The sequence below is a fragment of the Lepidochelys kempii genome, chromosome 1 (genome assembly GCF_965140265.1).
Source record: "Lepidochelys kempii isolate rLepKem1 chromosome 1, rLepKem1.hap2, whole genome shotgun sequence".
Lineage (NCBI taxonomy): Eukaryota > Metazoa > Chordata > Testudines > Cheloniidae > Lepidochelys > Lepidochelys kempii.
The window spans coordinates 348,349,025-348,419,949 of record NC_133256.1 but is presented as its reverse complement, the minus strand read 5'-3'; the positions used below and the strand labels follow the sequence as shown (position 1 = coordinate 348,419,949).

General features: G+C 50.2%; 1 protein-coding gene across 2 annotated transcripts; it reads left to right on the top strand.

Moving 5' to 3' along the window:
* Positions 1-15,715: 15,715 nt before the first annotated feature.
* CIMAP1B (ciliary microtubule associated protein 1B) lies at positions 15,716-36,327 on the top strand. Of its 2 annotated transcripts, none has more exons than XM_073332182.1 (7): positions 15,716-15,804; positions 20,434-20,568; positions 21,062-21,265; positions 25,718-25,819; positions 28,040-28,161; positions 28,329-28,469; positions 33,104-36,327. In XM_073332182.1, exons 2-7 carry the CDS (start codon positions 20,460-20,462, stop codon positions 33,182-33,184), a joined length of 759 nt encoding a protein of 252 aa, XP_073188283.1. In that variant the 5' UTR covers positions 15,716-15,804; positions 20,434-20,459; the 3' UTR covers positions 33,185-36,327. The 2 variants fall into 2 exon arrangements, with proteins under 2 accessions (XP_073188283.1, XP_073188291.1); XM_073332190.1 differs by having other exon boundaries at positions 15,723-15,792.
* Positions 36,328-70,925: the final 34,598 nt, after the last annotated feature.

Here is a 70,925-nt window from a genome sequence, read left to right as displayed (position 1 = left end):
AATGGCAAGATACAGATTCATGTCTGATCACATAAGCGTGGCTTTGAGAAGTGGTGAGTACACCGAACTCAGTGTGAAATAATGAGAGAGCTGCATTTCATCAGCACCTCTGCAAACATTCCTCATGTTCCCCATGGGTTTCTTCTAATGCCTTCCTGGCTATGGGCTTCCTCTATTAACAGTACAGTGGGCCTGATTCTCAACTACATGATGGGTTTTTACACCACTCTGCAAAGTGCAAATGGAGCCGGGTCTGTAAGGTGTATGTTATCTACATCTACATCGACTTGAATGGCTCTCTCCCATGAAAGAGGAGTGTCAAAAGACTTTAGTGTCAATGAGAATGATGCTAGGTGATCTCCTATCCAGGAATATGGACCCTTTCTTTCTGCCTTTTAACTTTCTAACAGCAGCTGCATAATGGAGAAAATTTTCAACTTTCACTTTTATTGTGTTTTCCTTTAGTTGAGACTGACCAGGGTGAAACAAGTAATTAAAAAATGGGGGCAGACAGACTTGAGTGTCAAACTCTGCAACTGCACTAAATAAGTAAGAGAACTGTATGAGAAACACACCGCTTTGGAGCTGCTGATAGGACATGGCCCTTCATGAAACCATGGAAATCTAGTCTTGCTACTCTTTATTCTTTTTTTTGACAATTTTCGACTCCTCTTTATTTCAAATTCAAATATATACTACCCCATACTATTGGTTTTCTAGTTTAATTGCTCTTCCATTCGTTATCTTTTCATTTCACCAAAGGCATCGACATCGTTTGGCCAAAAATGTCCTCCAGATTTGGATACCTCCAGCGTTGGTGTACAATTCAGGAAACCTTGTAGCCTGCTATAAATAAATGTTGAGCATGAACTGCTCTGGTTTGCTTCAGTGGGAGTTTTGAATCCTCAGCACTTCAGAAAAATGGGCATGGAGTCTCTCCTGTTAGGCATATAAAATCAATGGCTCTTTTGGAAAGAGGTTGGCTTAGCTGCGTCCAGAAGCTTGATCATTGGAATAGTGGCTGATTTAGTCCAGGTCCAGTTCTGTTAGGCCTGCAGGCTTGTGTGAAATGCTCTCACTGGAATTCAAAGGATCAGATTTGCTAGGCCTTCCAATTTAAAGAAAAGAAAAGAAAAGAAAAGAAAAGAAAAGAAAAGAAAAGAAAAGAAAAGAAAAGAAAAGAAAAGAAAACGTGTGTTTGCAACATACTTGTGAAATCAACTTTTGGTCATGTCATTTGAGCAAGGAGTGGAGATTGCTGCTGACCAGTTGATGAACACATCAGGGCAAAGAATGAGAAGAAGATTAATTTCATTGAGTTATATTGGTGCAATGAAATAAAAAAATCTCAATATGAGGCTGAACTATTTCCGCCCCAATACCCGACCACTCCACCATTGCAAAGTAAGTTCAAAGCTCATGTTAAGGAGCTGACTTAGTTGAATTTAAACCTCCCCCTGCACAGTAGGTTGCCATAAAAGATGGCTTTCGAGATGGATGCTACGTGCTACATGTCACTGGACATCCCATCAGAGGAGAAGAGAAGAATGTCCTGGAAAAAGGAGAATTATTCAGAGATGGCTGCTGACTCCATAATTAAGTTTCCACAGAGTCTCTGTTGGAGAATTTATTATTCAAAATGCTCTCGGATGACATGCCAGAGATACATTGGTTTAAACATTCATCCTTAGCACTGGGGAGGGGGGCAGTAGTGCTGGAAATGGGGTTTGGTTTGGTCAGAGGGCTCCAGATAGGGTTGTCAACTGTCCAGTCATACAAACCCAAACAGCATTGCTCCACCCCTGCCCCTTTTCCAAGGCCCCACTCCGCTCATTCCATCCCCCCTCCCCACTCCATCACTTGCTTTCCCCTACTGTCACTCACTTTCACTGGGCTGGGATAGCAGGTTGGAGTGTGGGAGTGGGTGCGGGCTCTGGGCTGGGGCCGAGGGGATTGGAGTGTGGAAGGGGGCTCTGGGCTAAGCCTGGGGCAGGGGGTTGGGGTGCAGGAGGGGGTGTGGGGTGCAGGCTCTGGAAGGGAGTTTGTGTGCAGGAGGGGGCTCTGGGTTGGGTAGGGGCTTTGGGTGCAGGAGGGGGCTCTGGGCTGAGGCAGGGGTGCAGGGGGCATAAGGGGTGCGGGCTTCGACTGGGCTTACCTCAGGCAGCTCCCAGTAGGTGGCGCAGCGGGTTTAAGGCAGGCTCCCTTTAAAGCAGCCAGCATGTCCCTGGACCCTCCTGCAGGACCCTCCTGCAGCCCCTGGGAGGAGGGGGAGGGGACTCTGTATGCTGCCCCCGCCCCCAGCACCAACTCTGCATCTCCCATTGGCAGGGAAATGTGTTAGATCTGAATTATATATTGGCCTGGCTATGTGGCTGATCTCTTAGGATTAGTAGAACCCTCTATACGATGAAATTGGTTTTTAATAACTAGTCATCGTAAAGTGTCGGGGTGGTGAAATAAGAGCTGGAATGACTAAGAAGACTGCATTTTTGACTTCTTGTTAACCACTGTGATAAGACAGTGTGATGGTGCACCCCATAAGACTTTATGGAAATATGCTTATGAATGTATATATGACATAACTGAAATATATTTTATGCTACATATGCCATGTAACATATCTAAGTAAAGGTTATGAACTACTGAAGATATTCATCCTATTTGTATTCATGTGTCATTGTTGTATTCAAAGTTATGAATATTGGCTGTATACTTGTTTAGTTTTAAATAGCCTTAGTAAGGCATTTGGTCAGCTTCTTGAGAAAGAAATGTGCAAGTTAAGTGCCCAATCAAGAAGCACTTAATGGATAATGGATCTTGGAAGGCTTCAATCCACATAAGAAGTCTACCTGAGAACATTCAAGGTAGCATGTGAACCATGGCTGCTACCTGTAAGTTTTGAGTCATGCATGGACATGTGACTTGCCCATGTGACTCCCAAACTCCATCTTGTAGCTGGAATTCTACACAGGGGAGGGAGGAGGTCTCCACCCACAAGAGAAATTCTATTTAAACCCCTTGCAGACCCCTCCATTTTGTCTTCAGTTGGCTCAAGAGATAGCCTCTCCACCCCCAAGGATACCTGAAAGAAACTGGAACAAAGGACCATAACCACAGGGGGTGTGAGCGATTGCTGGACCCAGACTAGAAGGAGACAGGTCTGTAAAAGGAAGCTTACTAGAACTCCTCTGAGTGTGAGGTTTTATCTGTATTCAGTTTTCTTGCTGTATTAGGCATAGACTTGCGGGTTTTATTTTATTGTACTTGGTAATTCACTTTGTTCTATCTGCTATTACTTGGAACCACTTAAATCCTACTTTCTGTATTTAATAAAATCACTTTTTACTTATTAACCCAGAGTATGTATTAATACCTGGGGGAGCAAACAGCTGTGCATATCTCTCTATCAGTGTTATAGAGGGCGTACAATTTATGAGTTTACCCTGTATAAGCTTTATACAGGGTAAAACGGATTTATTTGGGGTTTGGACCCTACTGGGAGTTGGACATCTGAGTGTTAAAGAAAGGAACACTTCTTAAGCTGCTTTCAGTTTAAGCCTACAGCTGTTAGGAGATGTGGTTCAGACCTGGGTCTGGGTTTGCAGCAGGCTAGCGGGTCTGGCTCAAGCCAGGCAAGTCTCTGGAGTCCCAAGCTGCCAGGGCAAGAAAGCAGGGGCAGAAGTAGTCTTGGCACATCAGTTGGCAGCCCCATGGGGGTTTCTGTCATCCAACCCATTACTTTTGTTACTAGCTTGGTATCTATTGTTAGAATAACCACCAACGTGGGGTGAGTCTGCCATATTCCTCAGCAGTTTGTCCTGAATCTGGCATTCTGAGCTGTGACCCACTGAGGTCAGGTGACACTTACAAAAACCTGGGTCCATTCCTTCAATGACTCACCCAGATGCTCACCATGAACCATATGGTTAGTCTTCTTGAAACCAAAGAAAAAACTTACATTCTTGAAGTGAAAATCGGTCTAAGTATTCCCAGGAAAAAACTCTTTGCTAAAACAGGTAATGCAAGGAGGAACTGCACCCTGGTACTCAGGGCCTGCAGAATGCTATCAACCACTCCCAGGGCTGGATTCTCCTGTCACTCCAGGGCTTCGAAAATTGCAACTGGAGAAGTGCCTGGTGCTACTAGCTCCACAGGGAAGAATTTTGTCCCATGCGATTTTTAAGCGAGGAGGGCGGAACAAGGAGAACCAGAGACCGACATTATGCTGCAGCAGAGGTTTTAATGCAAATGCAATTGGCAGTACACAGTTACAGGGAGAAATACTGCAGAGCAGAAAGAATGTATTTCCAGAGTTTCAAGAAGGGCCACGACCCATTGCAGACCTCAGTGGGGTGTATTTCAGACAAGATGTTCTGTTTGCTTCGTTGCAGCTGCAGAGGTTGACAAACAAGTCCCCTTTGCAACCACTGCAAGTTCCTTGTTTTACCCCAGTTGGTGGGAAGTGAGACAAAACAAAATAAAAGCAGAGAATTATACAACTTCTCCCTATACGTCGGCCATAGCAAAGGTCAAAGTGAGGTGCTAAAGGTACCTATTGATGGAAAGGATAGAACATGTTGGGCCTAATTCTCCTTGACAGCAAGGTCTCTTTTTCCCCTTTAAAGGGACTTAAACTAATACTAAATGTAACTGCTATCCATCTTAAGGCCCCTATTTCCTTCACACTGCAGGGTCAGTGTAAACAGCCTGCGTGTAATTCAGAATGAGTCCACATGTAAATAAGAGAATCAGCACATGGCTGGGGAAGCCTTGGCAGAAAGACTCCTAAAGCGTAACGTTAGAAATGCAGCAGGGCTATCAGACCAAGGTGCTGAGCACACACAGCTCCCATTGAGTTCAACTGGAGCCCTGTTTGCACAGCACTTCTGAAAGCCATGCCCAAAAGGTCAGGGGTGAATCTGTATCTTGCTGTTCATTTCCTGGTTCTTCCTTCTTCCACAGATGTTCCTGCTGGGTTTAGCATTGTACAATATCCACCAAGATACCTACGGCCATATCCCCCATATCCCCATAATCCCCTGTAACCATAAAGACCCAGGTAACCACAGTATCCCCCATGGCCCAGTAATCCCCCATATCCGTAATGGCCACCATAACCATATAACCCCCCTAAACCATACAATCCTACATAATGGCCTCCATGGCTGTACAATCCCCCCGAACTGAATGAGCCCCTGAAACCGGCTCCGACCACAGGTGCTCCTACGGCTCCCACTCCACTGTGCTGAGGGGACTTGCTAAGAATTGGTCCTGGAAGGGTCATGACAACTAGTGAGGGTCTGATCACCATTTTGGGGTCAGGGCACTGCCTAATTCATGGCTCATTGCAGCTACCAGTGACTGGACAGGGCCAGGCCACCCCGCATTCTGGATAGCACAGGCTTGAGAAAGTCATCTTTCTGGGAAGGAGGTAAACCTGTAACACACACCAGGGACTAGAGTAAAGAGAAGGTACAAGGGCTGGTGGAAGAAAGGCTTCAAAGCTCAGTTACAATTGTAGTGAGGTCTGCCTGGGGCCCGAGAGAGATGGGGGGAGTAGGCTTAGTCTCTATGTGTGTGGCCATGTATTTGTTCCTATTTTCTCTTTCTACACTTCTTCTCCACTTGCACTAAACTTCCCTCCTAGCTGGCCCCATGAGCTCCTATTAATAACATTTTCTGAAAAACACTGACTGGAATAAGTGTCACTGTTTCCATGATGGACACCTGTGATTCTGGATCCATTTTAGACATTTCTCAAAGAGAACATGGCTGGGATCACAGTAATCACTTCCTTTCATTTGAGGATTTAACCTCTGCATGCAAACAAGTTGAGTCCAGTATCAGAGAGTGGCTCTTTGGTTTTCCAAAACTTGGGAGTCATCAATACTTGCTGATGAATAAACAGAAACTTTACTTTTCTCCATAGAAATCACTAAGGAGAAGCTCCTCAGCTGGGGTAAAATGGGTTCAGGTCCACTGACTTTCATGGAGCGACACTAAATTACACCATCTGAGGAGAAGCACCTTCAATGGGTATTTCTGCTCAGAAGAATGTAGGAATTGCTAGATTGGATCTCACCACTTGTCAGCTTAATCCATTCTCCTGTCTCCAATAGTGAGGCATAACAGCTGCTTCAGAATAAAGTAGAAGACCACTGGACTGGCCCTTTCTGTACTAACCTGGGAAAATGTATTCATAATCCAGATAAGTGAAATATGGTTAAGTGATTTTCTGAAGTTACTGAAAAGATTTAAATGCCCTAATTCTTTTTCCAGTTAATAGGAAATATGTTTCCCAATTGTATATGTTGCAAAGTCCCTCCTTTAGCTTCAGATCATGAATCCACCAGTTCCTGCAACTAAATAACTACACAAGATAATTGTGGAAGAACACTCTGATCCCTCATAAAAAATCACAGTGAGTAAAAGCAAGGTTGAGGCTTCAATGTAAATAGCCCCTACTGTCACATCTCTAGAGTTTGAAAGCGATTGAGTCAAATTGGACCTACCAAGTTCACCATGAAGTCTGGAGAAGTGATTAGAAGAGCCTTGAGTCGTGAGCGCTTTTATACAGTTCCTAGGACTTCCTGGAGAATCTTTCTGAAGGAGGTCCTAATTAGTTACCAAACAAACTTGATTACCTTTCTAAATCCTTTTTGGATGGAGCTATTTTCCTCAGGGTTTGTGATCAGTGGGCTAATCTCAGCCTCAGAGGGCGTGACATGCACGTTGCACTCTTCATCTTTCTTTCATCTTAAAATTCTAAGGGCCAACTGCGTTCCTCGTGTCATTCCACTGCCTTTTTTGTGGCTGCAGTGAGAATGAATGTCAAGGTGATTCTGAGCCACATCAGTAGCACAACAGGCTCTGATTAAAGGAATCCAGTTTGGTCCTTTCAATTCATATTGGTCGTGGCCAGGGGCATTGGGTCGTTCACTGTAAACCTGCTAGGCATGAGGGAGCCATTTTTGTGCATTTTCACCATGTGCATCCCAAGCGGATCAGATCCAATTCCCTTTGAAGTCAGTGGGAGCCATTCCATTTCCTCCAGCAGGTTTCCCGTCAGGACCTTAAATCTGAAATTCACCCGTTGGCAGGGATATAGTAAAATGCCCTATGAACAATTTTAGTCCCACTTTAAACTTTCAAACTGGATCTTATTAGGGACCTAAGTGGAGCATGGGCCTTTGTGATGGCCATCTGCCCAAGGGTGAATCTTACCCTATGGTGAGTAAAAATTTACCTAACATTGGACTTCCACTTGGGTCACTCATGCTGTCATAAAGGGCTGCCTAGGACAGATTTGCTCATGGGTCAAAGTAGGGATGGTGGTGAGTGAAAGGAAGCAGTGCTCTTTTATAGATATGGTTTGAGTTAAGTCTTGGAATCTGTACTCCATCAGAAACCATCTCTCCATCCATGAGCAGGGAAGAAACTGAGGTCTTGTAAGACAATGCAGCTGACTGAGCCCCGCAAGAAGCCAAAGAAAAATGAAAATAACTCATTCTTGGTGAAGGAGGAGATGGCTGTGCGATGAGATTTGACATAACATCTGACCAGCCATAGGGCATGTAGCAGAAAACATTTCCTGCCTGAACCAGAATGTTGTTTAGAATGTAAAAGATATCCCCAAGGGTGGGTTCCATATCCAGGGAAGAGGGCAGAACCTCTTTGATTTTAAGGCCTTGAACCTCTTTGAAGTTGAAGCAACTGTGCTGATTTACACCAAGAGAGCACCTGCATTTTCCAATAAAAATGTTTCACAAAATACCACATGCAAAATTACATTTGAATGAAAATTAAATAGCACCAGATTGTGTGACTTTAGATCATGACCTGATTATGGGAATGACACGAGAGACCTTGGCCTCCATTTTTTTTAAAGTGACTCTGTTATTCAATGCAGAGGTGTCTAATCCAAACAATAATTTATTAATATTCTAAGAATACAACCCTTTGCATGTGTGAAATGTCATAACCATACAGTTAAAGGGTAGCATAAAATCCATCCTTTACCTGTAAGGGGTTCAGAAGCTCAAATAACCTGGTTGGCATCTGACCAAAAGGACCAATAAGAGAAGAATATCCTTTCAAATCTGTGGGGGGAGGTTTATTGTTGTGTGCTTCATTGTTGTTCTCTAGGGACAAAGAGAGGGACCAGGCAGGAAAAAAACGCCTCTCCTAAAACCATACCTGAAATAAGCCTCTAAGATTACAAATTGTAAGTATAGCAAGAGAATGCGTTAGTTTATCTTTTGTTTTAGATTGTGAGTTTTCCCTGTGCTAAGAGGGAGGTTTATACCTGTTTTTTGTAACTTTGAAGTTTGGCCTAGAGGGGAATCCTCTATGTTTTAAATCTTAGTACCCTGTAAAATTATCTTCCATTATGATTTTACAAAGGTGCTTCTTTTACGTTTTTTTTTTCTTTATAATAAAGTTCTGTTTTTTTAAGAATCTGATCGGTTTTTAGTGTCCTAAAAACCCAAGGGTCTGGTCTGTGCTTACCTTGGTTACCTATCTGGTTGGTAGATTATTCTCAAGCCTTTCCTGGAAAGGGGATGAATCATAGAATCATAGAATATCAGGATTGGAAGGGACCTCAGGAGGTCATCGAGTCCAACCCCCTGCTCAAAGCAGGACCAATCCCCAACTAAACCATCCCAGCCACGGCTTTGTCAAGCCTGACCTTAAAAACTTCTAAGGAAGCAGATTCCACCACCTCCCTAGGTAACCCATTCCAGTGTTTCACCACCCTTCTAGTGAAAAAGTTTTTCCTAATATCCAACCTACACCTCCCCCACTGCAACTTGACACCATTACTCCTCGTTCTGTCATCTGCTACCACTGAGAACAGTCTAGAGCCATCCTCTCTGGAACCCCCTTTCAGGTAGTTAAAAGCAGCTACCAAATCCCCCCTCATTCTTCTCTTCCGCAGACTAAACATCCCCAGTTCCCTCAGCCTTTCCTCATAACTCATGTGTTCCAGTCCCCTAATCATTTTTGTTGCCCTCCGCTGGACGCTTTCCAATTTTCCACATCCTTCTTGTAGTGTGGGGCCCAAAACTGGACACAGTACTCCAGATGAGGCCTCACCAATGTCGAATAGAGGGGAACGATCACGTCCCTCGATCTGCTGGCAATGCCCCTACTTATACATCCCCAAATGCCATTGGCCTTCTTGGCAACAAGGGCACACTGTTGACTCATATCCAGCTTCTCGTCCACTGTAACCCCTCGGTCCTTTTCTGCAGAACTGCTGCCGAGCCATTCGGTCCCTAGTCTGTAGCGGTGCATAGGAATCTTCCATCCTAAGTGCAGGATTCTGCACTTGTCATTGTTGAACCTCATCAAATTTCTTTTGGCCCAATCCTCTAATTTGTCAAGGTCCCTCTGTATCCTATCCCTACCCTCCAGCATATCAACCTCTCCTCCTAGTTTAGTGTTCTCTGCAAACTTGCTGAGGGTGCAATCCACACCATCCTCCAGATCATTAATGAAGATATTGAACAAAACCGGCCTGAGAACCGACCCTTGGGGCACTCCACTTGATACCGGCTGCCAACTAGACATGGAGCCATTGATCACTAATCGTTGAGCCCGACAATCTAACCAGCTTTCTATCCACCTTAAAGTCCATTCATCCAGCCCATACTTCTTCAACTTAGTGGCAAAAATACTGTGGGAGACCATGTCAAAAGCTTTGCTAAAGTCAAGGAACAACATGTCCACTGCTTTCCCCTCATCCACAGAGCCAGTTATCTCGTCAAAGAAGGCAATTAGATTAGTCAGGCATGACTTGCCCTTGGTGAATCCATGCTGACTGTTCCTGATCACTTTCCTCTCCTCTAAGTGCTTCAGAATTGATTCCTTGAGGACCTGCTCCAGGATTTTTCCAGGGACTGAGGTGAGGCTGACTGGCCCGTAGTTCCCTGGATCCTCCTTCTTCCCTTTTTCAAAGATGGGCACTATATTAGCCTTTTTCCAGTCGTCTGGGACCTCCCCCGATTGCCAGGAGTTTTCAAAGATAATGGCCAATGGCTCTGCAATCACATCCGCCAACTCCTTTAGCGCTCTCGGACGCAGCGCATCCAGCCCCATGGACTTGTGCTCGTCCAGCTTTTCTAAGTAGTCCCAAACCACTTCTTTCTCCACAGAGGGCTGGTCACCTCCTGCCCATGCTGTGCTGCCAGTTCAGCAGTCTGGGAGCCGACCTCATTCGTGAAGACAGAGGCAAAAAAAGCATTGAGTACATTAGCTTTTTCCACATCCTCTGTCACTAGGTTGCCTCCCTCTTTCAGTAAGGGGCCCACACTTTCCTTGACTTTCTTCTTGTTGCTAACATACCTGAAGAAACCCTTCTTGTTACTCTTAACATCTCTTGCTAGCTGCAACTCCAGGTGTGATTTGGCCCTCCTGATTTCACTCCTGCATGCCCGAGCAATATTTTTATACTCTTCCCTGGTCATTTGTCCAATCTTCCACTTCTTGTAAGCTGCTTTTTTGTGTTTAAGATCAGCAAGGATTTCACTGTTAAGCTAAGCTGGTCACCTGCCATATTTATTATTCTTTCTACACATCAGGATGGTTTGTCCCTGTAACCTCATTAAGGATTCTTTAAAATACAGCCAGCTCTCCTGGACTCCTTTCCCCCTCATGTTATTCTCCCAGGGGATCCTGCCCATCAGTTCCCTGAGGTTGTCAAAGTCTGCTTTTCTGAAATCCAGTGTCTGTATTCTGCTGCTCTCCTTTCTTCCTTGTTTCAGGATCCTGAACTCGACCATCTCATGATCACTGCCTCCCAGGTTCCCATCCACTTTTGCTTCCCCTACTAATTCTTCCCGGTTTGTGAGCAGCAGGTCAAGAAGAGCTCTGCCCCTCGTTGCTGCCTCCACCACTTGCACCAGGAAAGTGTCCCCTACACTTTCCAAAAACATCCTGGATTGTCTGTGCACCACTGTATTGCTCTCCCAGCAGATATCAGGGTGATTGAAGTCTCCCATGAGAACCAGGGCCTGTGATATAGTAACTTCCATCAGTTGCCGGAAGAAAGCCTCGTCCTCCTCATCCCCCTGATCCGGTGGTCTATAGCAGACTCCCACCACGACATCACCCTTGTTGCTCACACTTCTAAACATAATCCAGAGACTCTCAGGTTTTTCTGCAGTTTCATATCAGAGCTCTGAGCAGTCATACTCTTCCCTTACATACAATGCAACTCCCCCACCTTTTCTGCCCTGCCTGTCCTTCCTGAACAGTTTATATCCATCCATGACAGTACTCCAGTCATGTGAGTTATCCCACCAAGTCTCTGTTATTCCAATCACATCCTAATTTCTTGACTGTGCCAGGACTTCCAGTTCTCCCTGCTTGTTTCCCAGGCTTCTTGCATTTGTGTATAGGCACTTGAGATAACTTGCTGTTTGTCCTGCTTTCTTAGAATAAGGCAGGAGCCCTCCCCCTTCGCGCTCTCCTGCTTGTGATTCCCACATCCCCACTGACCTCAGGGCTTTGGTCTCCTTCCCCCGGTGAACCTAGTTTAAAGCCCTCCTCACTAGGTTAGCCAGCCTGCTGGCAAAGATGCTCTTCCCTCTCTTCGTTAGGTGGAGCCCGTCTCTGCCTAGCACGGCTCCTTCTTGGAACACCATCCCATGGTCAAAGAATCCAAAGCCTTCTCTCCGACACCACCTGCATAACCATTCGTTGACTTCCACGATTCGACTGTCCCTACCCAGGCCTTTTCCTTCCACGGGGAGGATGGACGAGAACACCACTTGCGCCTCAAACTCCTTTATCCTTCTTCCCAGAGCCACGTCGTCTGCAGTGATCTGCTCAAGGTCATTCTTGGCAGTATCATGGGGGCCCACGTGGAGAAACAGGAAGGGGTAGCGATTCAAGGGCTTGATGAGTCTCAGTGAAGGGGCTTGGGGGAATATTTTGGGGAAACAGGAACTCCAAGTGATCGTTGTCCTGAATCTTTGTCTAACTCACTTGGTGGTGGCAGCAGTACTCATCCAAGGACAGGGAAGGATTTGTGCCCTGGGAAGTTTTTAACCTAAGCTGATAAAAATAAGCTTAGGGGGTCTTTCATGCAGGTCCCCACATCTGTACCCCAGAGTTCAGAGTGGGGAGGGAACTTTGATAATGAATATTCTAAGAATACAGCCCTTTGCATGTGTGAAACACCAGCAAGTGTTTGTGACGGGCTTTGAAATCTTGAGTTCTGAGCATACTGAAGAACTTCCAGTCTTAACATCCTTACTTCGTTTGATAGCCCTAGAAAAAATGGCACGTTGGGGTGAAGGTCACAGAGGGATCAGTTGCAGAAACAGAAATACAGCCCAATACTTCTGACTCCTCCTACCACAGGCTGAGCTCTAGGTTGATCCCCATTACACTGTGTTACAAGATAAGATTAGGAACATGTCTTGTTGCAAAATATTTGCATCCGTGGATCTAAGCATCAGCAATAAAAACTGACTAACGCTGTGATTCACTTTATTTGTGTCTTCTTTAAATATGAGTGTAGAGGGGTGGCTGCCCCACTCCTATGCTAGATGGGGCTTCAGCAGGCCAGGGAGGCAGTGCAGGTGGGCGGCCAATCACAGGCTGACTAAAAGACAGCCAATCAGGGCCAGTCTCAGCCAGGCTCAGCCACATATAAAGGCGGCCCAGGAAGAGAGCAGTCAGTTTCTCCCTGACTGGTAAGGGAGGAGGACTGGCTTCTGCGTGGAAAGGTAGCACCTTGGACAGAGCAGTGCTGGGAAGGGCAGAAGGAGCTGGGGAGCTCCAGCCAAGGAAAACCCCAGGCTGCAGGCCTTGCTACAAAGGGCTGAGCAGGTGCAAAGGGCTGAAGGGGAAGTAGCCCAGGGACAATAGTTTGACAAGGGGAGAGAAGGAGGACAGAGAGGCTGCCGCTAGAGGGTCCCTGGGTCGGGACCCAGAGTGGCAGATGGGCTTGGGTCCTCCCCTTTCCCCCTTGTACTATACCTGGCTGAGGAGGAGCATAGCCTGATACAGGAAGGGGCTAGACTTTGAGGCTGCAGTCGGCCACTAGAGCTAATGTAGATCGAAGACTGCTGATAACACCAGACCCCTGGAAGGGGGTGAGACTGGAGCAGAGGGCAGTGTCCTGAAGAGGACGCTGCTGAGCGGGGAGCAACGAGGGTCCCCAAAGCAGCAGAGCAGATGAAGGGCAAGGCACCACACACAAAAGGTGCTCCATGACTGGACAGAGCTAATTCCCAGAGCAACCAGTGGGAGGCGCCAGCGGTGGTGAGTCCTAATCCTGTCACAATGAGGATAATACTTCTCCAAAGGAATTACAAGTCTGTCAATTTTCCAAGAGTGCGATAGCCTTGTAAATCTCAATATATAATTCAAGTGTCAAAAACTTCCTTTAAATCATAGCACGCGTTGGGATGAAGTCACCAGGTGGACTGTGTGCGCTACCTTTCCTTCCTTGGAAACACATCTCTCTAACGGGTCAGAGTAACAGAATGAATTCTTTCAGGTTTGTGAAATGAGGTACAGGGTAGCTTTAATATTACCTTCTTTATATACGAGGATAATAATTGTGCAAAGGAATTACAAGAGTGTACATTTCAAGCTTGTTCATCTGCCGTGAAGTAATACAAATCTCAATATAGAATTCAAAACAGGACAATTTTTGTTACAATTTAATTCTGCTCAAGTGTAAATCCCCACTACTGAGAAAGCAACTACAGGTAAAGGGTGTTAAAGTGCGTGACAAGACTCTCAATGGTTGGTCATTGTTCACACTTACATGAGAAGATGTTTCACCCAAAAGTTTCCCCCGAAATCTTCAAAATAAAAAAAGTTTCAGAATGAACCTGTCTAGGAGTTACTCTCAGGTTAGTGACATATCTGGAAGTGTCCAGTAGGGTTCCGGAGATACAGGTTAGTGTTTGGCATGAGTCGTCCCAACTATCGGGGTTTATTTCTGACTCTGACAGTCGCTCCCTGTCTGACCTTCACCAGAATGTGCCTCCCTTTACCTCCGTGGCAAACAGGTATAATTCTAACTTGCAGGGTGGATTGTCTGAAGCTTCCTCTGATCTAAGCACTTCAAAGCACTTCACAAACACTCATGAAATTTTATACGGCCAAAGAGGTGTATTATTATAGTAGTTATAACTTTTTACTGGCTTTAGATGTTCCTATAGTGTAGATCAGATTCATTGTAAAAATGCATGTCAGGCTCTCACATGTCATTGCAGTGCTCAGTTCCTGACGTCTAGTCTCCGAAATTGGGGCTCTTTGATTTTTGTTCAGTGTAGTTTTGCATTTCCCTTTTTTATATATTTTGAAGTTGAAGGGTAGGTGCTGAGCCACTGTAAAAGGAAACAGTTCCATCGACTTCACATTCAAGGAAGGCACTTTACCCAGCCCAGGGTAGACAAAACGGTGTTTGGAGTGCATCTTTCTTTGCAGAGTCTGCATCTCCACCTAGAGCAGCCCATATCTAATATACAGTGAAATCAATGGGAAACATCAGCCATTGCAGCTCCATCCATGAGCCACCAAGAGAACGGGGTCTTGTGAGAGACTTCAGCTAGGAAAGAAAAGGAAGAAGCAGAAAACAGACAGATTTGAAGAGAACTTCAACAGTCCGATTGCTGTGGGATGAGACTGGGGTTAATTACAAGTCTGACCAACCTAGGGCGTTCTGCAAGACCTGTCTCCCACAGAAAGCTTTTCAGCCGTAATTTGAATGATTTCTGAAGTGGAAAAATACACCCCCACCAGGATGTCTTCCTGCCCTCAGTTGGAAGGCACAGAATGTCACTGAATTCTAGGGTGCAGAGTAGCAGCCCTGGTAGTCTGTATTCGCAAAAAGAAAAGGAGGACTTGTTCTAGTCTCTAAGGTGCCTCAAGTCCTGAATTCTAGGGAACTGCCTTGGGGGGACAGTGAGGGGGTGCAAGGGAAAAGCAGCGGCCCCTCCCTGCAGCACCCACCTGTTGCTCCTGAATGGCTGGTACCACTGGCAATGAGCCCCAGGACCCTGGCGTTCGCCCCGGGGCGCTGCCAGCAGGGGTTGGCGCCCCGCAGGGCCCAGCCTTCTCGGGGGCTCTGGGCAGCGCTTCTGGACAGACGCAGGGCCCGGGAGCGTGTGGGGAGCTGGAGGGTGAGTGGAGGCGGCTGTGGCATTTGGGCGCCGGTCGCGGCCCCTGGGCAGCTCCCGCCAGGGCGGTGCAGGGGAGCCTGGCATCCAGGGCAGGGGGTGGGTCTCTGACCCTCCTTCCCGGCGCTGGGGGTCTCCCGGGAGGCTGCAGAGACGCTGGACGGTCGGAGCAAGAACTGGCGGCCGCACTCTGAGACCACCCAGAAATGCCTTGTGCTTAGCCCCCGGAGCCCTTTCCTCGGGGCTCCCACCCCAGCCGGCCCAGGGGCCGGATCCGTGCCGAGCTGGGCACTGGGGCGGGGGGGGGGGACCCCAGGGGGAAGGGACCTGGCTTGGTGGCCGATACCAGGGTGATGGGCGCGCTAAGCGGGGCGGGAAGCAGAGAACGAGAGCCCGAGGGCGTGGGGGCTGCCCGGGGGGCATCCTTGGGGGGGCGGGCGGTGGGGGGGGGTCCTCTGCCCGGCCCCGTTGCCGGGAGGCAGCGGGCGGGGGGCGGTGCGGACCGGGCTGGTTGCCGGGAGACGCTGTAAACAATGGGGGGGGGGGGTAATCCCAGCCCCGCCGCCGCCGCCCGGCTCAGTGCTGCGGCCGCCGCCTCCGCAGGCTTCCCTCGGGTCCGCAGCGCCCCGCCGCAGGCTTCTCTCGGGTCCGCACCCAGGTCAGTGTTCTGTGTCAGCTGACGCGGGTGGGTTCCATCCCCCCCGCGCCCGGGTTCCCGGGGACACTCCTGCCCGCACCCCCCCGATCCGCCTGGGGCCCCATCCCCCTGCCTGCACCCCCCCGATCGCCCTGGGGGCCCCATCCCCCTGCCTGCACCCCCCCGATCCCCCTGTGGCCCCAGCTCCCTGCCTGCACCCCCCCGATCCGCCTGGAGCCCCCAGCTCCCTGCCCGCACCCCCCCGATCCGCCTGGAGCCCCCAGCTCCCTGCCTGCACCCCCCCGATCCGCCTGGAGCCCCCAGCTCCCTGCCCGCACCCCCCCGATCCGCCTGGAGCCCCCAGCTCCCTGCCCGCACCCCCCCCGATCCCCCTGGAGCCCCCAGCTCCCTGCCCGCACCCTCCCCCCGATCCCCCTGGAGCCCCCAGCTCCCTGCCCGCACCCTCCCCCCGATCCCCCTGGGGGCCGCAGCTCCCTGCCCGCACCCCCCCCCCGATCCCCCTGGGGGCCGCAGCTCCCTGCCCGCACCCCCCCCCCCGATCCCCCTGGAGCCCCCAGCTCCCTGCCCGCACCCTCCCCCCAATCCCCCTGGAGCCCCCAGCTCCCTGCCCGCACCCTCCCCCCGATCGCCCTGGGGGCCGCAGCTCCCTGCCCGCACCCCCCCGATCCGCCTGGAGCCCCCAGCTCCCTGCCCGCACCCCCCCTGATCCGCCTGGAGCCCCCAGCTCCCTGCCCGCAACCCCCCGATACCCCTGGGGGCCGCAGCTCCCTGCCCGCACCCCCCCCGATCCCCCTGGGGGCCCCAGCTCCCTGCCCGCACCCCCCCCCCCGATCCGCCTGGAGCCCCCAGTTCCCTGCCCGCACCCCCCCCGATCCCCCTGGAGCCCCCAGCTCCCTGCCCGCACCCTCCCCCCGATCCCCCTGGGGGCCGCAGCTCCCTGCCCGCACCCTCCCCCCGATCCCCCTGGGGGCCGCAGCTCCCTGCCCGCACCTCCCCCGATCCCCCTGGGGGCCGCAGCTCCCTGCCCGCACCCCCCCCAGATCCCCCTGGGGGCCGCAGCTCCCTGCCCGCACCCCCCCCAGATCCCCCTGGGGGCCGCAGCTCCCTGCCCGCACCCCCCCCGATCCGCCTGGAGCCCCCAGCTCCCTGCCCGCACCCTCCCCCCCGATCCCCCTGGGTGCCGCAGCTCCCTGCCCGCACCCTCCCCCCGATCCCCCTGGGGGCCGCAGCTCCCTGCCCGCACCCTCCCCCCGATCCCCCTGGGGGCCCCAGCTCCCTGCCCGCACCCTCCCCCCGATCCCCCTGGGGGCCCCAGCTCCCTGCCCGCACCCTCCCCCCGATCCCCCTGGGGGCCGCAGCTCCCTGCCCGCACCCTCCCCCCGATCCCCCTGGGGGCCGCAGCTCCCTGCCCGCACCCTCCCCCCGATCCCCCTGGGGGCCGCAGCTTCCTGCCCGCACCCCCCCAATCGCCCTGGGGGCCCCAGCTCCCTGCCCGCACCCCCCCAATCGCCCTGGAGCCCCAGCTCCCTGCCCGCACCCCCCGATCCCCCTGGGACCCCAGCTCCCTGCCCGCACCCCCCCAATCGCCCTGGGGGCCCCAGCTCCCTGCCCGCACCCCCCGATCCCCCTGGGGCTCCAGCTCCCTGCCCGCACCCCTCCGATCGCCCTGGAGTCCCCAATTCCCTGCCCGCACCCCCCCGATCGCCCTGGGGGCCCCAGCTCCCTGCCCGCACCCCCCCGATCACTCTGGGGGCCCCAGCTCCCTGCATGCACCTCTGGATTCCCCTGGAGCCCCAAGACCCCTGCCTGTACCCCCCGATCCCCCTGGAGCCCCCAGACTCCTGCCTGCCCCCCCGATCCCCCTGGGGCAACCAGCTCCCTGCCCAACCCCCCTGATCCCCTGGGGCCCCCAGCTCCCTGCCTGCATCCCACATCCCTAGGGGCCTCCATCTTCCTGCCCAGACCTCCACATCCCTGGGGCCCCCAGCTCCATGCCTGCAGCCTCAGATCCCCCAGATTCCTGCCTGCAACCCAGATCCCTCAGGGCCCCCAGCTCCCTGGCCAGGCCCCCCAGATCTCCCAGGACCCCCAGCTCCCCTCACACACACACACATCCCTGACTCCTGGGACTAGCGGGAGCAGCTGCTCTTTCTGAGCTTCCTCTCCATACAGTGTGTACTGAGCAAATCTCTCTGACTGAAGTGCTGATCCTAGCCCCTCTAACTTTCCTGCTGGGGGTCGTCCCTTCATGGTCACTGCCTCTGTATTTCCAGCTTTACCAATTTATCATAGTGATCCTTTGCCCTCTCTAGTATCTCCCAGCCAAAGATCTCAGAGTGCTTTACCGATATAAACACATTATATGGGATCAATATCATGATTTTACCTATTGGGAAACTGAGGCACAGAGACCGGTAGTCAGAGGCACAACCAGAGAGAGAACCTGGGAGTCCTGATGCCCAGGCCTGTTCTTCTGCTCCACGCCCTTTCCTCCCCACCCTCTCCTGAAACTCTGCATCAACAGCAGCAGCTTGCCCAGCACTTGAGATCTGGCAGAGCTGCAGAGGCCATGGTGTGTGGTCAGCAGCAGCTGTTCCTCTGAAAAACGGTGGGTTCTCTGCCTGCTCTGGGGATGGGACTCCCTCGTGCCTCTGTCGGAGTCCGAGCCCTGGAGCTCCCAGACATTGGTCTCTAGTCCCCCTGGAAATGAACTTTCCCCTTTGAGCTGTGGCTGACCCTGCCCCCGTTTCTTCCCTTGGCGAAATTTCAGCTGGCTCCACCCACCGCTTTCGGGCAGCCTCTGTTTGTTGTCCCTGATGCCGTGGTAACTGGATAAAAGAGAAAGCGAGAGCGTGCAGGATCTCCCTGGGGCAAACCTTATGAGGTTCTTTGCCTCAGGAAATCCCGGCCCTCGGGGCAGGAAGAGCTCCTTGGCCTTGCTGGTCTTGTCTCCTTGTTTCAGAGTAACAGCCGTGTTAGTCTGTATTCGCAAAAAGAAAAGGAGTACTTGTGGCACCTTAGAGACTAACCAATTTATTTGAGCATGAGCTTTCGTGAGCTACAGCTCACTTCATCGGATGCATGCCGTGGAAACTGCAGCAGACTTTATATACACACAGAGAATATGAAACAATACCTCCTCCCACCCCACTGTCCTGCTGGTAATAGCTTATCTAAAGTGATCATCAGGTTGGGCCATTTCCAGCACAAATCCAGGTTTTCTCACCCTCCACCCCCCCACACAAATTCACTCTCCTGCTGGTGATAGCCCATCCAAAGTGACAACTCTTTACACAATGTGTTTATTTGAGCATGAGCTTTCGTGTGTAAAGAGTTGTCACTTTGGATGGGCTATCACCAGCAGGAGAGTGAATTTGTGTGGGGGGCTGGAGGGTGAGAAAACCTGGATTTGTGCTGGAAATGGCCCAACCTGATGATCACTTTAGATAAGCTATTACCAGCAGGACAGTGGGGTGGGAGGAGGTATTGTTTCATATTCTCTGTGTATATATAAAGCCTGCTGCAGTTTCCACGGCATGCATCCGATGAAGTGAGCTGTAGCTCACGAAAGCTCATGCTCAAATAAATTGGTTAGTCTCTAAGGTGCCACAAGTCCTCCTGTTCTTTTTGTCTCCTTGTGCAATTCATCCCCGGAGACCTTCCCCCCCGGTAGCCGGTGTGACCTTTGGCTGCGCGCGTCAGGTGCGGAGCGGGTGCAGCAGGGAGCCCAGCGTGGCGTCTCAATGCACCAGCGCCTCTCCCTCTGTGTGCCAGGGCAGGCCTCCCTGGGGGGCGGCCTCTAATGCACCGCTGGGAGCGGCAGGAGCGCTCCAGAGAGCCGCGAAGGGGGGCTAAAAAAGCAGAGGGAAAGTAGGATCCTTCCTTGCCGTGCTGCAGTCCGCCAGGCCATCTCTCCTGCAGCCGCGCGACTGCTTCTGCAGACCCAGCGACGCCGGGGCAGCGGCAACGTCCCCACCGAGTCCTCTCCCGGGCCCGAGACCCAGCAGAGAAAGCTTCATCCCCAGAGGGGAATTCCGGCTAGGGCAGAGCGCGGGTGCGGGGCAAGGATGGCTGTGTCACCTTAGGGAGAGCCCAGGTCCGCCCGCCACCTCTGCCCTCGCCCCTGGGGTCGGGGCCCGGGTCACAGGACTCCTGCGGCGGCGTGCTGGGTTCTCTGGGGGACTGCCTTCCCCCGGCTGACGCGTGACGGGGCCATTCCCAGAGCAGCTCTCTCTGCTGACTGAGGAGAAATAATGATCCTGGCGCACGGAACCCTTCATCCGGGCATCTCGAACAGCCGCCCAAAGACAGGGCTGTCGTGTGGCCATCCCCACTGTATCGAGGCACACGGAGGTAAAGCAATCTGCCCAAGGTCATGCAGAGAGGCTGGAAAAGCTGGGAGGAGATCCCAGGTTGCCTCACTCCCAGTCCCCTGCTCTAACCAGTAGACATGCTGCTGTGGTTTTAGATGTGCTGCTGTCCCCTACTGGAGTGTGACAGGCCAGCCTGTGTGTTGCAGGGGGATGGGCATCAAGTAGGCGTGGGGGCCCCATTCCCACCTGTGGGGGCAAAGGGCTGTTGCTGCTGCCCAGCCCTCTCCCTAACCGGGGCTTTCTGTCTCCTCACCAGCTGTGGGAAAGCACCGGGGATCCAGCATGTCTGCCGACGTCTGGGTGGGAACATGGAGACCCCACCGGCCCAGAGGGCCCATCGCTGCTCTCTACAGCAGTCCCGGGCCCAAGTATGGGCTCCCCACAAACGTAGGTGAGAGAAAGCGTCAGCGAAGAGCCGGCCAGGCCAGCGGGAAGGGGAGCTCCCATCCCCCCCAGGGTCCATGAGGAGGGGTGGCCCGGGGCTCTCCGCCAGCATCATGGAGAGAGGAACACACGGGCCAGCTGGCAGCTCCGTGCACATGTCCAATGCTCTGCTTTGGGGGCGCTCTCCACCCGCAGCCGAATGGGGCTGCTCATCCATCCTGTGTTCACCCCAAGGGCGCCCCTCACCATGCCCCCTTGCACCAAGGGATCTCTTATTTCTCCCCCACTCACTGCTCTTCCTACACAACAAGGCCTGTGCTGAGGGAGCTCTCTCCTCCCCTTGCCCTCTCAGGTCTGGACTGGGGTCCATGCCTGCCCCAGTGGCCTGTGTGGAGAGAGCTCTGCCATGCCCCACGCTCCCTTCAGGGCTTTTCTTGGGGGCTCTCACTATCTGGCCCATGCCCTCTGCGCCCTGGCTCTACCTCTCCTTCCTGTTGCAGGTTACCCCCTTCACGACCCCTCCCGCTACCGAGACCCTGCATACAGCTTCGGCATCCGCCACCCCTATCTGCAGGATGAGTGCTCCCCGGGGCCCAAGTACATGGTGCCAGCCAAGATGACCATGAAGGGCAAAGATGGTAACCCTGCCTACTCCATCTATGGCCGTCCCAGGGATCTGATGCCCTTCCTGACCCCTGGGCCAGGTGAGTCTGTCCCCTTCTCACTCGCTCTGTACAGCCAAGCTATGTGGGTGCGGCTTAATTTGTGTGTAGTGTGTGTGATTTAATGCCTGTGATGGAAAAGGGTTGCTCCTTCCAGTCCATGCTCCAGGGCTCTGGACAATCCAGGTGTGTTTGTCCCGAGTGATAGAGCTCCCTGTAAAGCCGATTTTGTATTTATTTATTTATTTTTTAAAAGGCTCCATGGGCGATGCTGGCAATTACAGGCTGGTAAACCTGACTTCAGGTGCAGCCAGATTGGTTGAAAGGATGATAAAGAACAGAATGATCAGACACACAGATGAACACGATTTGGTGGGGAAGAGTCAACACAGCTTTAGTAAAGGGAAATCATGCCTCTCCCATCTATTAGAGTTCTTTGAGGGGGCCTACAGACGCATGGATAAGAGTAATCCAGTGGCTATAGTGTACTTGGACTTTCAGAAAGCCTTTGAAAAGGTCACACACCAAAGTCTGTTAAGCAAAGTAAGCAGCGACAGATAAAAGGGAAGGTTCTCTCATGGATCTGTAACTGGTTAAAAGACAGGAAACAAAGGGTAGGGATAAATGGTCAGTTTTAATGTTTGAGAGAGGTAAATAGCTGGGTTCCCCAAGAATCTGTACTAGGACCTGTGCTGCTCAGCATATTCAAAGATGATCTGGAAAAGGGGTGAACAGTGAGGTGGCAAAATTTGCAGATGATACAAAATTACTCAAGATAGTTAAGTCCAAAGCTGACAGCACAGAGCTACAAAAAATCTCTCAAAATTGTGCAACACAATGGCAGGTGAAATTTCCATGTTGATAAATGCAAAGTAATGCACATGGGGAAAACATAATCCCAACTATACTTGCAAAATGAGGGGGTCTAAATTAGCTGTTACCATTCAAGAGAGAGGTCTTGGAGTCATTGTGGAGAGTTCTCTGAAAACATCGGTTCAATATGCAGCAGCAGTCAGAAAAGCTAATAATGTAAGGAACGGTTAGGAAAGGGACAGAAAAGACAGAAAATATCATAGTGCCACTATATAAATCCATGGTACGCTCGCGCCTTGAATACTGTGTACAGTTCTGGTCACATCATCTTAAAAAAAAAGATTAGGGCTGTCAAGCCATTAAAAAAAATTAATTGCAGTTAATTGCATGATTAAAAAATTAATCATGATTAATCGTGTGATTAAAAAAAATTAATCGCGATTAATGAGTGATTAATCGCACTGTTAAACAGTAATAGAATACCATTTATTTAAATAGTTTTGGATGTTTTCTACATTTTCAAATACACTGATTTCAATTACAACACAGAATACAAAGTGTACAGTGCTCACTTTAGATTTATTTTTATTACAAATATTTGCACTGTAAAAAACAAAAGAAATAGTATTTTTCAGTTTACCTCATACCACTACTGTCGTGCAATCTCTTTATCATGAAAGTTGATCTTACAAATGTAGAATTATATACAAAAAATAACTGCATTCAAAAATAAAACCATGTAAAACTTTAGAGCCTACAAGTCCAATTAGTCCTACTTCAGCCAATCACTAAGGGTATGTCTACACTACGAAATTAGGTCGAATTTATAGAAGTCGGTTTTTTAGAAATCGTTTTTATATATTCGAGTGTGCGTGTCCCCACAGAAAATGCTCTAAGTTCATTAAATGCATTAACTCGGCGGAGTGCTTCCACAGTACCGAGGCAAGCGTCGACTTCCAGAGTGTTGCACTGTGGGTAGCTATCCCACAGTTCCCGCAGTCCCCGGAAATGAGATTCAAAAGTTCGCGGTTCTTTTCCTGTCTACCTGGCCAGTGCATCTGACTTGAGAGTGCTGTCCAGAGCGGTCACAATGGAGCACTCTGGGATAGCTCCCGGAGGCCAATACCGTCGAATTGTGTCCACAGTACCCCAAATTCGACCCGGCAAGGCCTATTTAAGCGCTAATCCACTTGTCAGGGGTGGAATAAAGAAATCGATTTTAAGAGCCCTTTAAGTTGAAAAAAGGGCTTCATCGTGTGGACGGGTGCAGGTTTACATCGATTTAACGCTGCTAAATTCGACCTAAAGTCCTAGTGTAGACCAGGGCTTAGACAAACAAGTTTGTTTACATTTGCAGGAGATAATGCTGCCTGCTTCTTGTTTACAATGTCACCTGAAAGTGAGAACAGGTGTTCTCATGGCACTGTTGTAGCCGGCGTCGCAAGATATTTACGTGCCAGGTGCACTAAAGATTCATACGTCCCTTCATGCTTCAACCACCTTTCCAGGGGACATGTGTCCATGCTGATGACTTGGGTTCTGCTCGATAACTATCTAAAGCAGAGAGGACCGATGCATGTTCATTTTCATCATCAGAGTAGGATGCCACCAGCAGAAAGTTGATTTTCTTTTTTGGTGGTTCAGGTTCTGTAGTTTCTACATCGAAATGTTGCTCTTTTAAGACTTCTGAAAGAATGCTCCACACCTCGTCCCTCTCCGATTTTGGAAGGCACTTCAGATTCTTAAACCTTAAGTCAAGTGCTGTCACTATTTTTAGAAATCTCATAGTGGTACCTTCTTTGTGTTTTGTCAGATCTGCAGGGACAGTGTTCGTTAATCAAACAGCATGTGCTGGGTCATCATCCGAGATTGCTATAACATGAAATATATGGCAGAATGCGGGTAAAATAGAGCAGAGGACATACAATTCTCCCCCAAAGAGTTCTGTCACAAATTTAATTAATGCATTGTTTTTTTAACCAACATCATCTGCATGGAAGCATATCCTTTGGAATGGTGGCTGACACATGAAGGGGCATATGAATGTTTAGCATATCTGGCATGTAAATACCTTGCAAAAGTGCCATGCGAATGTATGTTCTCACTTTCAGGTGACATTGTAAATAAGAAGCGGACAGCATTATCTCCTGTAAATGTAAACAAACTTGTTTGTCTTAGCGATTGGCTGAACAAGAAGTAGGACTGAGTGGATTTGTAGGCTCTAAAGTTTTACATTGTTTTGTTTTTGAGTGCAGTTATGTAACAAAGAAACAAAATCTAAATTTGTAAGTTACACTTTCACAATATTGTCTTACAGTATTTGTAGGAGGTGAATTGAAAATTACTTTCTTTTGTTGATCATTTTTACAGTGCAGATATTTCTAATAAAAACTAATATAAAGTGAGCATTGTACACTTTGTATTCTGTGTTGTAATAGAAATCAATATATTTGAAAATGTAGAAAAACATCCAAAAATATTTAATAAATTTCATTGGTATTCTAGTGTTTGACAGTGTGATTAATCATGATTAATTTTTTAATTGCAGTTAATTTTTTGAGTTAATTGCGTGAGTTAACTGCGATTAATCGACAGCCCTAAAAAAGATATATTAGAATTGGGGAAAGTACAGAAAAGGGCAATAAAAATGATTAGGGGTCTGGAACAGCTTCCATGAAAGGAGAGATCAAGAAGGCTGGGACTCTTCAGCTTGGAAAAGAGACGACTAAGGGGGGATATGACAGAGGTCTATAAAATCATGAGTGGTGAGGGGAAAGTGAACAAGGAAGTGTTGTGTTATTTACCCCATCACATAACACACAAACCAGGGGTCACCCAATGAAGTTAATAGGCAGCAGGTTTAAAACAAACAAAGGGAAGTATTTCTTCACACAACATACAGTCAACCTGTGGAACTTGTTGCCAGGGGATGTTGTGAAGGCCAAGACTATAACTTGGTTCAAAAAAGAATTAGATAAGTTCCCGGAGGACTGGTCCATCAATGACTTTTAGCCAAGATGGTCAGGGATGTAACTCCACGTTCTGGGTGTCCCTAAGCCTCTGACTGCGAGAAGCTGGGACTAGACAACAGGGGATGGATCACTCGAAAAATTGCCCGGTTCAGTTCATTCCCTCTGAAGAGCCTGGCTCCAGCCACTGTCAGAAGACAGGACACTGGGCTAGATGGACCATTGGATTGATCTGATGACCATTATGTTCTTATGTTACCCTGGAGAGATGATTCCCCAGCCCCATAGATATCGCTGCCAAGGACTGATCCTGAGAGTCAGCCTAAATTCCCTTCTTGTTAATTCTATGCCATTCCTCCTAATTCCCCTCCTCCTTGTGTAGCCTGCTTGCTAATCCCGCTCTGTCGCAGGCTTCACACCCTTCTGATATTTGCAGACTTGTGTGTAGAGTGCAGGGCAGGAGCACTAGATATGGGGGGAGTTCTTAGTTACTCTAGTCCCGCCCTCTCCCAGCAGGGGACATTGTGGGGAGCGGGGCAGGGTGCTGGCTGTGGGGGGAGCTCCCAGCGACTCTAGCCCCAGCTTCTTCCAGCAGGGGGTGCTGTAGGGCGTAGGACAGGAGCGCGGGCTATCTGTGAGCCTGCCAATCAGTGGGGTATGGGGTGAGCCCCTCCCATCTATGATCCGATATTATCCTCCCTCTTTGTTTCAGGTCGATATTCTCCAGAGAAGGCAGGGAAATGGGCCTATCGCTCCGCGCCCATCTACTCGCTTGCTTCGCGCACGAAGGAGTTTGCGAATGACCAGACTCCAGGTAGGAGAGCCCACGGGGCTAAGCTCCGACCCAGCTCCTGCTCCCCCTGCCCCACTGCATGGCTGGCCTCGAGGTTCCAAGGTGCAAATCAGTGCCCGTTGGCTCAGACCTTTGTCTGGATTCTCCCCTTCCCCTTCCCGGAAGCCCTGACTCCAGCACATGCCTGTCTCCATGCCCAGGGACCCTAGAGCCAGTTCACGGCTTTCCCAGCCTCTTATCCAAAGCGGGTGCTACGGGGCAGGGTGGCAAGAGACTGTCAGAGAGGGGATCAACCCACCGGTTCGGGGTGCAAGTGGACCCTGGATTCTTGCAACTGCTGAATGCTGCAGAGAGGCCAGAGCCGCTGGAGGAGACAATTCTGCCAAGCCTGTTGCAGGATTGGTCCCGGATCTGTTTGTGATCATCCCTCGCCCCCCGACTGCTCAGCTTCTCCCCAGCACACTTCTGGGAGAGGGGCCTGGTTCAGAGGGTGTGACCGGCACAAGCTGGGGGATAATGATCATTCCCCACGGCCCTGCACTCCCCCAGTTGCTCACGGGGGAGTGGGGCAGTGCAATCATAAAACAACCAGCTAATTGCAGCTTCCCCAACCTGGAACGTCATGCCTGGGCCCCGTACGCTCGGCTGACTGTGCCAGAATCCAAGCCCTTGGCAATGGAGCGCCAGGCGGGGATTTAGGACCCGAGAGATGGCAGGGGTCAGTTGGGAGTTTCCCCGCTGACGTAACTGGAAAGGGGGGAGTCACCCTGTTCCCAGAGCCATGCACAGGGCCCAGCTCTCCCCTGGGGACACCGTTGCTCTGGGTGCCCGCCCTCGATGCCAGCGCAAAGCTCGGCCGGCTAGGAGAGCAGAGACGGGCTGGCCCAGGAGGCTTGTGAGGGGGCTTTTCAGATGACTAAGGCCCAGGTAGATGGGGCTCTCGGAGCGGGGGGTCATGCCAATTCGTGGGGAGAGACTGTTCCTGCCCCTCCAGGAGCAGCAGGCAGTCTTGCTGGCTCCTTAGACCCACAGGTTTTGGTGCCCGCAGCTGATCGAGTCCAGGGTCCCCATCTCGGGGGGGCCCCGGCAACCGGGGGAAACGAGCCCAATGGTGCGGCCACCCCTTGCACCGAGTCGCAGCCACTGGCTGAGATTTGGCCCGCGCGCCCCTCCGTCATGGCAGGGCAGCCAATGGGAGAGAGCAAGGCTGGCCTCACCCAGGGTGGGAGGGGAGGGATGCCACAGCCTCACAGCTGCCACTGCCCTCCCCTGAGCCCTCCCCAGCCTCACCTCATTCCTGCCCTCCCCACCCCTCCCCATTCCCTTCTGCCCTCGCCCCCCCGAGCCCTGCCCTTCCCCAGCCTCACCTCACTCCTGCCCTCTCCACCCCCCCGTTCCCTTCTGCCCTCGCCCCCCTGAGCCCTGCCCTTCCCCAGCCTCAACTCACTCCTGCCCTCGCCCCCCTGAGCCCTGCCCTTCCCCAGCCTCAACTCACTCCTGCCCTCCCCACCCCTCCCCATTCCCTTCTGCCCTCGCCCCCCCGAGCCCTGCCCTTCCCCAGCCTCACCTCACTCCTGCCCTCTCCACCCCCCCGTTCCCTTCTGCCCTCGCCCCCCTGAGCCCTGCCCTTCCCCAGCCTCAACTCACTCCTGCCCTCGCCCCCCTGAGCCCTGCCCTTCCCCAGCCTCAACTCACTCCTGCCCTCCCCACCCCTCCCCATTCCCTTCTGCCCTCGCCCCCCTGAGCCCTGCCCTTCCCCAGCCTCACCTCACTCCTGCCCTCTCCACCCCTCCCCATTCCCTTCTGCCCTCGCCCCCCTGAGCCCTGCCCTTCCCCAGCCTCAACTCACTCCTGCCCTCGCCCCCCTGAGCCCTGCCCTTCCCCAGCCTCACCTCACTCCTGCCCTCCCCACCCCTCCCCATTCCCTTCTGCCCTCGCCCCCCTGAGCCCTGCCCTTCCCCAGCCTCACCTCACTCCTGCCCTCTCCACCCCTCCCCATTCCCTTCTGCCCTCGCCCCCCTGAGCCCTGCCCTTCCCCAGCCTCGCCTCACTCCTGCCCTCCCCACCCCTCCCCATTCCCTTCTGCCCTCGCCCCCCTGAGCCCTGCCCCTCCCCAGCCTCACCTCACTCCTGCCCCCCGCCCCCTCCCCCAGAGCTGCCCTGTCAGATTTCTGATTTGTCCACAGTGGTGTTTGAATGGCAGATCTGACCCCTGCTGACCCGCTCTTCCCTCCATCCCAGGGCCTGCCGCCTACGGGCTCCCCCCAATGATCGGGCCCAAGGTCGTCAGCAAGAGCTCTGCCCCCAACTATTCCCTCCTGGGGCGCAGCTTGATCGGCACCTTCTGTGAGGACCTGAGCAAGGTGAGAGGCAGCAGCGGCGCTGGGGAGGGGGAGATGGGGGACGCGCCTGGCCGTGGGGAATGGGGGTTCAGGCTGCCGGCTGGGTTGCGGCTCGGCCTGCTTTGGGGGGCTGGGGGCGCCCCTGGGGGGGCCTGTTGGCGACTGAGCTCCCCTCTCCTTGTGTGCAGACGCCAGGGCCCTGTAACTACCGGGTGGTGGAGCCCAGCGTGTACAAGACCCGGGCCCCTCAGTACAGCATTCTCGCCCGCAACATGCTTCCTGGGGACAACACGCAGAAACCAGGGCCCGGGGCACACAGCCCGGAGAAGGTGAGGCGGGGGCTTGGGACACACACACACACACATGGGCTCACAAGAGCTGTTGTGGATGGGACGTGGGGGGGTGCAGTGTGTGTGCAAGTGGGGGGGTGATGCAGTGTGTGTGTGGGTGATGCACTGTGAGAGTGGGGGGTGATGCCGTGGGTGTGCGGGTGGGGGGGTGATGCCGTGTGCGTGCGAGGGGGGGGTGATGCCGTGTGCGTGCGAGGGGGGGTGATGCCGTGGGTGTGCGAGTGGGGGGGTGATGCCGTGTGCGTGCGAGTGGGGGGTGATGCCGTGTGCGTGCGAGGGGGGTGATGCCGTGGGTGTGCAAGTGGGGGGGTGATGCCGTGTGCGTGCGAGTGGGGGGGTGATGCCGTGTGCGTGCGAGGGGGGGTGATGCCGTGGGTGTGCAAGTGGGGGGGTGATGCCGTGTGCGTGCGAGGGGGGTGATGCCGTGGGTGTGCAAGTGGGGGGGTGATGCCGTGTGCGTGCGAGGGGGGGTGATGCCGTGTGCGTGCGAGGGGGGGTGATGCCGTGGGTGTGCAAGTGGGGGGGTGATGCCGTGTGCGTGCGAGGGGGGTGATGCCGTGGGTGTGCGAGGGGGGGTGATGCCGTGGGTGTGCAAGTGGGGGGGTGATGCCGTGTGCGTGCGAGGGGGGGTGATGCCGTGTGCGTGCGAGGGGGGGGTGATGCCGTGTGCGTACGAGGGGGGGTGATGCCGTGGGTGTGCAAGTGGGGGGGTGATGCCGTGTGCGTGCAAGTGGGGGGGTGATGCCGTGTGCGTGCGAGGGGGGGGTGATGCCGTGTGCGTGCGAGGGGGGGGTGATGCCGTGTGCGTGCGAGGGGGGGTGATGCCGTGTGCGTGCGAGGGGGGGGTGATGCCGTGTGCGTACGAGGGGGGGTGATGCCGTGGGTGTGCAAGTGGGGGGTGATGCCGTGTGCGTGCGAGGGGGGGTGATGCCGTGTGCGTGCGAGGGGGGGTGATGCCGTGTGCATGCGAGGGGGGGGTGATGCCGTGGGTGTGCAAGTGGGGGGGTGATGCCGTGTGCGTGCGAGGGGGGGTGATGCCGTGTGCGTGCGAGGGGGGGTGATGCCGTGGGTGTGCAAGTGGGGGGGTGATGCCGTGTGCGTGCGAGGGGGGTGATGCCGTGGGTGTGCGAGGGGGGGTGATGCCGTGGGTGTGCAAGTGGGGGGGTGATGCCGTGTGCGTGCGAGGGGGGGTGATGCCGTGTGCGTGCGAGGGGGGGGTGATGCCGTGTGCGTACGAGGGGGGGTGATGCCGTGGGTGTGCAAGTGGGGGGGTGATGCCGTGTGCGTGCAAGTGGGGGGGTGATGCCGTGTGCGTGCGAGGGGGGGGTGATGCCGTGTGCGTGCGAGGGGGGGTGATGCCGTGTGCGTGCGAGGGGGGGGTGATGCCGTGTGCGTGCGAGGGGGGGTGATGCCGTGTGCGTGCGAGGGGGGGGTGATGCCGTGTGCGTACGAGGGGGGGTGATGCCGTGGGTGTGCAAGTGGGGGGTGATGCCGTGTGCGTGCGAGGGGGGGTGATGCCGTGTGCGTGCGAGGGGGGGTGATGCCGTGTGCGTGCGAGGGGGGGGTGATGCCGTGGGTGTGCAAGTGGGGGGGTGATGCCGTGTGCGTGCGAGGGGGGGGTGATGCCATGTGCGTGCGAGGGGGGGGTGATGCCGTGTGCGTGCAAGTGGGGGGGTGATGCCGTGTGCGTGCGAGGGGGGGTGATGCCGTGTGCGTGCGAGGGGGGGGTGATGCCGTGTGCGTGCGAGGGGGGGTGATGCCGTGTGCGTGCGAGGGGGGGGTGATGCCGTGTGCGTGCGAGGGGGGGGTGATGCCGTGTGCGTGCGAGGGGGGGTGATGCCGTGGGTGTGCGAGTGGGGGGGTGATGCCGTGTGCGTGCGAGGGGGGGTGATGCCGTGTGCGTGCGAGGGGGGGTGATGCCGTGTGCGTGCGAGGGGGGGGTGATGCCGTGTGCGTGCGAGGGGGGGTGATGCCGTGTGCGTGCGAGGGGGGGGTGATGCCGTGTGCGTGCGAGGGGGGGTGATGCCGTGTGCGTGCGAGGGGGGGTGATGCCGTGTGCGTGCGAGGGGGGGTGATGCCGTGTGCGTGCGAGGGGGGGGTGATGCCGTGTGCGTACGAGGGGGGGTGATGCCGTGGGTGTGCAAGTGGGGGGGTGATGCCGTGTGCGTGCGAGGGGGGGTGATGCCGTGTGCGTGCGAGGGGGGTGATGCCGTGGGTGTGCAAGTGGGGGGGTGATGCCGTGTGCGTGCGAGTGGGGGGGTGATGCCGTGTGCGTGCGAGGGGGGGTGATGCCGTGGGTGTGCAAGTGGGGGGGTGATGCCGTGTGCGTGCGAGGGGGGTGATGCCGTGGGTGTGCAAGTGGGGGGGTGATGCCGTGTGCGTGCGAGGGGGGGTGATGCCGTGTGCGTGCGAGGGGGGGTGATGCCGTGGGTGTGCAAGTGGGGGGGTGATGCCGTGTGCGTGCGAGGGGGGTGATGCCGTGGGTGTGCGAGGGGGGGTGATGCCGTGGGTGTGCAAGTGGGGGGGTGATGCCGTGTGCGTGCGAGGGGGGGTGATGCCGTGTGCGTGCGAGGGGGGGGTGATGCCGTGTGCGTACGAGGGGGGGTGATGCCGTGGGTGTGCAAGTGGGGGGGTGATGCCGTGTGCGTGCAAGTGGGGGGGTGATGCCGTGTGCGTGCGAGGGGGGGGTGATGCCGTGTGCGTGCGAGGGGGGGTGATGCCGTGTGCGTGCGAGGGGGGGGTGATGCCGTGTGCGTGCGAGGGGGGGTGATGCCGTGTGCGTGCGAGGGGGGGGTGATGCCGTGTGCGTACGAGGGGGGGTGATGCCGTGGGTGTGCAAGTGGGGGGTGATGCCGTGTGCGTGCGAGGGGGGGTGATGCCGTGTGCGTGCGAGGGGGGGTGATGCCGTGTGCGTGCGAGGGGGGGGTGATGCCGTGGGTGTGCAAGTGGGGGGGTGATGCCGTGTGCGTGCGAGGGGGGGTGATGCCGTGTGCGTGCGAGGGGGGGTGATGCCGTGGGTGTGCAAGTGGGGGGGTGATGCCGTGTGCGTGCGAGGGGGGTGATGCCGTGGGTGTGCGAGGGGGGGTGATGCCGTGGGTGTGCAAGTGGGGGGGTGATGCCGTGTGCGTGCGAGGGGGGGTGATGCCGTGTGCGTGCGAGGGGGGGGTGATGCCGTGTGCGTACGAGGGGGGGTGATGCCGTGGGTGTGCAAGTGGGGGGGTGATGCCGTGTGCGTGCAAGTGGGGGGGTGATGCCGTGTGCGTGCGAGGGGGGGGTGATGCCGTGTGCGTGCGAGGGGGGGTGATGCCGTGTGCGTGCGAGGGGGGGGTGATGCCGTGTGCGTGCGAGGGGGGGTGATGCCGTGTGCGTGCGAGGGGGGGGTGATGCCGTGTGCGTACGAGGGGGGGTGATGCCGTGGGTGTGCAAGTGGGGGGTGATGCCGTGTGCGTGCGAGGGGGGGTGATGCCGTGTGCGTGCGAGGGGGGGTGATGCCGTGTGCGTGCGAGGGGGGGGTGATGCCGTGGGTGTGCAAGTGGGGGGGTGATGCCGTGTGCGTGCGAGGGGGGGGTGATGCCATGTGCGTGCGAGGGGGGGGTGATGCCGTGTGCGTGCAAGTGGGGGGGTGATGCCGTGTGCGTGCGAGGGGGGGTGATGCCGTGTGCGTGCGAGGGGGGGGTGATGCCGTGTGCGTGCGAGGGGGGGTGATGCCGTGTGCGTGCGAGGGGGGGGTGATGCCGTGTGCGTGCGAGGGGGGGGTGATGCCGTGTGCGTGCGAGGGGGGGTGATGCCGTGGGTGTGCGAGTGGGGGGTGATGCCGTGTGCGTGCGAGGGGGGGGTGATGCCGTGTGCGTGCGAGGGGGGGTGATGCCGTGTGCGTGCGAGGGGGGGTGATGCCGTGTGCGTGCGAGGGGGGGGTGATGCCGTGTGCGTGCGAGGGGGGGGTGATGCCGTGTGCGTGCGAGGGGGGGTGATGCCGTGTGCGTGCGAGGGGGGGTGATGCCGTGTGCGTGCGAGGGGGGGTGATGCCGTGTGCGTGCGAGGGGGGGGTGATGCCGTGTGCGTACGAGGGGGGGTGATGCCGTGGGTGTGCAAGTGGGGGGGTGATGCCGTGTGCGTGCGAGGGGGGGTGATGCCGTGTGCGTGCGAGGGGGGGTGATGCCATGTGCGTGCGAGGGGGGGTGATGCCGTGTGCGTGCGAGGGGGGGGTGATGCCGTGTGCGTGCGAGGGGGGGGTGATGCCGTGTGCGTGCGAGGGGGGGTGATGCCGTGTGCGTGCGAGGGGGGGGTGATGCCGTGTGCGTGCGAGGGGGGGTGATGCCGTGTGCGTGCGAGGGGGGGGTGATGCCGTGTGCGTGCGAGGGGGGGTGATGCCGTGTGTGTGGGTGGGTGATGGAGGGGGGGGGTGCGCACGCAGTGGGGGAGCTAAGGTCTCAAGCAGGATTGTAGTCGTGGGCGGGGGGGGGATGCCCTGAGATCTGACGGGGGAGGGGAGGGGGCGTGTGTGTGTTTCTAACGTGGAAGCCAGGCTCTCCGCAGGGTACCAGCGGGTGCTGGGGGGAGGAGCTGAGGTCTCACGCACTGACCCTGCGGTGTTCTGCCCCCTCCCCCTGCAGTACGTCCAGCAGCGTGGCCAGACCTTTGGGATCCGCCACTCCGACTACCTGGCGCCCCTCATCGTGGACGTGGTGGATTAAGCGAGCGCGGCCGGAGGAGCCGAGGGAGCGGCTGATCGCGGGCGTTAGTGAGAGGGACGGGCTGGACAAGAATTATGCATTTGAAAATCTTTACTGACTTAACACTCTGTGCAGCCGTCTTTGGCGAGTCAGCCCCCAGCTCCTCAGGCCCAGGGGGACCCGGGGAGCTTGGGCCTGGCTCCTTCAGTCGGACAGTGGAACTGGAGCAGGCCATCATGTGAGTGCTGAGCTCCAGGGGGCGTGTGGAAAGAGGGTGAGGCGAGGTCAGGCTGGCTGCAGTGCCCCCGCCAGGCCAGGGTCATTTGCACTAGCCCCAGTAGCTCAAGGGCCCCCCCTCATGTTCTGACTTTCACTCCTGGGGGAGATCCATTCACAGTAGCGGACACCGGGGGCAGCCCACGCGCCTGAGCTCTCCTCCCTGCGGTGCCGAGGACAGAGCTAGTCCCAAGTGGGGAGATTAGGGGACCTAGTGCAGCAACTGGCTCCCACGCAACGCAGCTCAGCCCACCAATGCCCCTCTCCCGTGGCGAACAATTGCTGGATCCTTGCCCAGCGCTTTTTGCCCACCGGTGAGGAAGGGGAAGGGTCTCATTTGGACTGCTCCGTGCCCTAATGTTTCCCCATCAGCCCCTGGGATTGACCCTCTCTGAGCACAGGTCACTGCCACCATCAGCTACGAGCTATTGTCCAGGGCTTTGTCCAGCCTACAATGGGCTTCCCACCCATCCCCTGGCTGGCCAGTTCGCTCTCCTCACCCATCTCTCTGCCAGGGCGTCTTCCCAGACCCTCAGGCTACATTCCCTTTGCTCAGTTTGAGCCCACTCCTCCTTATCACACCCCTTTATCATGCTGATTCCTCTCCCTGTTCTCCTGCTGCCTCTTGGCTGTCCCTAAGCCAGCCTCGGCAGGGTTAGTGCTTTCAGCCTCCCCCTCACCCCACGACTCAGTAGTGTAGCTGCTCTTATTTGAGTTCCCTCCATTGTGTTGACATCTTTCTGGCGCCAGATCCCTGGAGCTGAGCACAAGCTGAGCTCTCCCCGGAGCTGTGCAGAGAGGGTCCCGGCCTGCACTGGGATGAGAGGCCCAGAGCTGAGCGTTCCCCGAGCTGCTCCGGCCGAGCCCCGTTCACGAGCCCCTGTCCAATTCTTTCCATTTGCTGACCCTTTTCTGTCTTCCTTGTGTCAGGGGAAGGGTCCCACTGCAATATGCTGCATGGTCTGTGCTCATGCTGCGGGCACTCAGGATAGAAATTGGATCCTCCTGCTCCAGATACACAGGACCCACCCACTTGCGCGACAGGAGAATCACCCCCTAGCTGTCCCTCTGTCCGGGCTCACAATACACCGTTGTGCAGTTCTGATCCACTAGAGGGCAGGGCTCTCCCTATCGTTCTCTGTGTCACACACACTCTAGCCGGTTCCTTGCAGACAGGATATATTTATACCCAGATGTGGTTACAATAACCACATCCCCATCTCTGTAGGGAAACTGAACACAAAAACAAGCTCCAGGCGAGGCACAAACCACCCTAGGGGGTTCTGGGGAGGGAGAACCTGCTTTGGCTCACTGAGCAGGGGGGTTATCTTGGCCTAGATGTTAGAGAGCAGACAGCTCTGTCTGGAGTGTTATTCGGTCTGGGGAAGTTATAAATATTCCGTGACAGCGGACTCCCACTCCTTCCCTGGGAGGCAATTCACCACTCCCATAGATTCATAGACAGTAAGACCAGAAGGGACCATTATGATGACCCAGCCTGATCTCCTATATAACACATGCAATTGTTTCTGCATCGTGCTCAGAACTTCCGATTGAGCTAGTGCATATCCTTTAGAAAGGCATCCAGGTTTGACCCACTGCGTCCCTAGGTCAGATTTCCCAACGGTTAATTACCCTCACTGTGAAAACAGGACATCTTATTTCTAGTCTGAATTTGTCTGCCTACAGGTTCCTCCTTTGCCTGCCAGCTTAAAGAACTGTCAACAGTCAGAAATCTCTTCCCCCAGTGGGTAATTGCAGACCATGGTCAAGTCCCCTCTTAACCTACCCTTGGATAAACTAAAGCGGATGAGTTTTCTTAGTCTCTCACTGTAAGCCAGGTTGTCCAGAGCTCAGATCATTTTCCTGGCTCTTTCCTGAACCTTCTCCAATTTTTCAACATCTTTTTTGAAGTGCGGACACCAAACCTGAGCACAACATACACTAATGTCGGGAAGCCATGACTGTACCTGGCCATGCGTCAGCTCCCTACCTCCTCTGCCGTGGGCAACACAAATCCCACCTTCTCAGCCTAGGCAGGCTCCGCTGTCCCTCTGCATGTTAGCAACAGGCCCACCTCAACCCCCGAGCCCTCCGAGGGGCTCCCTGGAGCATCCAGCCCTGCTCCACTGGACACTCGCATGTTTCACTGCTCCCGAAGGAACAGCCCAGCCCACCTTACCAGCTCCACCTCACATCACGACACCGCTTCACACACAGCCCTTAGGCATGTTTAGAGTGAAAAGAAGCAGAGTTTATTTAACAAAGAGAGTCAAATGGTAGCAAATAGGAATACTGGAAACCAATGGTTACATATCAAATAAAAGCAGAACCCGCATTGTAAAACCTGGACGTATGTAACTAACACACACCCAGAGTCCTTGCAGTGTTTTGCAGCCAGGCCTAGCTGTGCTCCGTTTTCATGAGGGAAGCCATGCTGTCAGCTTGTCTCCTTGGTGAAGGGGATGGGGCGGGGGAGGAACCTCTGCCCCCCCAGGGATGCTCCAACACTCCAAGGTCTTTACTCACAAACAGGGTGCTGTCCTGCTGGTTGTTGTTTTTTCCTGTGTGCCTCTTTGCTGTTGATTTCACATGCTCTTGATCAGCATTCAGCTCCGTCTGTGGACAGGTCTCCTTTGTAAAGCGGACAATACCCAATACACACAGGACCAGCCGGAGAGCAAGAGAGACAGGTCTCTTCCCTCCTGCCTGATAGGAGCAAGTTCATCCCTTTGTGCAACCTGCCTTAACTCCCAGACCTTAAGCACATGATTTCCAGTACAGATACATAATTCCAGAAACATTATCTGTCCGTACGCTTTGCAACGATTATGATGACCAGCTCTAGGCAGAGCCCTCATGTCATAAATGTAAAGGGAAGGATAACCACCTTTCTGTATACAGAACTATAAAATCCCTCCTGGCCAGAGGCAAAACCCTTTCACCTGTAAAGTGTTAAGAAGCTAAGATAACCTCGCTGGCACCTGACCAAAAAGACACAAAAACAGGAATATACATTCCATTCAGCACAGCTTATTTACCAGCCATTTAAACAAAAGGAAATCTAATGCAGTTCTAGCTAGATTACTTACTAACAAGTTCTAAGACTCCATTCCTGTTCTGTTCCTGGCGAAAGCATCACACACACAGACAGACCTTTTGTCCCTTCCCCTGTCCTCCCCACCCCAGCTTTGAAAGTAACTTGTCTCCTCATTGGTCATTTTGGTCAGGTGCCAGCGAGATTATCCTAGCTTCTTAACCCTTTACAGGTGAAAGGGTTTTGCCTCTGGCCAGGAGGGATTTTATAGTTCTGTATACAGAAAGGTGGTTACCCTTCCCTTTATATTTATATACCTCACATGCCACCCTTTGGTAATCTTAACCTGTACACATCTGACCCAGGGTATCCCTGTAAAACGCCAGCAACTCTGTGCCTCCTGAGGGTCCCGGGTCGCACCTCACCCTTTACCCTGACTCTGTGGACTCTTCCACTGGCTAATCCGTATGCGTCAGCTTGGAACCCTCCTGCCCGGACACTGCATCTGCCACCACATTCTCTTTGCCTTTAATATGGAAAATTTCCATATCATATTCCTGCAGCGCTGTGCTCCAGGGCATCACTCTGGAGTTGCTACCTTTTCTCCTGTGTAATTGTACCAAAGGAGAGGGGTCTGGTAGGACCCCTACCAGACCCTTGGAAGCTTTCAAGACCCTTGGAAGCTTGTTCCAATACTCAACTATCCTTATAGCTAGCAAGTTTGTCCTAATATCTCACCTAAATCTCCCTTGCTGCAGGTTAAGCTTGTATTGTCCAGGAGAGGGCTGAGCAGTACAGGAAATCCATTTCTGGGGGGAAATCCAGGACTGGGTCTGTGTGGGCGTCATCCTGCAGTAGAAACAAGGCTGGTAAGAGCTGAGTTGTGCCTGGCTGCAGATCACATACACCCCAAGCTGGAAGCGACTGATGGGCTGGAGCCTGTTGGGGAGCAGTCCAGGACTGGAAGCTACAGAAGCAGAGCAGTGTGCCGGGCCCCCCCAGGTTAGAGCCAGGGTGACACAGCTACTCCCTAGTTTGGACTGTGCCCTGGGTCTGTCACACTCTCAGGGCTTTGTCCTGTTTAGGTACCATTGCTATAGGCAACTCCCAGGGGCTTTTTGACTCAGTGATTACCCCTGTTTCAAGCACGCTTCCCACCTCCTCCTGAACTTGTTTCTGCATTTCCCCTTCAGCCGGGGATGCTCTGCTAGGAACAGGGCGGGGCCCTGAGGTTTGCATGGAGTGTGCAATCTTGGCAGTTAAACCTGGTGAGGAAAATACCGCTTTGTGGTACTTTGAAAGGGCCGGTGTTTCCTGCTTTAGGGTGGGATTTAATTCCGCCCTAAATTCAGAGCTTTTCAGGGGATTCTCTGCCATGCTCTCCCTGACCAAATTCATTAAAGGGACACAGAAGGTTTCTTCATCAGCACAACTGTCATAAATATAAAGGGAAGGGTAAACACCTTTAAAATCCCTCCTGCTCAGAGGAAAAATCCTCTCACCTGTAAAGGGTTAAGAAGCTAAAGGTAACCTCGCTGGTACCTGACCAAAGTGACCAGTGAGGAGACAAGATACTTTCAAAAGCTGGAGGGGGTAGAAACAAAAGCTCTCTCTGTCTGTGTGAAGCTTTTGATGGGGACAGAACAGGAATGGAGTCTTAGAACTTAGTAAGTAATCTAGCTAGATATGTGTTAGATTATGATTTCTTTAAATGGCTGAGAAAATAAGCTGTGCTGAATGGAATGGAATGGATATTCCTGTTTTTATGTCTTTTTGTAACTTAAGGTTTTGCCGAGAGTGATTCTCTAGGTTTTGAATCTAATTACCCTGTAAGGTATTTACCGTCATAGAATATCAGGGTTGGAAGGGACCTCAGGAGGTCATCTAGTCCAACCCCCTGCTCAAAGCAGGACTGATCCCCAATTAAATCATCCCAGCCGGGGCTTTGTCAAGCCTGACCTTAAAAACTTCTAAGGAAGGAGATTCCACCACCTCCCTAGGTAACGCATTCCAGTGTTTCACCACCCTCCTAGTGAAAAAGTTTTTCCTAATATCCAACCTAAATCTCCCCCACTGCAACTTGACACCATTACTCCTCGTTCTGTCATCTGCTACCACTGAGAACAGTCTAGAGCCATCCTCTTTGGAACCCTCTTTCAGGTAGTTGAAAGCAGCTATCAAATCCCCCCTCATTCTTCTCTTCCATAGACTAAACATCCCCAGTTCCCTCAGCCTCTCCTCATAACTCATGGGTTCCAGTCCCCTAATCATTTTTGTTGCCCTCTGCTGGACTCTTTCCAATTTTTCCACATCCTTCTTGTAGTGTGGGGCCCAAAACTGGACACAGTACTCCAGATGAGGCCTCACCAGTGTCGAATAGAGGGGAACGATCACGTTCCTCGATCTGCTGGCAATGCCCCTACTTATACATCCCCAAATGCCATTGGCCTTCTTGGCAACAAGGGCACACTGTTGACTCATATCCAGCTTCTCGTCCACTGTAACCCCTAGATCCTTTTCTGCAGAACTGCTGCCGAGCCATTCGGTCCCTAGTCTGTAGCAGTGCACGGGATTCTTCCATCCTAAGTGCAGGACTCTGCACTTGTCCTTGTTGAACTTCATCAGATTTCTTTTGGCCCAATCCTCTGGTTGGTCTAGGTCCCTCTGTATCCTATGCCTACCCTCCAGCGTATCTACCTCTCCTCCCAATTTAGTGTCATCTGCAAACTTGCTGAGGGTGCAATCCACACCATCCTCCAGATCATTTATGAAGATATTGAACAAAACCGGCCCCAGGACTGACCCCATCCTGATTTTACAGAGGTGATTCTTTTTATTGTTACTTCTTTTTTACTGTTACCTCTATTAAAATTCTTCTTTTAAGAATCTGAATGCTTTTTCATTGTTCTTAAGATCCAAGGGTTTGGGTCTGTGTTCACCTGTACCAATTGGTGAGGATTTTTATCAAACCTTCCCCAGGAAAGGGGGTGTAAGGTTTGGGAGGATTCTGGGGGAAAAGACGTTTCCAAATGGGCTCTTTCCCAGTTATATACCTGTTAGATGTTTGGTGGTGGCAGCGATAAAGTCCAAGGACAAAAAGTAAAATAGTTTGTACCTTGGGGAAGTTTTAACCTAAGCTGGTAAAAGTAAGCTTAGGAGGTTTTCATGCAGGTCCCCACATCTGTACCCTAGAGTTCAGAGTGGGGAAGGAAACTTGACATGGTGGCAGAGCGGTGGGATTAACTTGAAATCATTTTGAGATCAATTTGAGATTTTTTGAACCTGAAGCACAGATCTTAAAAAGGAATTTTTTTTTCCTTTGGGCTGCCAAAAAGCAGGTTTTTTGCTGAAAGCAGTTAGATGTTTTTTGTTTTTCTCTGCTTTGGGGCCAGAGCAGAGACAAAAGGGAATTGTCTTTTGTGAGCTGGAGTTTTCTCTACCTAAAGGCAGGGTATTTAACCTCCTGCAGCGAAATTCACCAGTCTTCACAGACCTGAAGAAGTTTTTTTACCTAAGAGCAACTAGAGGGGTTTTCTGCCTATTTGCCTGGAGACAAAGACGTTAGGGTTTGGCGGTTTTTTTGTTTTTTTTTTCTGTAGGCTGACAATCACTATCAGAGAATATAGGTATCATATTACAGCACAGCAAACTTTTACAAGCCAAGTTTTTTGTTTGTTTGTTTGTTTTATTTCTCACTCTCGGGTGTAAAGTTAGTTAAAAACAGAGAGGCAAAGATGACAGAAACCAAGACACAACACAAATTGGAGTTAGCCAGACTGGAGGCAGCGAAAGAGGCAGGAAAAAGCCCTAGAAGCTGCCTGCAGGAGACCTATGGAGGCAAGGGCCAAAGAACTGGAGAAGGAAAAAGAGAGGAAGCATGTGGAGGAGGAGAAGGAAAAAGAGAGGAAGCATGCACTGGAGATGGAGAAGGCAAAGCCTCAGCAGAATATATCAACAAACCCTAACAATCCTTCTCCAGGTACCACTTCCCATCCCAGAAAGTTCCCCACCTACAAGGCAGGCGATGATACCGAGGCCTTCATAGAAAACTTCAAAAGGGCCTGCGTTGGGTACAGCATCTCTACAGACCAATACGTGGTAGAGCTGAGGCCGCAGCTCAGTGGACCCTTAGCTGAGGTGGCGGCTGAAATGCCTAAGGAACACATGAACAAGTATGAACTGTTTAAATCCAAAGCGAGAGTCAGAATGGGGATAACACCCGAGCATTCTCGTAGGCGGTTCAGAGCCCTAAGGTGGAAACCAGACGTGTCATTTACCCGACATGCCTACCACATTGTGAAACATTGGGATGCCTGGATATCAGGAGCAAGTGTTAAATCTCCAGAAGATTTGTCCTTCCTAATGCAAATGGAGCAGTTCTTAGAGGGTGTTCCTGAGGAAATAGAAAGATACATCCTAGATGGGAAGCCCAAAACTGTAATCGAGGCATGGGAGATTGGAGCCAAATGGGTGGAGGTGGCAGAAAAGAAAAAAACTGGTCGCAGTTGGAGCGGAGACCAGAAGGGACAACCTCAGACCACACCCTACTACCGGGGGCAGCCCTACCCCCCAAGGAACCCTCCAGACACCTTATCGTCCTGCCACACCGTTCTCCAGCAAGCCGCCTCGCCCCAGTGACCCGTCAGCTGGACAATGTTTTAAATGTAACGAGCCAGGGCATGTAAAGGCCAACTGCCCCAAGAACCCCAACAGATTACAGTTCATTGCACCGGAATCACACCAGAGGTCCTCAGGCCCAGATACCTCCCAGATACCCTTGGAGCAGAGGGAAACTGTGAGTGTGGGTGGGAAGAAGGTCACCGTGTGGAGGGACACCAGAGCACAAGTGTCAGCTATCCATGCTTCCTTAGTGGACCCCAATTTAATCAACCCAGAAATCCAAGTGATGATTCAGCCCTTCAAATCCAACTCTTTCAATTTGCCTACAGCCAAGTTGCCTGTCCAGTACAAGGGCTGGTCAGGAATGTGGATTTTTGCAGTCTATGATGATTATCCCATCCCCATGCTGTTGGGGGAAGACTTGGCCAATCGTGTGAAGCTAGACAAGAGGGTGGGAACGGTCACCCGCAGCCAGGCTAAACCAGCCGTCACGCCTAGCTCTGTTCCAAAAACTTCTAAGAGGACCCGGTCAGAGGTGATGGACCCAGACCCCAGGCCAATGTCTGCAACAGCAGTAGTGGATCCAGTCCCAGAGACCCAGACAGAGCCAGTCCCAGAACCAGAACCGGTGGAACAACCAGCACCTGAACCATTGCCAGCACTTGCAACCCCAACACCAGAGGGCCCCACCGAACCTGAACCAGCAGCAGCCGTTAACCCTACACAAAAGGCTCAGCCAGAGCCTGAACCCCAACATAGTGCTCCACCACCTTAATTAGTTTACACCCAGCAAAATTAATTATACAGCAGACAGAAACCATCTCAGAACCAGACAGAGACCATGCAAATAAACAATAGCAAAGGGGAACCTATAATGACAAAACAATACAGAAGTGAGGATTTCACAACTACATCTATAAAGACATAAAGGGTTCCCAGCTGTGTCTATTGATAAGTGAGTTCTTACCAGACAGAAAACTGTCAACCTAAATTTCCTTTTACATCTTCTAGGCTCTTCCCTTTCTCTGGAGGTGATAGATCAGATCCCCTTCCTAACAGCCCCATATTGACTAGGTTGGAATGTGAGGAGGTGACCGGTCGCTTCCCAGCTTATGGCTGCCTCTGCTGCTTAGCCAAAGGCCTGAGCCTAAGAACAGGGCCTCAGACTGTCACAGCGAGAGAAGGCCCTTACACAGATTCTTTCTTCTTACCTCTATTACTAGCTAAATGATAAACATAGACCTACATTCTTAGAGTCTAGGCCTTTACAGACAGGCCTGAATATCTATATCCTAACAAACGTTAAGGGTATTTGTGTAGCCAGATATGTATATTTTTGTCATATTTGAATGAAATGTCTATATTTAGAGAGAATCTTCTTTTTCCCATCTCTCCTTTATTTATCAACCGATTTTGATAAAATTTGACATGGAGTCAGTTTTTTCCTTTTTAGAGGACCCTCATATTGTGAGGCCCTAAGCTGTATCTTAGTTAATTTGTACCTTAATCTGGCACTGATGAGCAAACTGCATTTCATCAACACCACTGCAAACCTTCCTAATGATTCCCATGTTACCCTTGATGGGTTTCTTCTAATGACTTCCTGGCTGTGGACTTCTTCTATTATCAACAAAATGGGCCTGATTTTCAAGTACACTGAGGGTTTTTACATCACTCTCTAAAGTGCAAATGGAGCAGGGGCCATAAGGAATATGTTACCTACATCTACATTGACTTGAATGCTTCTTTTCCATATCAGAACAGTGTCAAAAGACTTTAGTGTCATTTAGAATTAGGCTAGTTTATCTCCTATCCATGAATATGGACCATTTCTTTCTTCCTTTGAACTTTCTAACATCAGCTGCAAAACGGATAAACTTTTTAAGCTTCTGCTTCTATCGTGTTTTGCTTCAGTTGAGACTGACTGGGGTGAAATAAGTAATTAAAAATGGTGGCAAACAGACTTGATGGTAACACTCTACAGCTGCAATAAAGAAGTAATACAACTGTGTAAGAAATATATCACTTTGGAGCTGGGGATAGGATAGGGCCCTTCATGAACCCATTGAAATATAGTCTAGCTACTCTGCTTTCCTTCTTTGTCTTTATTTTGACAATTTTCTACTCCTCTTTATTTCAAATTCAAATATATACCACATAATAGTATCAGTTTCCCAGTATAATTTATTTTCCATTCATTCTCTTTTAACATCACCAAAGGCTTGGACATTGTTTGGACAAAAGTCTCCTCCTATTTTGGATACCTCCAGTGCTAGTGAACAAGTCAAGAAAGCTTGTGGCCTGAAATCAAGAAATGTTGAGCATGAACAGTCCCCATGAACTACAATGGGATTTTGAGTCCTCAGCACTTCAGAAAAACGGGCCTGCCTCTCCTCTAAGGCATCTAAAATCAGTGACTCCTTTGGAACGAGGTTGGCTTAGCTGTGTCCAGGATCCAGATCAGTGGAATAGTGGCTGATTTAAGCCCAGGTCCAGTCCTGTTGGGTCTGGAATCTTGCACGAAATGCTCTCACTGGAATTCAAAGGACAAGAATTACCAGATCTTCCAGATTACAACAAAACAAAACAAAAAACAAAAAAAACCCCAAAACTAAGGTATTTTAGAATGGGACCATGGCTATATATGGGCATTTGTTCTCAACGAAGCTTGTGATGTGCCAGTGAAAAGATCATTGCTTAATGGCAAAAGTTTATTCATCAGTAATTCACTCTTTAATGCTTCAGCTTTAAATTCTTTATTGATCCTGGTGTATCTCAAAGGAGAGAGGAAGGAGTTGAGACGTGTCTCTTGGTGATGTGGACAGAATGGTGCTTGCAGCACCCTGGAGCAAATGGAGACTGAGATGGATTTACTGCATTTCTTCAAGTTTGGCAAGGATATAAACTCACATGTTTCAGGGTATCATCCAATCATGGAGATAGATCTGATTGACAGGGGGACAGTGAAAAAGTTACTCGGTGGGCAGATGATCCCAAACCTGCGTTCTTCTGGATTTTTACCCCTCCCTGTGAAGCACCTGGTATTGACCACTGTGGGAGAGAGGCCTAATCCTCTGTAGCGCCTATGTTCTTCCGTTCCAAGGAACAGTCCATAGGTCTGGTCTGATATATAGAAGACTAGAGCAGGATTGTGCTTAAACCAAACCTGTAGCCAGATGGTTAAATCTCCCCTCGCCACCTGAGTATTATACCATGTCCTTAAAGAGGCAGAATGGTCTGGATATTGTGGCAGAGCTCTGACCTTGTCGCCATGAGTCCCACACTTCCAGGTGGTTTATGCTAGCCTCAGAGGCTCACTGCAACCCTCCACGTAGCCCTTCTCTCTCTAGGGCCAGGGTTACAGTCTACTGAGCCCTTTTCATCATAAGCCATCAAGGAGGTTGGTGAGAGAACTCCCACAGTCTCTGCTGTCCCTACAGGCTTATTCAAGAACAGTTTAGCCTCCTGTCCTGACAGGGGCCTGTCCTCCCCTCCCAGGAGGTGTTTCTGTAGTGGCGGGTTGGGGGGACCCTAATGGCAGCAGTTGTTGGCAGCCAACCTTTCACTGCCAGAGTTGCTACTCTTCCCTGGGCCACTTCCCCACAGCTCTCCACTTCTCTCTCTTAACGCCTTCTTCACCCTTACCTTATGGCTCCCTTCCCAGTGACTTGAGGGTGTCTTCATTACCCAGCCCTTCAGCCACACTCCCTTTCCTCTGGCTCCCTTTTCCTTCCCCTGGCCTGACCGGAGTGAACTCTTTGACACTATCAGAGGTGCCTTAATTAGAGTCAGGTGCTCCCATTAGCTTAACGGCCTCACCTGACTCTCTGCAGGCCCCAGATGATATGTCTGGGGCGAGAAAGCAGAAGGAGACTCCGATGGTTGGAAGGCATGAGATGCTATGTCCTGAGGTTGGGAGTTCCACGACCACCACTCCCAAGAGGAGAAGGCGGGTGGTGGTGGTCGGGGACTCTCTCCTCCGGGGGACTGAGTCATCTATCTGCCGCCCTGACCGGGAAAACCGAGAAGTCTGCTGCTTGCCAGGAGCTAGGATTCGCGATGTGACAGAGAGACTGCCGAGACTCATCAAGCCCTTGGATCGCTACCCCTTCCTGCTTCTCCACGTGGGCACCAATGATACTGCCAAGAATGACCTTGAGCGGATCACTGCGGACTATGTGGCTCTAGGAAGAAGGATAAAGGAGTTGGAGGCGCAAGTGGTGTTCTCGTCCATCCTCCCCGTGGAAGGAAAAGGCCTAGGTAGGGACCGTCGAATCGTGGAAGTCAGCGAATGGCTACGCAGGTGGTGTCGGAGAGAAGGCTTTGGTTTCTTTGACCATGGGATGGTGTTCCATGAAGGAGGAGTGCTGGGCAGAGACGGGCTCCATCTTACGAAGAGAGGGAAGAGCATCTTTGCCAGCAGGCTGGCTAACCTAGTGAGGAGGGCTTTAAACTAGGTTCACCGGGGGAAGGAGACCAAAGCCCTGAGGTAAGTGGGAAAGCGGGATACCGGGAGGAAGCACAGGCAGGAATGTCTGTGAGGGGAGGGCTCCTGCCTCATACTGGGAATGAGGGGCGGTCAACAGGTTATCTCAAGTGCTTATATACAAATGCACAAAGCCTTGGAAAAAAGCAGGGAGAACTGGAGGTCCTGGTGATGTCAAGGAACTATGACGTGATCGGAATAACAGAGACTTGGTGGGATAACTCGCATGACTGGAGTACTGGATGGTTATAAACTGTTCAGGAAGGACAGGCAGGGCAGAAAAGGTGGGGGAGTAGCACTGTATGTAAGGGAGCAGTATGACTGCTCAGAGCTCTGGTACGAAACTGCAGAAAAACCTGAGTGTCTCTGGATTAAGTTTAGAAGTGTGTGCAACAAGAGTGATGTAGTGGTAGGAGTCTGCTATAGACCACCAGACCAGGGGGATGAGGTAGATGAGGCTTTCTTCCGGCAGCTCGCGGAAGCTATTAGATCGCATGCCCTGATTCTCATGGGTGACTTTAATTTTCCTGATATCTGCTGGGAGAGCAATACAGCGGTGCATAGACAATCCAGGAAGTTTTTGGAAAGCGTAGGGGACAATTTCCTGGCGCAAGTGCTAGAGGAGCCAACTAGGGGGGGCGCTTTTCTTGACCTGCTGCTCACAAACCGGGTAGAATTAGTGGGGGAAGCAAAAGTGGATGGGAATCTGGGAGGCAGTGACCATGAGTTGGTTGAGTTCAGGATCCTGACGCAGGGAAGAAAGGTAAGCAGCAGGATACGGACCCTGGACTTCAGGAAAGCAGACTTCGACTCCCTCAGGGAACGGATGGCCAGGATCCCCTGGGGGACTAACTTGAAGGGGAAAGGAGTCCAGGAAAGCTGGCTGTATTTCAAGGAATCCCTGTTGAGGTTACAGGGACAAACCATCCCAATGAGTCGAAAGAATAGTAAATATGGCAGGCGACCAGCTTGGCTTAATGGTGAAATCCTAGCGGATCTTAAACATAAAAAAGAAGCTTACAAGAAGTGGAAGGTTGGACATATGACCAGGGAAGAGTATAAAAATATTGCTCGGGCATGTAGGAATGATATCAGGAGGGCCAAATCGCACCAGGAGCTGCAGCTAGCCAGAGATGTCAAGAGTAACAAGAAGGGTTTCTTCAGGTATGTTGGCAACAAGAAGAAAGCCAAGGAAAGTGTGGGCCCCTTACTGAATGAGGGAGGCAACCTAGTGACAGAGGATGTGGAAAAAGCTAATGTACTCAATGCTTTTTTTGCCTCTGTTTTCACTAACAAGGTCAACTCCCAGACTGCTGCGCTGGGCATCACAAAATGGGGAAGACATGGCCAGCCCTCTGTGGAGATAGAGGTGGTTAGGGACTATTTAGAAAAGCTGGACGTGCACAAGTCCATGGGGCCGGACGAGTTGCATCCGAGAGTGCTGAAGGAATTGGCGGCTGTGATTGCAGAGCCATTGGCCATTATCTTTGAAAACTCGTGGTGACCCGGGGAAGTCCCGGATGACTGGAAAAAGGCTAATGTAGTGCCAATCTTTAAAAAAGGGAAGAAGGAGGATCCTGGGAACTACAGGCCAGTCAGCCTCACCTCAGTCCCTGGAAAAATCATGGAGCAGGTCCTCAAAGAATCAATCCTGAAGCACTTGCATGAGAGGAAAGTGATCAGGAACAGCCAGCATGGATTCACCAAGGGAAGGTCATGCCTGACTAATCTAATCGCCTTTTATGATGAGATTACTGGTTCTGTGGATGAAGGGAAAGCAATGGATGTATTGTTTCTTGACTTTAGCAAAGCTTTTGACACGGTCTCCCACAGTATTCTTGTCAGCAAGTTAAGGAAGTATGGGCTGGATGAATGCACTATAAGGTGGGTAGAAAGCTGGCTAGATTGTCGGGCTCAACGGGTAGTGATCAATGGCTCCATGTCTAGTTGGCAGCCGGTATCAAGTGGAGTGCCCCAAGGGTCAGTCCTGGGGCCGGTTTTATTCAATATCTTCATAAATGATCTGGAGGATGGTGTGGATTGCACTCTCAGCAAATTTGCAGATGATACTAAACTGGGAGGAGTGGTAGATACGCTGGAGAGGAGGGATAGGATACAGAAGGACCTAGACAAATTGGAGGATTGGGCCAAACGGAATCTGATGAGGTTCAATAAGGATAAGTGCAGGGTCCTGCACTTAGGACGGAAGAACCCAATGCACAGCTACAGACTAGGGACCGAATGGCTAGGCAGCAGTTCTGCGGAAAAGGACCTAGGGGTGACAGTGGACGAGAAGCTGGATATGAGTCAGCAGTCACTAAGAGGGTGGTGAAACACTGGAATGTGTTACCTAGGGAGGTGGTAGAATCTCCTTCCTTAGAGGTTTTTAAGGTCAGGCTTGACAAAGCCCTGGCTGGGATGATTTAACTGGGAATTGGTCCTGCTTTGAGCAGGAGGTTGGACCAGATGACCTTCTGGGGTCCCTTCCAACCCTGATATTCTATGATTCTATGTATCCAGCCTAGCCTGGAGCAGCCCCCGCTCTAGTCAGTCAGGGAACAGAAAACTGCTTATCCAGTGACCAGTATATCTGCCTTCTACTACTCTGTACCCAACTGGCCTGAGTCTATCACAGTACATTTTTCCTTTTGTGTAGTCAAATAACAAAAATTGATTAGTGAAATATGTTTGTCTTCTGGGAATGGAGAACCACAAAAATGTTGAAGAAAAATGTAGTAGGAAATGTAATCTTTTCATCTGCAGTTCCTGCAATGTCAAGCCATGGTATATCCAGGGACTTTTATATAAGAATTATAGAATTGTAGAAGAGTAGGAAGGTAAGGGACCTCAAGAGGTCTTCTAGTCCAGTCCCCTGCACTCAAGGCAGGCCTCAGTATTATCTAAACCATTCCTGACAGGTGTTTTTCTAACCTGCTCTTAAAAATTTCCAATGGCAGATATTCCACAAACTCCATAGGCAATGTACTCCAGTGCTTAACTACCCTGACAGGAAGTTTTTCCTAATGTGCAACCCAAACTGCCCTTCCTGTAAATTAAGCCCATTGTTTTTTGGCCTATCCTCAAAGATTAAAGATAATTTTTCTCCCTCTTCCTTGTGTACGGGGAGATTTTGGCAAACCAGTAAATTGCCTGAAACCATTATTGCTTATTGCTAAAAGCAGTCATGTCAGCAGGCCGTAAATTGGCCATGCAGCAGCCCCGGCTTAACCAAGACAGGAGGGGGAGGGAGTTTTGGGTGCCACAGAAAGGGCAGCCTGACCCCGCATCCTTTCTGATCAGAATTGTGTTGAAGCTGCTGATACATGCATTGTAGAAGAGCAGGATGTGCCCTCAGGAATGTGTCTCTCAAGGCGTGCAAACTCTGGAAAAAAACCCACACCTGGTTAATCAATAATCAGAAGGAAACCTCTTGCTTGACCATTGAAACTGCTTGCTTGACAAGTTTTATTTAAGTGACATGTCATTATATTACTAATATATAACTAAGGGGGGAAAGTTTGAGGCAGTGGGGCTTCTCAGAAGGGGCTGTTCAGGGACTCTCCCTCTGGATGCATCTTGTGTTCCCCACCGGCAGATGTGCTGCCACTGTGCCACTAGAGAGACACCCTCAGCTTCAGTAATTATCGAGGGTTGGGGGTGTTTTGCTAATCTGTTGTGGACATGTGTAAGTGCTTGAGACTTAGTAAAGTTTAGCTTTAAGTGAAAGCACTCTTGCGTTGTCCTGTTTGTGCCAGCCATCGATCGGTCGGACGGCTGTGTCTCCCCTGATTTATTTCCTGACACCACCTCGCACAGAGTAAAAGTTACCAAGAGCTTTGGGTTGAAAGAACCCTGGGTAACACTTCTAGCAACGTTTTATGAAGTTAAAAGTTGTATTTATGTCCCCTCTCAGTTGTGTCTTCAGACTAAACAATCACACTTTTTTCAATCTTGCCTCATAGGTCATATTTCTAGACCTTTAATCTTTTTTTTTTGCTCTTCTTTGGACTTTCTCCAATTTGTCCACATCTTTCTTGAAATGTGGCACCCAGAACTAGACACAATATTCCAGCTGAGGCCTAATCAGCGCAGAGTAGAGCAGAGCAATAGCTACAAGAAGGGGGAGAGAGGCAGGTCCAAGATATGGGGAAGGGCAGGAGCATGGTGTGCAGGGAGGAGAGGAGCCAGCAAGGGTTAGGAAAGGAAACAGCATGACTCTTGGAGGCAGGGTCCTGTGGAAAGCCGGTATATGATCATGGAATTAAGAACTAGCTCAGCACGCACAAGGGGCTGAATTCAGGTTGTCAGCAGAGGAGTCTGTGGCATGGGTTGCTGGTCATTTCCCTGGGCAGCTTCCCCGCTCCCACCTGGCCGGGCCATGGGGAGCCCGGGACTCTGCAAGCATCCAATGAGTTCCCAACCACCTTCCCCGAGACAGGCTCTGCACTGAAGGCCATGGGAGGCCAGGACACAGAGATGAGTTTGTCAGAGGCCACCAAAAATATTGTTGTGAGAAACCTACAGCCCACAATTTGGGGGCATTTAATTCCGCGAAAGACTATGACCGTCAAGCATAATATCACTATGAGATCTGTTTATGTGGAGGTGAACGAGGACATTGAGGTGAAGGTAACACAGAGAGCAAGCAGCAGAGTCATCAATAAAACACAGTTATAGTGATTACTCATGCCACATACTTACCAAAACTCCTGAATGGCACTGGAGAGTTTCCATTCAAGGCTTCCGAATATCCCATTGCAGCATCCATGAAGTCAGCAGAATGATCCCAGGAATGTAGCTGGCCCATAAAGATTTCAGAGGAAAGAGAGCTTCAGGATGTAATGTGCTCCTCAGCGAAGAACAAACTGATAGTCACAAACACAGAGGAAAAAATTACATCCATTGAAGGAGTTCTCAAAGTTTGGTTTTAATACTATCCCAGCCATGTTCTGCATGATATATATTTTTAATGGACTGTAAATCCCAAGCATTAATGATAAAAATTCTACACATTTATACTTCTTCGAAAGAGTATTTTTCTAGGACAAAGGAAGTAACAAGGACTCAAAAGAGCTGGTTTAGGTTTTTCTTTCTTTCTTTCTTTCTTTCTTTCTTTCTTTCTTTCTTTCTTTCTTTCTTTCTTTCTTTCTTTCTTTCTTTCTTTCTTTCTTTCTTTCTTTCTTTCTTTCTTTCTTTCTTTCTTTCTTTCTTTCTTTCTTTCCATGTCCTCAATTGCAATAGGAGCTTATCATTAAAGTTTTTATTCAAACGACCCTTATAGATTAAGTTTACTGTCTTCCATGCTGCATGCTTCAGATTTATCTCAGAGGCAGAAAGCTGTCTTGCTTCACAAATGTGTGGAATGATATTCCAGAAAGCATGTGTGGACAGCTACAACAGGCCATATGTAAGACAGTGTCCTGACTCCACAGTGCTCATACAAGCCCTACCTGCTGTTGTGACCTTCCCAGGAGCAATTCAGGAAAGTACAGTGGGATCCCAACGAGCAGCTGACATCAGATGTGGTGATGGGTGTATATGTGGTCAGAGAGGCTAAGAATGTTAAGGAGGAATGTACGGTTATGGGGATTCCTGTGGTTATTGGTGATTATACTGATCCCAGTGGGACACATTTTGGTATACTCTTCCAGCATGACCGTGGACATCTGATCACTAGTCTCTGGGAATGGTTTACCAACCAATTATACATCCACCTTTTAGTAGCTGCATCTAGGTTGTATTTCCCAAGTGTGTTTATGAGACGATCATGCAAGAAAGTATCAAAAGCCTTACAAAAATTGAGATATTCCACATCAACAGCTTTCCCCCTATCCACAAGTCTTGTTACCCTGTCAAATAAGTTATTAGTTTGTTTGATGCAATTTGTTCTTGATAAATACATGCTCACTATTACTAATAATTTCTTATCTTCTAGGGAACTGCAAAATGATCCCTTAATTATTTGCTACATTGTCTTTCGTGACTCCTGCAGATGACTTGGTGTCATGCAATTTACATATACGGGCAGAACGGATGCACTCAGGTGTATTTGCAATATCCTTCTGAAATCAACTTTAGGTCATGTCATTTCACCAGGGAGTGGACATTGCTCCTGACCAGTTGATGAACACATGTGGGCAAAGACTTAGAGAAGATTAATTGAACTGAGTTTTATTGGTGCAATGAAATCCTAAATCCCAATATGAAGCTGAACTATTTCTGCCCCATTGCCTTAAAACTTAAAACTTCTCAGTTCATCTCCAGCATTGCAAAATGAGTACAAAATTGGTGTCAAGGAGCAGACCTGGTTGAATTTACACCTCCCACTAGGTTGTAGTGGGCTTTCTAGATGGATGCTAAGTGCTACATGTCACGGGAGGTCCCAGCAGAGCAGAAGAGAAGAATGTCCTGGAAAAAAGAGAATTATTCTGAAAGAGGGCTGCTGGCTACACAATTAAGTTTCCACACAGTCTCTGTTGGAGAGTTTATTTTTCAAAATGTGCAACAAAATAACATGCAAGAGATACATAGGTTTGAACATTCATCCTTACCCCAGGCAGAGCAATAGGAATGGAAACAGGGATTGGTATTTGCTGAGGGCTCCAGAGAAGAAATTAAGAACATAAGAAAAGCCAAACTGGGTGAGAGCAAAGGTCCATCTAGCCCAGTACCCTGTCTTTCATCAATGGCCAATGCTAAGTGCTTCAGAGGGAATTAACAGAACCGGTGATCATCAAATGATCCATCCCCTGTCTCCCATTCCCAGGTTCTAGCAAATAGGGGCTAGGGACACCATCCCTGTTCATCCTGGCTAATACCCATTGATGGACCTGACTTCCTTGAATTTATCTAGGGTTTTCTTTTTGAACCATGTTCTAGTCTTGGCCTTCAAAAAATCCTCTGGTAAAGAGTTCCACAGGTTAACTGTGCATTCTCTGAAGAAATACTTCCTTCTCTTTGTCTTAAACCTGCTGCCTATTAATTTCATTCAGTGACCCCTAGTTTTTGTGTTATGAGAAGGAGTAAATAAGATCTCTTATTTACTTTCTCCACCCCAGTCATCAATTTATAGACCTCTATCATATCTCCCCTTAATCATCTCTTTTCCAAGGTGAAAGGCCCAGTCTTCTTAATCTCTCCTCATAGAGAAGCTGTTCTACACCCCTACGGCTTTTTGGTGCCCTTCTTAATCTTTTCCAATTCGAATATACCTTTTTGGAGATGGGGTGACCACATCTGCATGCAGTATTCAAGATGTGGGTGTGACTTGGATTTATCTAGAGGCAAGAAGATATTTTCTGTCTTATAATGTTTACCTGGCATTTGTCTTTCTGAATAATCCCTACTGAAACACTCAAAGCCAGGGGAAGGCAGGCTCCGTCGAATAGGGTGGGTGGTCTGTGGAGTTCAGGTTGAGAAGACCTTTCTCGTGAAGAGCTAAACTTTCAAAGCACTCCAGAAGCAAAATCAGCCTGTCCTGAAAGTTGCTCTGCCAATCAAGGAGTTGGGGCTACAGTTAACCTTGCTGAAACCAAGCCATTTGGTGGCCACTTGTCTTTTCCTTCCAAAAACCTGGGTCGCTATCCCGCAAAGACTCACAAACACTCTTACTGTGGACCATGTGACTGGTCTTCTTCAAACCATAGGAAAACTTCCCTTCTTAAATGGAAAAGCTGTCTGGTCTTTGCAGGAAAAGAGTCTTTGCTAAAACAGAAAAACCAAAGAGGAACTCCACCAATCTAAGGACGGCTCTCATAATGCTGTGAACTGAAGTGCTTCAATGGCGCCGATCACTGCATGGCTTTGAAAAGGTGCAACTTGAGAAGTACCTGGTGCTGCCGCTGATAAAGGGATGAATCTCCTCCAGCGCAATTTTTAAATGAGGAGGGAGAAACAAAGAGAACCAGAGACTGATCTTATGATGCTGCATAGGTTTTAATGCAAATGCAATTGGCAGTACAGAGTTACAGGAAGAAATAATACAGAGCAGAAAGAATGTATTTCCAGTGACTCAAGGAGAGCTGTGACTGATCAAAGGCCTCAATGGGATGTATTTCAGACACAATGTTCTTTTTGCATTGGTGCAGATGCAGAGGTTGACAAATGAGTCCCCATTGTAACCATTTTAAGTTTTTTGTTCTACCCCAATCGATGTGTAATGTGACAAAGCAAAAGAGAAGCAGGAATTAGGCAGCTTCTCCATTAGACATCTTCCAAAGCAAAGGTCAAAGTAAGACACCAGAGGTACGGATTGATGAAAAGGATAGAACATATATGGCCTAATTCTGCTTGACAGCAAGGTCTCTTTTTCCCACTCTCGAGGGACTTCAAGTGATAATAAATGTAAATGATACCTGTCTTCAGGCCCCTGATGCCTTCACCCTGCGGGGTTAGTGTAAACAGCCTGCGTGTAATTCAGAATGAGTCCACATGTGTAAGCGAGAATCAGCACATGACTGGAAAAGCCTTTGCACAAAGGGTCCTAAAGCGTAACATTAGAAATGCAGCAGGGCTATCAGACCAAGGTGCTGAGCACACACAGCTCCCACTGACTACAACTGAAGCCATGTTTGCACAGCACTTCTGAAAGCCATGCCCAAAAGGTCAGCGGTGAATCTGGATGTTGCTGTTCATTTCCTGGTTCTTCCTTCATCCACAGATGTTCCTGCAGGCTTTACAATGGCCCACAGCTTCCACTGAGGTACCTATGGCAAGATACCCCGGAACCGCATATTCCCCCCCCGTAACCATAACCGCACAGGTAACCGCCTAATCCCCCATAACCACATCCCCCGTAACCCCAAGGGCCCCCGTACCCACCATAGCCCCCTAAACCATACCATCCTCCGTAACGGCCTCCATAGCCGTACAATCCCCCAGGACCGAAGGAGCCCCCGAAACCGGGTCCGACCACAGGTGCTCCTATGGCTCCCACTCCACTGTGTTGAGGGAAATTGCTGAGAATTGGTCCCGGGAGGGTCACGACCACTGGTGACGGTCTGATCACCACTTCAGAGTCAGGGCACTGCCTAACCCATGGCACGTTGCAGCTGCCAGTAACTGGACAGGGCCGGGACACCCCGCATTCTGGATAGCGAAAGCTGGAGTAACTCATCTTTCTGGGATGGAGGTAAACCTGAAACACACACCAGGAACTAGAGTAAAGAGAAGGTACAAGTGCCAGTGGATGAAAGGCTTCAAATCTCAGTTACTATTGCAGCGAGGTCTTCCTGGGGCCCGAGAGAGAGAGAGAGGAGAAGTGGCCTTAGCCCCCATGTTCATGGTCACATATATTTCCTATATCCTTTTTCTACGCCTCTTGTCCACTTGCACTAAACTTCCCTCCCAACCAGCCCCTTTGAGCCCCTCTCAATGTCGTTGTCTAAAAAACACCAACTGGATTAAGGGGAACTATTTCTATGCTGGACACCTAGGATTCTGTGTTCATTTGAGACATTTCTCAAAGAGAAGATGGCTGGGATATTGGTAATTGCATCCCTTCATTTGAGGACTTAAGTTCTGCATGCAAACCAGTTGAGTCCGGTATCACAGTGTAGTCCTTTGATGATGAAGAAACAGAGACTTTGCTTTTCTCCAAAGAAATCACTAAGGACAAGCTGGGGTACAGTGGGTTTAGGTCCACTGACTTTCATGGAGTGACACTAAATAACACCATTCGAGAAGAAGCACCTCCAATGGCTATTTCTGCTCAGAAGAACATAGGAATTGATAGATTGGATCACACCATTTGTCAGCTTCATCCATTCTCCTGTCTCCAATAATGAGGAGTAACAGCAGCATCAAGTGATAATAAATGTAAATGATGCCTGTCTTCAGGCCCCTGATGCCTTCACCCTGCAGGGTTAGTGTAAACAGCCTGCGTGCCTCTTTAGGGCAACAAAAATGATTAGGGGTCTGGAACACATGACTTATGAGGAGAGGCTGTGGGAGCTGGGATTGTTTAGCCTGCAGAAGAGAAGAATGAGGGAGGATTTGATAGTTGCTTTCAACTGCCTGAAAGGGGGTTCCAAAGAGGATGGATCTAGACTGTTCTCAATGGTAGCAGATGACAGAACGAGGAGTAATGGTCTCAAGTTGCAGTGGGGGAGGTTTAGATTGGATATTAGGAAAAACTTTTTCACTAAGAGGGTGGTGAACCACTGGAATGCGTTACCTAGGGAGGTGGTAGAATCTCCTTCCTTAGAGGTTTTTAAGGTCAGGCTTGACAAAGCCCTGGCTGGGATGATTTAACTGGGAATTGGTCCTGCTTCGAGCAGAGGGTTGGACTAGATGACCTTCTGGGGTCCCTTCCAACCCTGATATTCTATGATTCTATGATCAGCGTAAAGGAGAAGACCACTGAATTGGCCCTTTCTGGACTAACCTGAACAGGTTTCTTCCTAATCCAACTAAGTGAAAAATGGCGAAGGGACTTCCAAGAGTTACCTAGAAGATGTAAATGCCCCGATTCTATTTGCAGTTTACAGGAATTATGTTTCCCAAATGCATATGTTGCTCATAAATTCCCCTATCAGCTTCGAATCGTGAATCCTCTAGCACTTGCAAGTGAGTAACTGCACAACATAATAGTGGAAGAAAATCATGATCTCTGATGCAAATCACAGGGAGTAAGTGCAAGATTCAGTCCTAAATATAAATGGACTCTACTGTGACATCTCTATGGTTAGTAAGAGATTGAGTCGAAATGGAATTACCTAATTCACTGAGGAGTTGAAGTCCGGAGAAGTGTTTAGAAGAGCGCTGAGTCTTGTGTGCTTTTATACAGTCCCTGGGACTGCCTGGAGGATCTGCCATGTCATTTGTGGAGGAGGTCTGAATTAGTTACAAAACAAACTTGATTGCCTTGCTATGTCCTCCTTTGGATAGAGCTCTTTTCCTCAGGGGTTGTGATGATTGGGCTAATTGCAGCCTCAGTGGGCGTGAGACGCACGTTGCACTCTTCATCTTTCTTTCATCTTAAAATTGTACAGGCCGACTGCGTTCCTCGTGTCATTCCACTGACTTCATGGGGGCTGCAGTGAGAATGAGCTTCAGGCTGTTTCTGAGTGGCATCAGTAGCACGACAGGCTCTGATGAAAGGAATCTAGTCTGGTCCTTTCCATTCATGCTGGTTGTTGTTAGGGACACGGGGCAGTTCATTCTACACCGGCTAGGAAGGTGGGAGCCACTTTTTTGCATTCTTACCAGCTCCATCTCCAGTGGGCCAGATCCAAATGCCTTTCATTCATTGCCTCCAGTGTGTTTCCTGTCTGGACCCTTAGTCTGAAATTCCCCCTTTGGCACAGGAGATAGTACGCTGCCTATAGACTACTTTAATCCCACAATGAATTTATAAACTAGATCTTATCAGGGACTTCAATGGAGCCTTTGCGATGACCTGCTGTTCAGGGTGAATTTCACCCTATGGTGAGTACAACTTGACTTACCACTGGACCTCCATTTGGGTCACCAATGCTGTCTCAAAGGGCTTCCTCCAGCAGCTTCGGTCATGGGTCAAGTTCAGGGATGGCAGAGAGTGAAGGAAAGCAGTGCTCTTTTATAGAAATAAATTGAGGTGTTGTACGACAATTCAGCTGACTTAGACCAGCAACAAGACCAGGAGAAACAAAAATCATGTATTCTTGGAGAAGGAGGAGAGGCTGTGTGATGCGATTTGAGATAAAATCTGACCAACCACAGGGCATGTTGCAGAAAACATTCCTGCCAGAAGCAGAATGTTGTTTGAAGTGTAAAATGTGTCCTCAAGAGTGGGTCCCATGTGCAGGGAGGAAGTCAGAAGTATCTTCCTTTGATTTCAAGCAACCACTTGAAGCTCTTTGAAGCTGAATCAGCTGTGCTGATTTACACCAAGAGAGCACAGTCTACTGAGCCATTTTCAACATAAGCCAGCGACGGAGGCGAGGAGAAGCTATCCTCCCTTGCACAGTCTCTGTTGTCTCCCAGTCTCAGTGATTAATCAGGGGGGGAAAGGGGAGGAGCCTGGGCCCACCCTCTCCTCCAGGCTCCAGCCCAAGGACCCTAATACTATTAGCTATAGTAGCTGACCTTTTAGAAACATGACACGTACAATTCCCTCCGCGGCTTCCCCACAACAGCCCCCACTTCCTCCGGCTCCACTTCCCCCTTACCTCAGGGCCTCCTTCCTTGTGCCTGATATGGTGTGTACTGCTCAGTATCTCCAACAGCGCAGCTTCCTCCCACGGCTCCTGAATGCACACCCACCTGACTGACTGGGAGGCTTTTAACTAGTTTCAGCCAGCCCCTGATTGGCTTCAGGTATCCCAATCAACCTACCATTCTCCCTGCCTTCTGGAAAGCTCTTCATTGGCCCCAGGTGCCTTAACTGACCTGGAGCAGCTGCCATTTCACTTATCCTGGTACCAGGGATTTGTTTAGCCTGGAGCTAATATATCTAACTTCTACTACTTTTCTATAGCTAGTGGGCCTTGCCCCCTCACAATACCAAATACAAAACTCTCTTTCAATGAAAATGAAACAGCCACAAATTGGGTGGCTTTAAGTGATAACCTGATTCACAGAAGGTTACTAGTGACTTTGGCCTCCACTTTTTTTATGACTCTATTAATCAATGCGGAGTTGTGTAATTCCCACAACAATTTATTAATATGCTGAGAATACTACCCTTTCCATGTGTGAAACACCAGTGCGTGTTTGCGAGGGGCTTTGAAATCTTGAGTTTGAAGCACCCTGAAGAACTTCCAGCCTTAACACCCTGACTCTCTTTGTTTCATAGGCCTAGAAACAGAGGCACATTGAGGTGAAGGTCACATGGGGCTCAGCTGCAGAAACAGAAATACACCCTAATACTTCTGACGCATCCTACCACAGGCTGAGCCCAAGGTTGATCCCTGTTACACTGTGTTCCAAGACAAGCTTAGTAACATGTTGGGTTAAAAATGTTTGTATCCTTGGATCTAAGCACCAACATTTAGAGAAAATGGCTAATGTTCTGATCCACTTTCACTGTGTCTTCTTAAACATGAGGATAATACTTCTCCATAGGAATTACAAGTCTGTCAGTTTCAATTTTCTCCACGAGTGCGGTGGCCTTGGAAATCTCCATATGTAATTCAACCATCACAAACTTGCTTTAAGTCAAACCACCTGTCAGGATGAAGTCACCACATGCCCCATGTGTACTGCTTTTTCTTTTCTTAGAAATACATCTCTGTCGTGGGTCAGAGTCACGCAATGGTCATAGAATCATAGAATCATAGAATATCAGGGTTGGAAGGGACCCCAGAAGGTCATCTAGTCCAACCCCCTGCTCAAAGCAGGACCAATTCCCAGTTAAATCATCCCAGCCAGGGCTTTGTCAAGCCTGACCTTAAAAACCTCTAAGGAAGGAGATTCTACCACCTCCCTAGGTAACACATTCCAGTGTTTCACCACCCTCTTAGTGAAAAAGTTTTTCCTAATATCCAATCTAAACCTCCCCCACTGCAACTTGAGACCATTACTCCTCGTTCTGTCATCTGCTACCATTGAGAACAGTCTAGAGCCATCCTCTTTGGAACCCCCTTTCAGGTAGTTGAAAGCAGCTATCAAATCCCCCCTCATTCTTCTCTTCTGCAGGCTAAACAATCCCAGCTCCCTCAGCCTCTCCTCATAAGTCATGTGTTCCAGACCCCTAATCATTTTTGTTGCCCTTCGCTGGACTCTCTCCAATTTATCCACATCCTTCTTGTAGTGTGGGGCCCAAAACTGGACACAGTACTCGAAATGAGGCCTCACCAATGTCGAATAGAGGGGAACGATCACGTCCCTCGATCTGCTCGCTATGCCCCTACTTTTACATCCCAAATGCCTTTGGCCTTCTTGGCAACAAGGGCACACTGCTGACTCATATCCAGCTTCTCATCCACTGTCACCCCTAGGTCCTTTTCCGCAGAACTGCTGCCTAGCCATTCGGTCCCTAGTCTGTAGCTGTGCATTGGGTTCTTCCATCCTAAGTGCAGGACCCTGCACTTATCCTTATTGAACCTCATCAGATTTCTTTTGGCCCAATCCTCCAATTTGTCTAGGTCCTTCTGTATCCTATCCCTCCCCTCCAGCATATCTACCACTCCTCCCAGTTTAGTATCATCTGCAAATTTGCTGAGAGTGCAATCCACACCATCCTCCAGATCATTTATGAAGATATTGAACAAAACCGGCCGCAGGACCGACCCTTGGGGCACTCCACTTGATACCGGCTGCCAACTAGACATGGAGCCATTGATCACTACCCGTTGAGCCCGACAATCTAGCCAGCTTTCTACCCACCTTATAGTGCATTCATCCAGCCCATACTTCCTTAACTTGCTGACAAGAATACTGTGGGAGACCGTGTCAAAAGCTTTGCTAAAGTCAAGAAACAATACATCCACTGCTTTCCCTTCATCCACAGAACCAGTAATCTCATCATAAAAGGCGATTAGATTAGTCAGGCATGACCTTCCCTTGGTGAATCCATGCTGGCTGTTCCTGATCACTTTCCTCTCATGCAAGTGCTTCAGGATTGATTCTTTGAGGACCTGCTCCATGATTTTTCCAGGGACTGAGGTGAGGCTGACTGGCCTGTAGTTCCCAGGATCCTCCTTCTTCCCTTTTTTAAAAATTGGCACTACATTAGCCTTTTTCCAGTCATCTGGGACTTCCCCGGGTCGCCACGAGTTTTCAAAGATAATGGCCAATGGCTCTGCAATCACAGCCGCCAATTCCTTCAGCACTCTCGGATGCAACTCGTCCGGCCCCATGGACTTGTGCACGTCCAGCTTTTCTAAATAGTCCCTAACCACCTCTATCTCCACAGAGGGCTGGCCATCTCTTCCCCATTTTGTGATGCCCAGCGCAGCAGTCTGGGAGCTGACCTTGTTAGTGAAAACAGAGGCAAAAAAAGCATTGAGTACATTAGCTTTTTCCACATCCTCTGTCACTAGGTTGCCTCCCTCATTCAGTAAGGGGCCCACACTTTCCTTGGCTTTCTTCTTGTTGCCAACATACCTGAAGAAACCCTTCTTGTTACTCTTGACATCTCTGGCTAGCTGCAGCTCCAGGTGCGATTTGGCCCTCCTGATATCATTCCTACATGCCCGAGCAATATTTTTATACTCTTCCCTGGTCATATGTCCAACCTTCCACTTCTTGTAAGCTTCTTTTTTATGTTTAAGATCCACTAGGATTTCACCATTAAGCCAAGCTGGTCGCCTGCCATATTTACTATTCTTTCGACTCATCGGGATGGTTTGTCCCTGTAACCTCAACAGGGATTCCTTGAAATACAGCCAGCTCTCCTGGACTTCTTTCCCCTTCAAGTTAGTCCCCCAGGGGATCCTGGCCATCCGTTCCCTGAGGGAGTCGAAGTCTGCTTTTCTGAATTCCAGGGTCCGTATCCTGCTGCTTACCTTTCTTCCCTGCGTCAGGATCCTGAACTCAACCAACTCATGGTCACTGCCTCCCAGATTCCCATCCACTTTTGCTTCCCCCAGTGGATTCTTTCTGGTGTGTGAAATGAGGTACAGCACAGGTTATGTCTGCCACATGGCCTTCTTTATACCTGAGGATAAGAATGGTCCAAAGGAATTGTAAGTGTGTACTTTTGAATTTTTTTTATGTGTACTGAAAGAAAAAACCTCAAAATAGAATTCAGAATGGGAAAAGTTTTGTTACAAGACAATTTATGTCTGCTGAAGTAAGCAGCAGCAGCTCCCTGCAGCGCCCAGCTGTTGCTGAGGAATTGCTGAGCTGTGCATTCGGTTCTTCAGTCCTAAGCTCCCTGCAGCTGAGGAATAGCTGTTACCAAGGGCAGCGAGACGCGCCACCTTGATATTTGTGCTGCTGCCACCAGCAGGGGTAGGCGCCCTGCACCGCGCAGCCTCCTCGGGGGTTCTGGGCCGCGGCTCCGCAGACGTGCGAAGCAGGTGTGCGCAGAGCCATAGGTGCTGTCTGACTTGTCTTTGGAGCCGGTTGTATTATTCGATTGATGGGGTTCTCCCATACGCAGCTCCTCCACTCCTCCCTGGCCAGGGCACGGGGAGTCTGGGACTCCACAGTGGGCCGATGCATTCCCAACCCACCTTCCAGGGAGCGGGCTCTCTCTGAAGGGGTGCAGGAGGCAGGGAGAGAGAGACAGGATTTTCAGAAAGAAACCAAAAAATGGTTGAGAGACCATATTGAGATGAAGGTTACACAGGGAGCAAGTGGCAGAGTCAGCAATAAAACCAGTCATTGTGACTACTCCTCCCCATACTTCCCATTGCTCCTGAACTGCATTGGACAGTTCCCATTCAAGGCGTCTGAATATGCCAGCGAAGCATCTATGAAGTTAGTAGAATGATTGAAGGAATGTAGTTGTCCCACCAAGTTTTCAGAAGAAAGAAAAAGAGGAATAAGGAAAGACAGCTGCAGCTCCCAGTGCCCAGGAAAGGAGAACTGCAGCCACTGGGAGCTGCAGGGAACCATGCCTGCGGACGATCAATGTAAACAAAACATCTCACAGCCTGACAGCAGATTACCCTGATGGGCCGCATGCCCCTGTTCTAAACTATGAAGAAATAAATGCCTGAAGCTCAAGAATAGGGGAAGGGGGGAAACAACAAAAGTCCCAAACCCTTCCCACTGTTCAGAATCACAGAGTGTCTGTGCAAGAGGCTGTCATTAAATAAAAGGATCACTAGCACAATGGTTATGGAGAGAGCGAATTGAACAGGATTCCCTAGTTCACATTGGAGAATTAGAAAAAGCTGATAGAAGACCCCTGAGTCATGAGTGGTTTTGGACAGGTTTTTAGGCTGGGGGAGGGACTTGAGAGGCCCTTTGTTCCTGAAGGCCCAATTAGTTACAAACCAAACTTTGAGAACTCCTTCCATTCACAGAATTTTTTTCCTCTGTGTTTGACGATTAGTTTGCTCCTAATTCCACATGGGGCGAGGAGCACATTACATCCTGCAGCTCTCTTTCCTCTGAAAACTGTATGGGCCAGATAACATTTCTGAGATCATTCTGCCGACTAATTGCATCTAATCCCAAAGCAATGTGACCGTTGAAGAAGTTCTCCTTATCTCTATCTTTCTTGTGCTTCTTCCTTAACTTTATTAGCTGAAGTGTCTCACAAGATCCAGTGCTCTGGGCTACTCATGGATAGAGAGGCAGGAACTGATGTTTCCCATTGTTTTCACTTGCTTAGCATTTACCCTTCAACTTTACAATATATCTAAAAGGGAAATGCAAAGGAACAGTAACGAAAATCAAAGAGCCCCAATTTCGGAGGATAAAGAAATCAGGAGCCGAGTACATGAATGCCATCTGGGAACTTGACACGCATTTTTAAAGTCAATCTAATCTTCAAGCTTGGAACATCTAATGCTAATAAAAAGTTATGATTGCTATAAGAAATACAGTTCTTTGGCCCTATAACACTTGATGAGCATTTGTGAAGTGCTTTGAAATGCTTAGATCAGAGGAAGCCTCAGACGATCCACCCTGAGGGTTATAATTATACCTGTTTACCCCCGCAGGTCAATGGAGACACATTGAGTTGGAGGTCAGAGAGGAGTGATTGACAGGGTCAGAAATGAACCGCAATGGTTGGGACTCTTCATGCCAATACTACCCTCTATTTCCTGAACCTGGGTGGACACTTTCCGTCCATGGCTTCCAGATACCTCCCTGACCTGGGAGTAACTCTTACAGAGGCTCATTCTACCTGTGGTAGGAGGAATGAGAAGTGAATTAGGAATGAGAAGTGTATTTCAGATTCTGCCACTGATCCCCAAGTGACCTTCACCTCAACCTGCCTCTGTTTCTAGCCCTCTCCAACAGAGAGAGTCAGGGTGAGAAGCTAGAAGTTCCCTCAAGATTTCAAAGCCCCTCACAAACACTCCCTGGTGTTTCACACATGAAAAGTGCTGTATTCTGGGAACACTAATACATTGTTCTGGGGATTAGCACCTGTGCATTAAGTAAGAGAGTCGTTATGAATGAAACGGAGGCCAAGGTCCCTCGTACCATTCTGTGAATCAGGTTATCATTTAAAGCCACACAAGTCGGGGCTGTTTCATTTTCCTTGAAATAGAGTTAAGACCTAGTTCAAAAGAATGCAAAAAAGTGGCTCCCACCTTCCTAGCCGGTTTAGAATAAACTGCCCCATGCCCCTAACTACAACCAGCATGAATGGAAAGGACCAGACTAGATTCCTTTCATCAGAGCCTGTCGTGCTACTGATGCCACTCAGAAACAGCCTGAAGCTCATTCTCACTGCAGCCCCCATGAAGTCAGTGGAACGAGACGAGGAACGCAGTTGGCCTGTACAATTTTAAGAGGAAAGAAAGATGAAGAGTGCAACGTGCATGTCACACCCACTGAGGCTGCGATTAGCCCAATCATCACAACCCTTGAGGAAAAGAGCTCCATCCAAAGGAGGACATAGCAAGGCAATCAAGTTTGTTTTGTAACTAATTAGGACCTCCTCCATAAACGACGTCACAGATCCTCCAGGCAGTCCCAGGGACTGTATAAAAGCACACAAGACTCAGCGCTCTTCTAAACACTTCTCCGGACTTCATCTCCTCAGTGAATTAGGTAAGTCTCAATCTCTTATTAACTATAGAGATGTCACAGTATGGTCCATTTATATTTAGGACTGAATCTTGCACTTACTCCTTGTGATTTGTATCAGCGATCAGGATTTCCTTCCATAATTCTGTTGTGCAGTTATTCATCTGCAGGTGCCAGAGGATTCACGATTCGAAGCTGATCGGGGAATTTAGGAGCAACATATGCATTTGGGAAACATAATTCCTGTAAACTGCAAATAGAATCGGGGCATTTACATCTTCTCGGTAACTTTAGGAAGTCCCTTACCATTTTTCACTTCGTTGGATTAGGAAGAAACCTGTTCAGGTTAGTCCAGAAAGGGCCAATTCAGAGGTCTTCTCCTTTAAGCTGATGCTGCTGTTACTCCTCACTCCTGGAGATTGGAGACTGGATGAAGCTGACAAGTGGTGTGATCCAATCTATCAATTCCTATGTTCTTCTGAGCAGTAACACCCATTGGAGGTGCTTCTTCTCGGATGGTGTAATTTAGTGTCACTCCATGGAAGTCAGTGGACCTAAACCTATTGTACCCCAGGTTGTACTTAGTGATTTCTTTGGAGAAAAGCAAAGTCTCTGTTTCTTCATCAGCAAAGAACTACACTGTGATACCGGACTCAACTGAGTTGCAATGCAGAGGTGAAATCCTCAAACGAAGGGATTCAGTTACCATGAAACCAGCCATGTTCTCTTTGAGAAATGTCTCAAATGAACACAGAATCCTAGGTGTCCAGCATAGAAATAGTTCTCCTTATTCCAGTTGGTGTTTTTTTAGACAAAGTCATTGAGAGGGGCTCAAAGGGGCCGGTTGGGAGGGAAGTTGAGTGCGAGTGGACAAGAGGCGTAGAAAGAGGATATAGGAAATATATGTGACCATGAACATAGGGACTAAGGAAACTTACCTCTCTCTCTCTCTCTCGGGTCCCAGGAAGACCTCGCTGCAATAGTAACTGAGATTTGAAGCCTTTCATCCACTGGCACTTGTACCTTTTCTTTACTCTAGTCCCTGGTGTGTGTGTTACAGGTTTACCTCCATCCCAGAAAGATGGCTTTCTCCGGCCTGTGCTATCCAGAATGCGGGGTGGCCCGGCCCAGTCCAGTCACTGGCAGCTGCAACGTGCCATGCGTTAGGCAGTGCCCTGACTCCGAAGTGGTGATCAGACCCTCACCGGTGGTCGTGACCCTCCCGGGACCAATTCTCAGCAATTTCCCTCAACAGAGCGGAGTGGGAGCCATAGGAGCACCTGTGGTCGGACCCGGTTTCGGGGGCTCCTTCGGTCCTGGGGGATTGTACGGCTATGGAGGCCGTTACGGAGGATGGTATGGTTTAGGGGGCTATGGTGGTTACGGTGGCCCTTGGGGTTACGGGAGATGTGGTTATGGGGGATTCGGCGGTTCCCTGGGTGGTTATGGTTACGGGGCGGGAATATGCGGTTCCGGGGTATCTTGCCATAGGTACCTCAGTGGAAGCTGTGGGCCATGCTAACGCCAGCAGGAACATCCGTGGATGAAGGAAGAACCAGGAAATGAACAGCAAGATCCAGATTCACCGCTGAACTTTTGGGCATGGCTTTCAGAGGTGCTGTGAAAACAGGGCTCCACTTGAAGTCAGTGGGAGCTGTGTGCACTCAGCACCTTGGTCTGATAGCCATGCTGCATTTCTAATGTTACGCTTTAGGACTCTTTCTGAGTGGGAAAAAGAGACCTTGCTGTCAAGCAGAATTAGGCCATATATGTTCTATCCTATTCATCAATCCGTATCTCTGGTGTCTTGCTTTGACCTTTGCTGCTGCAGATGTCTAATGGAGAAGCTGCATAGTTCCTGCTTCTCTTTTGCTTTGTCTCATTACACATGGATTGGGGTAAAACAATAAACTTAAATTGGTTATAAAGAAGACTCGTTTGTCAACCTCTGCAGCTGCACCAATGCAAAAGGAACACTGTGTCTGAAATACATCCCATTGAGGCCTTTGATCAGTCACAGCTCTCCTTGAATCACTGGAAATACATTCTTTCCGCTCTGTACTATTTTTTCCTGTAACTCTGTACTGCCAATTGCATTTGCATTAAAACCTATGCTGCATCATAAGATCAGTCTCTGGTTCTCTTTGTTCCTCCCTCTTCGTTTAAAAATTGCGCTGGAGGAGATTCATCCCTTTATCAGCGGCAGCACCAGGTACTTCTCAAGTTGCACCTTTTCGAAGCCATGGAGTGATTGGAGCCATTGAAGCGCTTCAGTTCACAGCATTATGAGAGCCGTCCTTACCTTGGTGGAGTTCCTCCTTGGTTTATCTGTTTTAGCAAAGACTCTTTTCCTGCAAAGACCAGACAGCTTTTCCATTTAAGAAGGGAAGTTTTCCTATGGTTTGAAGAAGACCAGTCACTTGGTCCACAGTAAAAGTGTTTGTGAGTCTTTGCGGGATAGCGACTCAGGTTTTTGGAAGGAAGAGACAAGTGGCCACCAAATGGCTTGGTTAAGGCAAGGTTAACTGGAGCCCCAACTCCTTTCAGGACAGGCTGATTTTGCTTCTGGAGTGCTTTGAAAGATTACCTCTTCACGAGAAAGGTCTTCTCAAACTGAACTCCACAGACCACCCAGCCTGTTCAATGGAGACTGCCTTCCCCTGGCTTTGAGTGTTTTGGGAGGGAGTATTCAGCAAGGCAAATGCTGGGAAAACATTATAAGACAGAAAATACCTTCTTGCCTCTAGATTAATCCATGGCACACCCATGTCTTGAATACTGCATGCAGATGTGGTCACCCCATCTCCAAAAAGGTATATTCGAATTGGAAAAAATTAAAAAGGGCACCAAAAAGCAGTAGGGGTGTAGAACAGCTTCTCTATGAGGAGAGATTAAGAAGGCTTGGCCTTTCACCTTGGAAAAGAGATGACTAGGGGGAGATATGATAGAGGTCCATAAATTGATGACTGGAGTGGAGAAAATAAATAAGGAAGTCTTATTTACTCCTTCTTATAACACAAAAACTAGTGGTCACCGAATGAAATTAAAAGGCATCAGTTTTAAAACAAAGAGAAGGAAGTATTTTTTGACAGAATGCACAGTCAACCTGTGGAACTCTTTACCAGAGGATTTTGTGAAGGCCAAGACTTGAGCAGGGTTCAAAAAGAAAACCCTAGATAAATTCAAGGAAGACATGTCCATCAATGGATATTAGCCAGTATGAACAGGGATGTTGTCCCTAGCCTCTATTTGCTAGAACATGAGAATGGGAGACAGGGGATGGATCTCTTGATGATTACCAGTTCTGTTAATTCCCTCTGAAGCACTTAGCATTGGCCATTGATGAAAGACAGGGTACTGGGCTAGATGGACCTTTGCTCTCACCCAGTTTGGCTTTTCTTATGTTCTTAATTTCTTCTCTGGAGCCCTCAGCCAAAACCAAGCCCCGTTTCCATTCCTATTGCTCCGCTGGGGCTAAGGATTAATGTTCAAATCTACGTATCTCTGGAAAGTCATTTTGTTGAGCATTTTGAAAAAGAAACTCTCCAACAGAGACTCTGCGGAGACTTAATTATGGAGCCAGCAGCCCTCTTTCAGAATAATTCTCCTTTTCCAGAACATTCTTCTCTTCTGCTCTGCTGGGACCTCCAGCGACATGTACAGCAAAGTCATCTGCAGGAGTCTTGACAGACAGTGGAGCAAATAATTAAGGGATCCATTTGAAGATTCCTAGATAATAAGATGATAAGTAATAGCATGGATTGATCCAGAACAAATTGTTTCCAAAACACTAATAGCTTATTTGACAGGGTAAGAAGCCTTGTGGATAGGGGGCATGCGGTAGATGTGGTATATCTTAATTTTAATAAGGTTTTGATACTTTCTTGCATGACTTTCTCATAAGCACACAAGCGAAATATAACCTAGATGGCGCTACTAAAAGGCGGTGCATAACTGGTTGGTAAACCATTCCCAGAGATTAGTTATTGAGGTCCACACTCAAGCTGGATGGATATTACAAAATGGCTCCCCCAGGGATCAGTTCTGGGTTCGATTCTGTTCAATATCTTCATCGGTGATTTAGATTATGACACTCATAGAGTTTGCAGATGAGACCAGCCTGGCAGGGGTTGCAAGTATTGTGGAGAAGAGGATCAAAATTCAAAATGAGCTGGACAAACTGGAGAAATGATGTGAAGTAAATAGGAGGAAATTCAATAAGGACAAATGCAGACTATTCCATTTAGGAAGGAACAATCAGTTGCACACATACAAAATGGAAATGACTGCCAAGGAAGCAGTGGTCTGGAAAGGGATCTGAGGGTCATAGTGGATCAGAAGCTAAATATGAGGCAACAGTGTGAGACTGTGGCAAAAATAGCAAACATCATTCTGGGATGTATGAGCAGAAGTATTGTAAGCAAGACACGAGAAGAAATTCTTCTCTTCTACTCTGCATTGATTAGGACTCAACTGGAGTCTTGTGTCCAGCTCTGGGAGGCACATTTCAGGAAAAATGTTCACACATTGGAAACAAGTCCAGAGAAGAGCAAAAAAAATGATGAAAGGTCTCGAATACATGATCTATGAGGGAAGACTGAAAAAAATTGGGTTTGTTTAGCGTGAAGAGAAGGTTGAGAGCGGGCAGGAAAACAGTGTTCAAGTACATAAAAGGTCATAACAAGGAGGAGGGAGAAAAATAGCTCTCCTTAACCTCTGAGGATAGGACAAAAAGCAACGGGCTTAAATTGCAGCCAGGGCAGTTTAAGTCGGACATAGGAAAAATGTCCTAAGTGGCAGAGCAGCTAAGCGCTGGAAACAATTGCCCAGGAAGGCAGTGGAATCTTCATCAGTAGAGATTTTCAAGAGCAGGTTAGACAAACACCATTCATAGATGGTCTAGAGAATACTTAGTCATGCCTTGAGTGCAGGGCACTGAATTAGAAGACCTCTTGAGGTCCCTTCCAGCCCTACGCTTCGATGTCCCTTTATGTACCATGACTTCATATTGCAGGAACGGCATTTCCCACCATGGAGTTCCTCAAGATAGTGGGGGCTCCCCATTCCCAGAAGACGACCCTCCTCCTCTTATCAGGTTTTGGATCTGACGACACAAAAGGAAAAATGTATCCTGACCCACCTACCTCTTTCAGGACATGATAAAATATTCAGGTGGTGAAGGGAGATTTAGCCATCTGGCTCTGGATTTGGTTTATGAGCGATCCAGCTCTAGTCTCCTATATCGGACTATGCCTATGGACCGCTCCTTGGAATGGAACAACATAGGCATTGGTACAGAAGATCAGGCCTCTCTCCCACAGTGGGCAGTACTAGAGACTTCGCAGGGAGGTGCAAGAAACCCAGTAGAACACAGGTATGGGATCCCTGCCCATCGAATAACTTTTTCACTCTCCCCCATCAATCACATCTACTTCCATTAATGGACGATACCCTGAAGCACAAGAGTCTACATCATTGCCAGAGTTCGGTCTACCCCACACATGTGGCAGGCCTATCAGCTCAGATGTGAATCCGTATCGTGCCTTTCATTTCATGGCTCTTTCTTTTCCAATAGATATGCCTGCTGGGATTAACATGGCCCATAGTTTCTATTAAGATACCAATGGCCCTATTGCTACCTAACTCTGCATTCCCCTACCACCATTTGCACCCCTGTGACCATATAATCCCCCACCACCATATGGGCCCCTATAACCATAAAGCCCCTACTAACTGCATGGGCCCCCATAACCGGATTATCTCCCATTACCACAGGATCACCCATAACCTTAGCATCCACCCATAACCTTATAAGCCTTTATCACCACATGCGCCCCCATCAACACCTCTGATGTCAGCTGCTCCTGAGGATCCCACTCTGCTTTCCTGGGAAAGAGCTGAGCATTGCTCCTGGGAAGGTCACAACAGCCGGTGGGGGTTGGATCAGCAATGTGGAGTCAAGGCACTGCCTTACGTCTGGCTTCTTGTCGCTGTTACGCATGCATTGTGGAATGTCACTGCACATGTTTCTGAAGCAAGAGATCTTTCTGCTCTGGAGATAAATTGGAAACACACAGCAGGCAACAGAAAACTGAAGGTACATTGGTCAGCGGAATAAAAAATTTAAAGAAAGAAAGAAAGAAAGAAAGAAAGAAAGAAAGAAAGAAAGAAAGAAAGAAAGATTCAACAAGGTCTTTTGAATCCTTTTTATTCTCTTTGTCCTAAAGAATGCTGTCACTAAGACGTATAAATATGTCAAATTTGTATCATTAACGGTTGTGATTTCCAGTTCATTAAAACGAATATCACGCAGAACATGGCTGGGATAGCATTATTAATGCCAGTTTCCTTACCAGACTGTAACCTCTACTTACAAATGAATTCAATCCAGCATCACAGTGCGGTACTTTGGTTTGTAAACCTTAGCAAGTCATTAACACTTGCTGATGACTAAACAAAAGTGGTGGATTTTTTACTCAAACCACCACATTCTCCCCTGCTGTAAATCTACATTAACCCACAGATGAAGCTCTGCACCTAGAATTACTTCTGCACATGAGAATGTAGTAATTGCCAGGCTGCAAGAGACGAGTGGCCCATCAGAGCCAGTATCCTGTCTTAATGAGTATCACTTACCAGCTGCTTCAGAAGGCAGCAGAAGAATAATGAATTAGTCCTTTATGGAGCAAATTTAGAGACTTTCTTCCTAAACCCGAAATGCAAAATTGGGGGTGAGATTTGTCAGAGCTCCCGAAGGGATTTGA

What these genes read in the sequence shown, in the direction of transcription:
- CIMAP1B (XM_073332182.1), top strand. Translation starts at nt 20,460, where the DNA reads ATGTCTGCCGACGTCTGGGTGGGAACATGGAGACCCCACCGGCCCAGA. An exon ending in CTTCCTGACCCCTGGGCCAG is followed by an intron (nt 21,266 to 25,717) that starts GTGAGTCTGTCC and finishes TCTTTGTTTCAG; the next exon opens with GTCGATATTCTCCAGAGAAG. An exon ending in TCTGTGAGGACCTGAGCAAG is followed by an intron (nt 28,162 to 28,328) that starts GTGAGAGGCAGC and finishes CCTTGTGTGCAG; the next exon opens with ACGCCAGGGCCCTGTAACTA.